The 71646-nt window shown below is 43.0% G+C and overlaps 4 protein-coding genes across 7 annotated transcripts; 1 reads left to right on the top strand and 3 right to left on the bottom strand.

Moving 5' to 3' along the window:
- Positions 1-12472: 12472 nt before the first annotated feature.
- On the bottom strand, positions 12473-13984 carry avpr2b.1 (arginine vasopressin receptor 2b, tandem duplicate, 1). The gene is made up of 2 exons (XM_070901879.1): positions 13120-13984; positions 12473-12666 (listed from the first exon to the last, which is right to left on the bottom strand). Exons 1-2 carry the CDS (start codon positions 13982-13984, stop codon positions 12473-12475), a joined length of 1059 nt encoding a protein of 352 aa, XP_070757980.1.
- A 187-nt stretch (positions 13985-14171) lies between these two features.
- Positions 14172-19998, bottom strand: trnt1 (tRNA nucleotidyl transferase, CCA-adding, 1). The gene is made up of 8 exons (XM_070901878.1): positions 19924-19998; positions 19595-19724; positions 18556-18749; positions 18004-18142; positions 17763-17889; positions 17453-17646; positions 16124-16377; positions 14172-14995 (listed from the first exon to the last, which is right to left on the bottom strand). Exons 2-8 carry the CDS (start codon positions 19722-19724, stop codon positions 14750-14752), a joined length of 1284 nt encoding a protein of 427 aa, XP_070757979.1. The 5' UTR covers positions 19924-19998; the 3' UTR covers positions 14172-14749.
- A 192-nt stretch (positions 19999-20190) lies between these two features.
- Positions 20191-24769, top strand: arl6ip5a (ADP-ribosylation factor-like 6 interacting protein 5a). Its single transcript, XM_070902787.1, has 3 exons — positions 20191-20369; positions 23508-23725; positions 24009-24769. The coding sequence occupies exons 1-3, from the start codon at positions 20191-20193 to the stop codon at positions 24182-24184; spliced, it is 573 nt and encodes a 190-aa protein (XP_070758888.1). The 3' UTR covers positions 24185-24769.
- Positions 24770-28443: 3674 nt separating this feature from the next.
- On the bottom strand, positions 28444-54678 carry frmd4ba (FERM domain containing 4Ba). Of its 4 annotated transcripts, XM_070902025.1 has the most exons (25): positions 54517-54678; positions 50635-50700; positions 50197-50291; positions 49881-49973; positions 49472-49556; positions 48335-48391; positions 47931-47953; positions 44010-44093; positions 43166-43231; positions 42601-42658; positions 41867-41953; positions 36887-36963; positions 36177-36315; positions 34704-34845; positions 34466-34599; positions 34260-34376; positions 33576-33804; positions 33360-33416; positions 33116-33251; positions 32332-32496; positions 31442-32199; positions 31195-31336; positions 30585-30826; positions 30080-30228; positions 29442-29563 (listed from the first exon to the last, which is right to left on the bottom strand). In XM_070902025.1, the coding sequence occupies exons 1-24, from the start codon at positions 54676-54678 to the stop codon at positions 30167-30169; spliced, it is 3276 nt and encodes a 1091-aa protein (XP_070758126.1). In that variant the 3' UTR covers positions 29442-29563; positions 30080-30166. The 4 variants fall into 4 exon arrangements, with proteins under 4 accessions (XP_070758129.1, XP_070758126.1, XP_070758128.1 ...); XM_070902028.1 differs by lacking the exons at positions 30080-30228; positions 30585-30826 and having other exon boundaries at positions 28444-29563; positions 32332-32457; XM_070902027.1 differs by lacking the exons at positions 29442-29563; positions 30080-30228 and having other exon boundaries at positions 30574-30845; positions 31196-31336; positions 33348-33416.
- Positions 54679-71646: the final 16968 nt, after the last annotated feature.

Below are 71646 nucleotides of genomic sequence, written 5' to 3'. Positions count from 1 at the left end.
CGAGGACATTTTAAGAGCATCTGATGGGGATGGCCTTTTTCAAGACAACATTTTTACCCCCTTTACATTTAGTCACATCATGCATCTTGGTTGGATTGGATAGCTATGCCATTTCAAAAAAAGCTAAATGTAAAATGAACTGAAACCCAATTGTCCTTGGGAGGTGGTTTGAGATGCATTGAAGCCAGATGTTGAAAAGGTGTCAATGAATGAATCCATCTCTCCAAGATGTACATGTAATCTTCACTCAAATCGAGTGTGACTATGACACGACAATAAAAAGCATTGATCCGTATGGGTGAGAGAGTGGTGTGAGCCCATGAAGACAATAAAACGTTTGCCTCGCTCGTAGCTCATAAATACAATTCATATTGTATGTGTTTGTAAAGAAGCAATGTTCTTATGAGAAAAACATCGATAAGTGGGAGGTTGCTTTGTTATCAATAACCTGTGTGGCAGCCATTATTGTCTGAATGGGATTTAGACAGAGGTATAATAAGCCCACACCACTGACTGACAGAGCAGTCACATATTGACACTCACCTCCTGCTGCCACCATGTTCCTACAACATTATAGGTAAAAAGCTAATTTGATGGCTCCATGACTAAACATGGTTTAGTTTATAGACAGTTCAGAATCCCATTGGAATTTTAAGTGATTTTCACTTCACTTTTTTATTTTTATTTTTTTGAAGACAATAAAACGTTTGCCTCGCTCGTAGCTCTCCTGTCATTGACTCACTCATATAACAAGTTGAGGAATGTCCCCATCCATCGTGACAAATGGCGGATGGAGGCCTGTTCAGCTCCAAGCGCCATTGTTCCAAACGTTACTACCCTTATGTCTCAGGATCCCTCTGACTCCACCCACTTTTCAGTGCTTGATTCGGCAAACGCATTTTCAGCATCCCTGTCCACCCTGACTCCCAGTTTTGGTTTGCTTTCACTTTCAAAGACTGAGCTGCAAAGGGCTGCAAACTAGACCGCAAGCGTGTTCAAGCAATTCTTGGCACGCCAAAAACCACAAACAAAGCAACAAAAGACGTCGTTTTGGCAACTGATTGGCTACTGGCACCTCTGGATTCATGATTTTGTTGAGATCGCTATGACATCACTCACAGTGGGCAACACTGGGCCATGACTGACAGACTGACTTGGACTCCTGAGGCCAAACAGGCATTTACTGACCAAATATAGGCTCTGTCCTCCCCTCCGCGTCTAGGCTTACCTGGCAACACAAAATCTTTTGATCTCTTTGTCTCCGAAAAGGGAGGATACATGTCAACTGTTCTCATACAACCTGATGGTGGCAGGCTACGCCCAATTGACGTTTCAAAGTGCCTCTCCACCACAGACAGCAAGCGCTAAGTGCTGCCGCTGCCGCAACTGAGGCTGTTCTTATCACTGCTGACGTAGTTGCAATGCACACTTTGCCAGTGCTCATGCTGTCCAGTCTCCCATCCTGCAAGCAAAAACAGCTCACCTAACTCCTGCCAAAATGTTTTATTGACCGTGTCTCATCTTTCCCTCACTCGTTGTACTGTTCTTAACCCACCCACACAGCTGAGGAAGGCGGACCACCACAGCTGAGGAAGGCGGACCACACTCCTGTCTAACCTCTAACCCACTCACTGACCCTGACATGATTCTCTTTGTAGACGGCTCCACCCTTTGTGGAGTGGCACATCACAGGTTTCATGTGCTGTGTTCACTCGTCATGATATTTTGGAAAGTGCATGCCTACCCGCTGAACTATTTCCTATAGCATAATATCGCCATCTACACTGACTCTCAATATGCCTTTCATGTCTGTCACAGCTTTTATGTTCTCTGGCAAAATCCAGGTTATCTTACTTCCACAGGAAAACCCTTCGCCCATAAGTCCCTCATTGTTGACCTTCTCTCTGCCATGCTCCTGCCTCACTGTTGCTGTTTGTAAATGCCAGGCTCACACAGGAAGGCTTAGTCCAGTGTCGCAGGGAAATGCCATTGCTGACTCAGCAGAAAAATCTGCTGCCCTCTCTCCTGTCTCCCCCTTCTTACAAATAAATGCATCTTTCCTCCTAAGATGATCCTTTCTCTGATAATGATGTCTCTATGCTGCAGACTGGAGCGGATGACGAGGAGGTTTCCTCCTGGTCAAAGAAAGGTTGCACTCAACTCCCTAGTGGAGTATGGGTTAGTCCCGGACAGGTTACCAGGTCTTCCTTGCCAAGTTGACCCATTAGTGCTGACCATGTGTCAAAAGGGGGGATGCTCAACACTGTATATAGACATTGGTTTGCAACAGCATTTTCATCATATGCAGAACATTTTTTGGTAAAAGGTTTTTGATTTGTGCTACTAACAGTGCAGTGCTGTTGAAAAAAACTCACAAACAAAGCTCACAAAACTCATGGCTGAAACACACCTGTCATGGGCTGACATTTTGCCTTTGGCATTGATGTATATGAGGGAACACTTACTTGGCGTCTCACGCACATGATTGACACACCTTTCCCCCAAAGCAAGCTGACCTTTACAGGGCTTGAGGATGAAATATAAGTATATTGTTGCGCACTTAACAATACTCTCGAGCTTATCTTTCCTAAGATGAAGGCTGACCTGCCTCAGCTTACCTCAGAGCAGCTCCACAACTTTGAGCCAGGGGATTGGGTCATGTCCAGGATTTGAGGAGGAAACACTTGAACCAACCTTGCTGGTCAGGACCATTCCAGGAGCTCCTAACTGCAGTTAAAATGACAGGAAGAGACATGGACCTGGAATCATGCCACCGAATGTAAATCTTTCCCCAGAGATGCCACCCAAACTAATGGAATCCTGAATTCAGGCCCAAAGTAGGGCCCCAAAAGTTGACAAACTTGGTATCTGACCACCAACAAGCTGTTAACAATGGAGCAACTGAAGAGACAAAGAGAAGTAAAACTAATAAATGGAAGCTGTGGCGATTTGATTCGTACTCTTTAATAGACCCAGATGAGAATAAATCACTTCAATTATGCTAGCTTGTAAAAGATTGTTTTTCCTCATTGTCCTAAAGGTTTATATTGTAACAGTCAATCGAAAGTACTAACAGTTTATTGGTCAAAAGAGTAGAATTTTACTGAGGGCTTTTCATGTCAGAAAATGTGTTTGCTCTGCTGTGAGAAGACAGAGAGCAGACTTCAAACTTGAGCCAGTGTGTTTGTTTCGAGAATTAGTGGCGGTTCAGTTCCTGGCGTGTCTAGGACAAGCCTCTTCCCTAACATAAAGTGTGTGTTTGTAAGAGAAGGCTGGCTGGCAGTGGGTTGTGTGGGCTTACCTCCGGTCAGCAGCAGCGGCGAGCTCCAACGGAGAGCTCCCCACCAGCGGCCAGCCAGGACAGCCTCAGTAGACGGTTCTTGTTCAAGTGTTTGCTGGTGGTGGTTCGTCCAAAACAAAACAGAGCTGGAGGTAGTAGGTTTTCAGTATTCAAGGCCAAAAACAAAAGTTGCTCTGGTGTCAGTTATGTCACTCTCCTGGTTGTTGAATGCTGCTTCACTCCTGGATGCTGCTACCCAGAAACCTTATCACACCTGGGCCACAGGTTTAATTGATAAGCCCCGCCCACTACCAGCCAGCAAAAAGGAAAGAAGGAACTACTAATATGACTACCAAAGAGCATACTGCACAACCTAACAGTGTATGCATCAAGCAGTAAAAACTATGCATGAGAAAGGAGACTTTTGTTATGAGGAGAATCGATCTGTTGCACAGGGTCTGGGAGTTGTTGTTTGTTATTCCTGTTATACCGAGACGACTCAGAACGGCTGATCTTCTGTGTGATTTTCATGCAAGGGCTCCTCTCTTTATTCGTGTACACGAATAAAAACCTTGTATTCACAGAGACATGATTATGACTTTAATTAAAGAACCTAAAGTGTCTCATCCAGATTTGCACATCCAGATTTGATGAGACACTTGAAATGAATCTAAATGTCATTTGTCATTTCACAGTAGAAAAAGCTCAGGACGGATGGCTGAATTCCAGTTAGCTGGTTTTCAGGGTCCTGTTATTGTGCATGCTCGCTGACATAAAGGACCCCACACATGAAAACAATGCTCTGCGCTGGCTGTGTCAGTGTTTTCCTACGGGGGAAAAATCGAAATGGCCACCAAGTGCTGCACTCAAAGTTCAAATTATTTCAACTTTGGCCTTCGGTTGCTGCTGACCTTTCAAAGCACAATCAATGACAGTTGTATGTGACATAGCCAGAAGCAACACATGCAAGCAGGGGAGGTAGAGAGTGATGGAAAATAACGATATTAAAAACATTCCACGGTCTTGCCAGGAAAAGTAATGCGTGGTGAAATTTCAGCAGTCAGGTGGGGCTACCAGGTTTGTGAATTGGCATATAGTTTATGAATCTAACTAAATCCAGTGCAAAAGTGCAGTTTTTGATGATGTATACCTGCTCTGCGCCCTACCTCGCTGGGAGCGAAGAGCACATTTCTTATAATCTGAAGGCAGATTAAATGTGAATATATCAACCAACGGAGCATCACTGCCATCCTCAGAGCTACCTGCTCTCGCTGGGGGAACAAAAACTCAAAAACAACTCCCGCGTAAATACCAATGACAATTTACCACAGAAATATTAAAGCCACAGGAAATTCATTTCCACATGAGTTGCAGTAAGTTGCATTGCAAGGTTTCATTGTTTTGGGGGATTCACCAAGAGGTTTTTCCCGAGTGGACGGTCAGTGATATTGTGATGTTTGATGAGCAACCGCTACACTATGTATACTGTTGTAGCTGTAGCTTTGTCTTGTGTTACTATAGTTCATGTCCATTTGGCGATTGGATTTTTAAATTTGCTTTTGCAAATGGACCCTGTCAGCTTCCTCACAGACAGCTAGGAGCACATGAGAACGGCTTTATTTTAAGATTAAGGCATTTTTACGACCCTGCACTTTATTTACTTAGTCCAGAGTTTGTGGAGCTTTATATAATATATCAATAAATAAGACGTATTTTTGGAGGTAGGGATTAGTTGGTGATCAATTTCTGTTTAGCATGAAGACATTCATTTCTGCAGATCTTATAAAAGCACACTGGCAACGTATTCTTTTCTATCCTTTTATTCTTACAAACCTTAATCCTGAATCACAGCAGAACATTTCAGTCTGCTGTTCCACAAATTGACTGTTGCATGACTCTTAACTGAATATTGCCTCCTTTTGACAGGAAGGAGGAGAGATCTATATGCTCCCTTCTACCTCATCTAGCTGCCAGGTCTATCTCAGCGGTTCGCAGGAGTTTTGACTGTCTGTCTGTGCGCAGATGATACGTGAGGATGTCCTGAATCTAACAATTACTCCGAACTCACACTTTTTTCAATCTCCTGGTGACATGTGTGGCGTCAGTGGTGATAATTGTGTGTTAGAAAAACGAATGTATATATTCATAAAAAAGTACATCATTTTGGAACATTAAACATTAAAAGATCCTCGTTTATAGAAAAGGCCTCGTCTCATTCCATATCTGACCTCTAAACCTGCAGAAACCCCATTGTACTCTCAGGCTTGAAGGAATCAGCAATCTTGTGAGTGATGTTAGCTGAAGGATTTCGGAGGAGCAGAACAGTGTCCTTCAACACTGTATCGGCCTTTAATGCATTATTTAGACACCGACCTTATTCTCTGAAATAGTATCCTTGATACCAGTGGCATTTTTGTGCTGGAACGCATCAAGGTATTGCCACTGAGGATCTATTTATTTATTTATTTATTTTCATTTTACACATCTCTAGTTCCTGTCAGGCTTTCAATCCCCTGGAGTCTGTTAGATCAGTATCCACCAGGGATGTGTCAAGAGATGACTCACCGCTGGCTGGAGAGTTTTTTTCCCCCCTTTTCTGTGAATGCTGCGTGTATATATATATAGCAGATCCAATAAAGTCCTACTATATTAATAAAAACTGCTGCTGAGCGCTACTTACACTCAGCCTTGGATAGAAAAGTCCAACAATGTTAAAAGCGATAAACAACCATTACTTCTCCATCCACAGAGCACTGGCGTGTGGGGGAGGGGACTTTATCCAGTAGCCATGCCAACCACATACTGTACATCCAGGTATGTACGTTATGTGTCTTATGTGCAATAATCAGCGGCATAATCCCAAGAGACACATGATGATGTTGCTGTATGCGCCACAAACCAATGAATGCACACATTCTGTATAATGATACGAGTCATGTAAAAAGGCCGTGAAATATGTGCCAAACAGGGAAATCCACCAGTGAAAGTGAATTTATTGAAACATTAGTCCTCTCAAGGATTAAATGAGTGAGTTAACCCTAGCTAACATTGTTTTTGAAGAGCAACTTTCAGGTTGGAGACCCCAGAGATGGGGGTTGTTAGGAGGGCTTCCCCTTTGCTAAACATTATTTTGGACAAATAATAATGATGGTGTAACTCTAACCCTCCTCACTGTTACTGTGTTTAATTTGAGTTTAATACTGGCACATTCATTTAGGAATGCAAACAAACACGTTCATCATAGGTGTCCGGCTTTACTGTTCGGTTGCTAAAAGTGAATCCACGCCTGCCAGCCAGTCACAATCAAGAATTCTCAGCGGCAATAGTAGAAATATTATTTAGCTATAGTAAATAGCAGGGGACCAATGGGGAATTGATGTGAAACTGTTCGCAACAACAGTCTTATTTAACAAAATGCTATGATCAATAGTATCAATAGCCTGCTGGCCCTCCTCAACCTTTTCAGAGACTATTTGTCAAACTGAAAGACTGTATAATTATTGCTCTCCATCATGAGAGAGAAGACACTGCAGCTGCAGTCTGTATAAGCCCTTAGTACTGTCAGTAGTAACGATTCTCTGGCCATGATCAGACCTGCCAGTATAATTTTATGTACATATACATACAGTACTGGGATTCCCCTTTCACTTGTTCAATTCAATTCAATTCAATTTTATTTATATAGCGCCAAATCACAACAAAGTCATCTCATGACACTTTACAAAATAGAGCAGGTCTAGACCGACTCTTTATAATGTTATTACAGAGACCCAACAGTTCCCACCATGAGCAAGACCTTGTTGAAGACCTTGACTGTTTCACTACTTCGTCGGTAAATTAATCCTCGACGGTGCTGGATTAGCCTTATATATAAAGTCAGTTTTCTCTTCCTGACCAGAAGGCTTTCAGATAGAAAAATAATGATGAATGAAGCTGATGCATGAATATGAATCTCATTTGGAATTCATCATGGCACCTGTCTTATTGATATGCCAAACCACAGCTCTGGGTTCTTGCTAAGTCTACAACACCACACAAGTGTGGTTCAACATCCCCGTGCTGTCCTTGTATTGATCATTTATTTTCTCTTGTGTTCTGCCAAGATCAGCATCAACATTGCCTCGCTCTAACGCTACACTAGTGTTAGACAGTCAGTCAGTTTGAGAAGTCATCAAATGGTATAATAGATGAAGCTTATGTTTGCTGCAGATCAGTGCATGTACCAGTGATTTGTAATGAAAATTTAAAATATATAAAATATATAAGGCAGAAAAGAGGTAAAATGCAGCTGAAAGCACACTGTGCTGCTAGACACTAGACAGTTCTTTAGTCAGTCTTAAAGTAGACGGCATTGCAGTTGATGGCAGCTGTTTCTCATCACACGCCAATGTAGCTCTCAGCTTGCCTGCTGCCCAGTCGATCTACCTCTGTCCCGATCTCCTACTGTGTTGCAGCATACGAGCTGCTGGCGCTCGAATTACTCGGAAGGCTCTTATGTCCGACTTTACAACACAGAGCGCAGAGCTCCATCCCGAACAAGTGAACCCAACAGGTGTGAGAGCTGCTGCTGTTTGTCCCCTGGAGATTCTGGCTAACTACAGATCTGGAAGAAATATCAGTGCAGGTCTGTGTCCACCTCCACCTAGTATCAGATGCAAATGCCTGTAAAAAAGTACTTAGCCTGTTTGAACTTCACATTATAATTACATAATTGATGTATATATTTGATATATAATATATAGACAATTTTCAGGCATTTTTTGCCTTTTTTTATTGGATAGTGACAGATTGAAGCAAGACAGGAAATGTGATTGGTGCAGAGAGCTGCTAATCCAATCGTAGCCAATCGATGTTCTCTCTGTCAATCGCTATGCTGATTTGGCAGCGTGACAGCGTGAGGCAGAGTCTAAAAGCGGACGTTTTCACACCAAAAGCATGAGAGTTGGTAACCCTGTTAACATACTAGGGCTAACTAGCTCTACGCTGCAATACAAAAACAAGGCTGCGTCTCATGAATCTTCTCACTGGTGAGGATGCCGACTTTTTGCCTGGGACATGTTAGCTTTAGCCTCAATCTATCAGCACGATTATGGGCGCAGTCATCAAAATGTCTTGCTTGAAAAGGAGTCGGTTGAAAACATTAATTCCACTCATCTGTTTAGTCATTTCTATTTACTGTTATTTTTAGATCAATTTATGTAAAAAAAAATAAAAATAAAAATAATCCACTGTGACACAAATTTGTGAGCCAATAAAACATGATATCACTCAAAGTCGCTGACCTTCCCTTCCCTCCAACCTGTAAATTGAAATATCTTAGAGTCTCATCCGGGCCTAATAGCAGCTCTGATAAATGGACACATCCCTCAGGCCCGGGAGATAATAAGGAGACAGACCTATTCCTGGGACTAGCAGCCATCATAAACCCACAGCCCTGTTTCATTTTAATTAAGCTGAGGTCAGGAGCATGAATTATACAGTGCTTTATTCATCTTTGCACTCTTTAAAAGTTTCATGTGAAACTCAAGCTTGCACGATATTGAAACCCCTCAGTAAAACATCTGGACCACAGCAGACCTTGGAGGGTCTTTTTTCCTCTCTTGTTGGATGTGGGTCTTTGGTAAGTAATCCAGTCCAATCACCCATCATGTGAAATATGCATCATTATAGAGAAATGTGATTGAAGCGTCCCATGTTTCATAGCCTCTCAATACACATCTGTTTGATTGTTTATGACATGCTGATGAATGCTTCCTGGACATGGCATACATACCTTGATCAGCATGTGTTGTACATGTGTTTGCTCTGTTTATTGACTCATACTGTAGGACAAAAATGCAGAGCGCAAAAAGGAGAAAAGAAAATGGGGTTCAGGATGAATGGCAGCATACATCATAACATTACAAGCTATTGCTATTTCTACTAAGATGCAGTTCACACGCACAGAGGAATCCCTCACAACAAAACATTGTTTTAAACAACTTCGGAAACAAATTTGAGACATGACACATTTGCACGCACACAGAAAATTGCAGAAAATATAAATTTAAATTAAGGATCCGAACGACATCAGATGCAGACGTTGTGAAAGCGTTAATGCTTTCTGGTTCATGCCCTCGCATTCTTCTGTCAGAGGTTTTTCCATTAAATGTGAAGGGAGGGTCTTCTCAATCAGGAGAAATGGAAAGAGAATATCAAGCAGGTCAAGCAATTTGGTAGTTATTTGACTAATTGCCAGGACTGGTGTGGAATAAATAAAAAAATGTACTATGTGATTTTTTCAATGTGCTTTGTGGTGGTGTCTACTAATGAAGAAATCAGTGAATGTTTAATCCTCATTTACATATAAACCAATGCACAACACTTGACGCGAGGAATGAAGTAGAGGTGGCCGGTTCTGCATTGAAAAGCAGTGTACACAATCTGTATGAATGGCTTCTAATGTCAAGAGCAATTTCAGACAAGAAGAACCAAGAAGAGCCATTTGCCTTTTTGACCACATTTTTGAGGTATCTTCACACATGGTGAAAACTAACCAGCAGAACATAGAAAAACAGCAGTGTGTTTGTCTACAGACTTTCCTTTGAGAGTGACAGCAGGTTCAGACTAGAGTTAGCTTTACACGCAGTTTCAACCTTTACCCACTTTACTTTGGTCATCATTCCAGGGGTTATCTAAAAAAAAAGCAACACCAACAATGAATTCATCCCACCAACTAATTATGTCTGTGTAGCCACAGACTTATATTGCTTATATCTGTGCCATAGTACTCAATTGTCATCCAAAATCTATTAAAAACAAATGAATGATAATAATTAATCAAATGTCCAGTGAAGATTATTCCTCTCAGCTCAGCATTGCAAAGCAGTGTAAACACGAGCTGCGTCACCAGGGCATGTTCAGCCTGCTCAACATTAAGAAAAACCATTAAACTATTAAAAATGATTTCCGAATAAATGAAAATGTATTTAATCTTTTCTTTAAAATTTGACTTTTGAAAGAAGAAACACAACCTTCCTCTAACAAATGAAGAATTGAATTCATAAGCAATACAGCGTTCCCGGAAGTTTGGCTGCTGTACAGCTCTGCCTGATCTGGTACAACCAGTAGCTTATGGTGGCTTTTAGCTAATATTGTATGGGATGGAAGGATTAGGTTCTTTCAAAATAAAAGTACAAGCACATGAATGAGTTTTGAAGTGACATCAATGGTGCTGATCATTTCACAGTTTCAACTGTACTGTATATACAGGATGTTCTAAATGGTAGTGTCCCACAGCTGACAGGCCAGTTAAAGTTAAGTTATGATATACTACAATAATGTAGGGTCCAACATAGGGTCCATCTGACTGTCATGACTGATGTCATAGGATGACCTAGACCAACAATGTGTTCAGATTCAAATCCAAAGGGACATTTTAGTTTTAGCAGATAGAAATTTAGCAGGTGAAAATGGGAGTTGGGAGTTGAGTCCCAGCCATTGACAGACAGTCTGAGGATAAAAGCAGAGCACTTATTGCAGAAAGATTCCTGGTGGATTTGTCTGTGCAGCTTGGTGAAAGCAATTTCACAGGAACGTAAAATTCAATACATGAGGGTCATTTTAGCCAATTATTAAAACGTTCACAGATATATCCTCTCATTTCTGGAACAAATTGCCATATGCCAGGTTTTGCTCGTTTCTCACCCGACCAGTCATGATGAGACATTTGCGAATCCCTGAGGCAAAACACAGCAGTTATCCTTGACAAACGTCTTTCTGCCTCTCCGTCTGTCACCTGATGGTTTCCTCACGTTTCCATTCTCCAAAGGGAAGATGAGGAAACCATCAGGTGATCCACTACAGAAAAACAGAAAAAAACAACAAACTGCAGACAAACACAAGTCTATGTGGCTGAGCCCTTTTCAAGAGCGCAAATAAATATTTCAACTTTAAATCCACACCGCTGTCGGGAAGAAAGAAAACACACACACATGAAAAGTCAAGACAGTTTATTTGACAACACCTCAGAGATCATCACTCCTTAGGGGTCTGGAGACAAAGTCTTTGAGAAATGTAAACATGTTAACATTTATCAGTGAGTACCTTGCTGCATATCTGAAGCTACTTCAACACAGGCCCATCTGCAGTGTGATAACTGACTATTTTAACCAACAACTAACAGATATCTCTCATTATCATACATATGATCATATATGCAGATGTAGACATAAGAATCACAGTCAAAGGACATTTGAACTATTACATATTTACAGAATAAATCACGAAGACGAATTTCTGAAAATTAGAGAATTATTATTCATCATTTCACAAGATGAGCTGTTACATAAACCTCTTTGACATAAATGATTTATGGTGGCGCAGCCTGATATCTACTGCAGGGCCTAATGATAGGTCAAAACATAATTTAACATGAATACTGGGCTTTCAAAGGAATGCTCACCCGACTTTTGGCACATTTTACTGTGTAGTGATGACTCAAAAAACTAAGCGTCTACAGCCAGGCTAGCAGCTCTGTGAGGCTGCACACCGGTGCTCTGAGCTAAATGCTAACATCAGCATGCTAACATGCGCCCAATGACAATGCTAACATGCTGATGTTTAGCAGGTATAATGTTTACCGAGTTCACCATCTTAGTTTAGTGTGTTAGCATGCTAAACACAAAGCACAACTGAGGCGGATGGGAAGTAGCCTGGGAACCAAACCAGACACAACCCTTTATCTAATATGTTTGATATGCTGACTGACAGAGGAGCGCCGTTGAGGTACTTCCGTAAGCAACCAAGATGAGGATCACCAGAGTTATCATAATTCATCCCCTGGAGAACAGAAACGTCTACGCCAAGATTTTATGCAATCCGTCCAATATTTGTCAAGACATTTCACTCAAAGCCACAAATGTCAACCCCATGGAGGTGCGAGGGGAAAATTCAAGGGATCGACAAAGTCAGTTAGATACATCCTCTGTGAACCATGAATGTAATAGCGACTTCATAGCACCTGAATCATACTTAATGTTTTATTGTAATATCTGTATAAAGCATTTCTACAATGTGGTCTCACTGCAATATAATGTTACTACAGGGACTTGTAGTTCTGTTGTGACGCTTGCCTTCGCACGTATTAGAGGATTTCAGTAAATCTTTCTAGAGAGCCTGAGGTGAGAAAAATGTCCAAAGGCGTCAGTACTTTTATCTGCAGTCTGACAGGCTCTTGAGGCTGATGTAGAGGGAGCTGACCATGGTGGCCTCCTCCTGATCGGGCTGGCCCACACACATCAGGGCCACCAGTCTCTTGGGTAGCTTCCCGCTGAACAGCAGGTAGATGCAGGGGTTCGCACAGCTGTTCAGACTGGCCAGCAGCATCAAGATGGTGAAGGTTGCAGCTGAGAAAAGGAGAAAAATATTCAACTGTGCCTTTTAATTCTGATATTTTGAGCAGAGGAATAGTTTTTTTTTCCTCCCTGTATATTATCTTTATTCAATGAATATGTATATTGTGAAAACTGCAGGGTTAGAATGTATTACTAACTTTTTTTTTTTTTTTTAATAAAAAGGTGACGTTACGGTTTACAGGGAATCAAATCTGGATCAATTAAAAATATTTCACAGTATTATAGAGAAAACCTGCCATGTTGTAAATTAAGGGTATTGATTTTAATCCGAGACTCACGTTGTTTTTATGTCAGTTTGCCTGATGATGGGCTTTATAGCCAATCGTTCTTTTAAATTGAACACATCCTAGCTGATAACGTGCAGAAATGACAATCACATTCGGCATACTTTTGTCAGAATGTGTCTTTTATCATGTCGTGAGAGCCCAAACCCTGTTCTCTTACTCTGAGTGGGCGCCTCGACGTCCCAGACAGACCAGAGCTGGACGGTGAAGAAAGGCGTCCAGCAGATGATGTAGACGAGCACGATGACCAGGGTCATCTTCACCGTCTTCACCCTCGCCTTGGACACCCCTGCCACGCTGCTGGCCCTGGAGGACAGCGGCTTGCTGACCGCCTCTCCGACGTGTTGCATCTTCATGTGGAAGTTGACGTGCACGGTGCGGCAGATGCGCACCTGGCACACGATCACCGTGAGTATGGGCAGGACGAATATCACCAGAGTCGTCCAGGTCACGTAGGCTCTCGGTCCCCACGGCTTGATGAACTGCGCCCAGCAGTCGTGCACGCCGGGAGCGACCTCGACCCGAGAGAAGATGAAGATCTGCGGGAGGCTGCCGATGAGAGAGACGCACCAGGCGGCGCACACGGCACCGTTCCAGCGCGCCCTGCGCCTCTGGAAAGTCACCATGGGGTTGCAGATGGCTTGGTATCGGTCTATCGTCATGACTACTATCATATAGGTGGAGGCAAACATCCCGACCACCTGCAGGTACTTCACCACGCGACATAGTATATCTGGACCCACGAATCTGTCAGTGATGTCCCACATGAGTTGCGGACAAACTTGGAAGAATGTGACTACCAGGTCGGCGACGCACAGGTGGAACACGAAGACGCGCATCCTGGAGAGCTGCTTCCTGCGCTTCCACAGCACCAACAAGAGCCCGAAGTTTAGGATTCCTGCGGTGATGAAGATGATGGACAGGAGGGCTATTTCCACTTGAGCCAAGCGCTCGTCTCGCGGCTCATCCCCAGAGAGCGCACCCTCCAGAGTGATGTTACTGAGATTCACACTGAACCAAGCCATGCTCTCAGCGCAAACGCAAGCGACGAGCAGCTTAACACCGTTACACAAGCATTCCAGGTGACTCCAGCTGAAGTGGAGGCATTTTTAAAAAGGACATTCCAAGAAACAACAGCAACAAGTGTTGAGAGTCTCCAAGCAGAAACGGAGGCGTCAGTAAAGGAGAGGGAGAGGGCTTTATACCTCCTCATCTCTGCAGGAGGGAGGAGCAACCTCTCCAGCGCAGAGAACATTCCTCACAGTGCACAAAGACATGGAGGTGTAGTCAATTTAAATATACACATTTGTATTCTGCAGTGCATGAACTTAAAGAATCACAATGTCAGTCTTTAAACAAAAAACACTTTCTTTACAGAAATAATACATAACTGCAGTTACACTGAAGAGAAAGCCCAGAATAGAGACACAAATAAGATTTCAATTGGCTGAGGATCAGTATAATAATAACATGTGTGGTGAAATCAACTGCAATTGTCCAGTACACATTTTTTCACATGGTGGCTGCTGTGGTGCTGAGAGTGTGTGTGTGTGTGTGTGTGTGTGTGAGAGAGCTCTTCAAATTTCCATAGTGTTGCAGGCAAACAAAAGTGGCCCTTGGATAATTTTTGAATGAAATTGCTTTCATGCATGTCGCAGTTCTTGCAGTGTCCTTTCTCAACAATATGAATTAGTCTGCTCAATTAATACCTGTGAGCAGCACGATTTTAGTGTCAAGTGTCCAGACTATTACTGTCTGAGGAACAAAAACACCTCTGCTTTTCTGCTCATTCAAGTCTTTATGTAGCTGAGGAGCTCCTCTTTGTCCATCTGATAACGACTTTTCTTCCAGATGTCACGGAGCTTCTGTAAGGTGGCACCTATCTCCTTGCCCGACGTGACGCCCATCCTCCTCAGATCGTGACCGCTGACGGGGAAGCGAGGGATGGACCACCTGCGGAGCTCCGTCAGCAGCTTCTCCTCACCTTGATACTTCAGTAGCTCACACACTTTACTCTGGGAATCCAGTTCCCGACTCTGAAAAGACACAGTGTGTGAATTCAATTAAACTTGGTTTTCAGATATTAAGCATTTTCAATAACATAATTGGTGACCAAATAACAAGGTGAAGTTAGAAAAAAGGTATTATCTATTTAGAGGCTACATTTAGTAACACTAAGCTAATCTGCTTCATCAGGACTGTGTGGGTGTGGTTTGACCAAATTTTTAACGGAGGCCGGCCCACTTCAAACCAGTAAGAGGAGTACTGATTTAAAAACAAAAAACAAAAAACAAAAAACAACAACAACTGCAGAAATCTGTCCACAGTGTGTAGACAAGTAACACGTCATCACCTATAATAACAAGCCCAGTTAAAGTCCTCTAGTTATTCTGTAGTGTTTGGTGTACTCTTGCATCCTGCATTGATTAGTGATAGGGTTGGGTTGAATGAGTTTATCACATCTGTATCCTTTCAAATCCCATTTTTAATCTAATCAAAATTAAGATACTCATGTTAACATTTCAACAGTTTTGAGAAAAGTACTAAACTAAGAACTGAAAAGTTCTAAATCAATAGAACTAAAGCTCATGTTAAGTTTTGCCAAACAAATTAGATACACGTTATTTAGAGAAATTGCTACCAGTAATATTCTGGTAATTGCTTGTTGCTAATACTAAAAAGAGAGCAAAGATAATTATTTAATTAAGGAGATTTGTTAGACTCAAATCAAAATGGATTTGGATTTGTTCAGGTCTATCAGAACCCAATCCTAGTTAGTGATTACAAACATCATCTAAAATGTCTTTGCCCAAACCCTTTTAGTACAGATGGGAACTGTCCATCAAGATCAAGGACATGAGTTAAATGGTGCGATTCCTTTATTCAAAGTAGGGCTGTAAAGGTCAATCTTATGACGGAAATTCATCCAGCAGCCAGAAATGCACTGAACTCTTAATGCTTGTGGGTAGTTTTTAAACAGTGATAAAGTGATTTGGGGTGGCCTTTTCATTGCATTACATGTGTCTGTCCATTCAGCTTCAAAATAAGATAATTAACCATCATACACACGGTTCGTGCTCCACTATAAATCTCACCTTAATCTCTAGATTATAAAAACACACAAACAATCTGATTGTTTCCAACTGGAGGAGGCTGAAACTTACGTCGATGATGAAGTCAGTGAAGGGCTTGAGGGTGTCTGGCTCGTCTTCGTTCTTGCAGAGCTCCCGTCTGTATTTCACCAGGAACAGAGCCAGAGTCTTCTCCTCCCTGGACACCTTCAGTCGGATGTCCATCTTCTCCACCTCCTCCGGGCAGTGGAAGAGGGCAGCCAGGATGGTCATGGGTTTGGGAGAGTGTTCTTTGGCGTTTTGCCACACTCGCTTCATCTCCTCAACATTGCCATCTGCAGGTAAGCCTGAGGAGGAGCAGGAACAGGAGGGATGAGCAGAAGTGACTTTAAAAACAACAGCTACAGAAACTAAGCAAGACAAAGAACACTAAATATTGGGACATTTTATTGGGATCCTTTTGATAACATGCCTGAAATAGTCTACTAAATAACCCGAGGAGCATTAAATAATCAAGAGTCAGTGAATCATCTGTCAAGTGCTGACTAATACCAGTTCAGAATCAGAATCAGAATCTGTTTATTGCCAAGTAACATACATTACAAGGAATTTGAAGTCAAGAAGCATTTAATCCACTCCATGTCAGCCATTTAGAAACTCCAAATTACTCCAAATTGTCAGATTCTTGAGAATTGTTGAGCTTCGACACTATTGATCCCCCTTACTGACGCCTGTACTTTGCGCACAATGGCATAATAGTAGGGTACATGTTTTCTCAGACCTGAGGGATCTGAGCAAAGACACAAAAAAAGGGCAAGATGTTCTAAGAAGTGGGCACATTTTTACCAAACTGGGCTGCATAGGCAAAATGCATCATTTCCAAAACACTTATTTCTGACAGGGGTGAGAGAAAATATTCCAATTTTATCATTTTAGATGTTATTAGTTAGGGTCCAACTCTCAGCAAGAAAGCAAATAAGCGTATTTTCCAAAATAAAATGTTATTATTCCTTTAAAAAAGGTGCTCTCTACCTGACACCAAGTAATGGTAAGCAATAAGTCATAACTGCCATCAGGTCATGAACAGTTTTAGTTCATCTTTTTCCAGGGCACCCTGGTGGCCTTGGGGTTTTTAAGAGGCTGACCATGTAATCAATATCTCTGGTTCGAATCTGGCCCGTGACCGGTGTTGCATGTCATCATTCCTCTTTCCCCCTCAGATGCCAGGAAAAAATATATACTTTTTGACATGCAGAAAAAGTATACTTGATTACAGTTAGTAAAAGAAATAATTAAAACACATATATTGGTTTTTGTTGTTGAGGTTTCTACCATAACCAGCTGCTCTTTTTGTGTGCATTTGCTACTACAGAAATCACATGTAAAATATTTCCTTTGCCCATCCCCTTCCTCCTCTCTCACCCATGTACTGGACCAGTCCCAGACTGTACATCAGCTCCAGCAGATGAGCCGCATGGTTACTAACAACCATCTTCTTAAGTTCCACCCAAATCCTTTCTCCTGATATACTTGCAAGTCCACGACTGTTCTCCCTAATTGCAACCAACGTCTCAGGCTCGTGGTCATCGGGCTCCAGGGCCACCCTGCCGTAGAACCTGGAGTGCCATGAGAAGGTTCAGGTAAAAGTGCTTCTACATCAAACAAATATAAAGAATGATATTTTCCTCTTTCACTTTCTTTTTAAAATTGAAAGTGAAATGAGACAGCCCACCTGAAATAACGCAGTATTCTCAGGTAGTCCTCTTGGATTCTTTGTGCAGCACTGCCAACAAACCGAACTTTACGATTCTTCAGGTCTTCGTATCCTTTGAAATAGTCATATAATGTGCCATCAAGCCCTGTGAGGAAAAGAAAAAGTCAACACAACACTGTAAATGGTGTAATAAAATAAGTGACAATGTCCTCTGAACTGATACCACGTGCCGGACAAAGACAAAAAAACACACGAATACCTAAAAACATGGAGTTGATGGTGAGGTCTCTCCGCTCCGCGTCCTTCTGCCAGTCAGTGGTGAACTCCACCTCTGCATGACGTCCGTCTGTCTCAACATCCACTCGCAACGTGGTCACCTCAAAGTTCTCATTATGTAGCTATGAAAGACGACCATTAAACAAACACAGATGAGTAGAGGCACAGCAGAGACTGCCATCATGCTGCTGTGAAAAGCTACCTTATGCTATCAGAGCATTGCAGCATTTCCATTAGATCGATCAGATTGATTCCACGTGGAAGAAGAAAATGGCCCATGTAGCACTATAGCCTCCCATGATGCAACAGGCTGGTCCAACAACAAACACCGTTACAATGATTTTTGTGTCACTTCTACTATCTTTCTGTATAATCCCATTTAGTGTGTGTGCACAAATATGCATTTTGAAGTCTATGAGTTTGAATGTCCGTGGTCATGTATTTACTCAATATGTGTATATATTTGTGGCTGTCGATTTACTCTGCGACAGGGTACAGATACATCCTGCCTGCTCAGACATGTCAGCCTCCTTACTCTTGCTGTAATGGTCCCATGCTTCTCTCCTTTATTGTTGATCATCCTGATCCCAGCACTTTGGAACATGCGCTTCATCTCCTCTGGAGTGGCTGTGGTGGCAAAGTCCACATCTTCGGGCCGCTTCCCAGACAGCAGGTCTCTGACCGCTCCTCCAGCTATCCTCAGCTCATGCTGGTGTTTCTCAAACACCTCTGGAAAGAACAAAACGCACAATTGCAGGAGTTGGGTAACTTTTCAGGGGAAGTGTGTCTGGAGGCACAAACAATCTCACTGCTTGAGTTAAACCCGGAGGTCAGAGCCAGACAAGAAACTTTCCAAGATAATGAATTCCATTGTTATGAATCAATACAAAAACATTTCATTACTTCCATTTCTATTCTGAATGCAGTTCTCCCTTTACCAATTATCTAACCAGTCTTTTTGACTCTGCCTATTGATTTTTCACTCAAATGAGATCATTACTGGCCCCAGAGACGCTTTGGAAATGTGTTTCAGACAACAAAGAGGGTCTAACGAAGTATTTTACTGGTTGCACTATGGGATCCAGCATTTTTGGCACTAGAATATTTTGGCATCGATTTTGAGAGTCCCCCTTTAAGTCCCTGGCTCTTTTAGAGCTCAAAACAGCAAAATGGTAGACCTCCACCTAAAACAACCAAACAATATCTTCTTAAGGGAATTCTCTTTTGAGAACTGCTTTTTGGATATGCCTTTAGATTTGGAGACATGGATTTGATTGAGCCTGACAGATACTGGATTTCCCGAGGCAGATACTGATATTGATATGTAATCGTTACAGAAATATATATGAAAAATACATCAGCATGACATTAATACATAACATACACTTCTTTGAAAAGGATCCCTTAAATCAGATCTTATAAAAATATGGTGGTCAAACTATGCAACAGAAACTTTTCTGAAAAATCTCAAACATATTGGCAATATTTTCTATTTTAAAGTCATGTCTTCTTTTGATGCTCTCTAATTTCTAAAAACACTTTTAATGACATGTCTGGTCACAGCTGCATCTCACCTGCTAGTCCATTCAGCCCATCATTGAACAGACACTGGAACTCGCTGGTCTTCAGCTGCATTGTGAAGAGACTCCTCCAACAGAAACCTGTTCTACCAATCACTCGAGGACTCAATATTCTGCTCCACATCTGTACAAACAACAAAACCGTCGTCATGTGCTGTTGTTTGTTTGCCTGTCAGCTTTTACCGAACTAGCTAGCTAAATGTCACTGAAGACATGCTTGCGAGCTTTAGCGGTCCGCGTGCACTGCTCACACATTGCCAGCACATGAGCAACATCGACATGTCGAGGTTAAACATAGCAAAAACAACAGACACACCACTGACCTGCAACTTCAATAGAAGGTTTTATGAACATACAACGTAGTTGTCACTCCATGATATCCTTCTCTGCCGTGAAGCCTTGCAGGAAGTGTTTCCATTAAGCGAGATTGCTGACCAATAGGGTGAGATTTCGTCAGGCTCAAGAGGAGGGGTTTAAGAGCGCATGCTGCCAATTGCTTCTCGCGAGACTGTAGTTTGTAGCTTCAGGCGAGAGATTTTGCGGCTGTTTCTGCGGTACTTTGACAGATTAGCAGACGGAACAGGATGCAAATGGCCAAAGTGGAGCTGACACCGCTCAGACCGTGGGACGACTTCTTCCCCGGCTCGGAAAGATTCGCTAAACCCGATGTGAAAGATTTGGCGAAATGGAACAACAGAGTTGTCAGCAACCTGCTTTATTATCAAACAAATTATCTGGCTATGGCCATCGTTGTTTTCCTCATTGTCGGGTAAGTTACGTATGGCAATGTGTGACATCCATACAGTAGCTGTTTAGTGTGTATTTGGGAGCTAAATGGCTTTTCTCTTTTCAAGTTGTTCGTCACCTTTTCTGGTGTATTGTTGTTGCCCTGTTAGTGTAAACTGGGTTGTAACCTACTTTAAAAGGGTTTAAAATGAGGGTAACGTTGCAGACAGGATGTCTGTTGGAGGGAGTCCCATAAGAATGAATGGCAAGATATTGTGCCAGCTATCACGTGATGCGCTGTTGCTGTCGTGTTCTCAGTGTGAACTCTCCTCTTTCTCAACATGGAAACCAAAGTCAAGACCTTTCATCCGGTTTGTGCCCGTGCAAATGTGATGACATGAGGCCCCCATGGTGTACTCATGTGCGCTGTTGTAAACAGACTGAACTGGAGAGAGAAAAGAGTTGTCTGCAACCAGTGTTGGGGTCCTGAATCATACAGTGCATGAACCAAAATCAAGATTTCTATTGCCCCAAAGTACAAACACAGACTTGTAAGACTGCTGCAGACTTGCTTGCAGAACTAGTCTATTATCTGATAGCTCCATACAAGGTAGATTCAATCAGATCAGGGAACAAGAGGTTGAATCTCTCATTTGGGAAACATCTCGGCTTTAGTTGGCACTTTGTGCCAGCTTACTAAAAATAGTGATGCCCAGTCATGGTCTGTCCACTGAGCTGTGTGATGACATATTGTTGCTATGGTCTCAAAGGCCTCCTAAGGCCTTTGTCTAGTCAGCTGTTGCACTGCAGATAGCACAGCTGTGAGGGAAAAAACTGCAGCTTAATCAGCTGCCCCTGTACTCCTGATCAGGGAGGTAATCCTGTATTGGATAATGAGTCATGACTCTAAAACAGTGGTTCTCAAACTGTGGGGGGGGGGGGGCACATGTTTCAGTTCTTCTGTGTTGTTGCTGTGGTCTAAAAATATGCAAATGCAGTGATCACAGTGTCATCTACATTCACTGAACTACTTCACTTCTAATGATTCTGGGTCTCCTCCTACAGTAACATAGAACGCAGCTCTCACCTCAGGGTCTCCTGCTCGTATTAGTCTCAAGGTGTTTTCCAACGAAGAAAACAATCTGTTTCTGAGTCAGCACATTCACGTGTGTGTGTGATATGCAGAGGAACAGAACTTTTGACTCTATAATCAATATGAAGTCACATGTAAAGCGACATACCAGGTTGGTCACCTGCTGTTTGTGCCATAAACATGGAGGAAAGTCGGAAGTGTGGCAGGTGCGTAAGGGAAATTCTATTAAGACGCGACAGTTGCACAACTTTGTTAACAGCGACACATTTGACCATGTGAGAGGTTCCATCAGACTGTAATGCAGCGATGCAGGAGAGGTTTCAAGCCCATCCAAGAACCCAACGTGCTCACATGTTCACAGTAAAAGTTCTTAAGGGGGGGCCAAAGCAGGACTGGTGGGTTAGGCAGCTAACCTTCTTTTCTGTTTGTTTGCAAAGATAGCTGGAGTTCTCACTCGTCCAGTCACCATGGTAACGAATGCTACAGGCCAAACCTACAAGGAGCTGGTTTTGTTCAGGATTAGAGTGATGTCCTTACAGATCAGTGCATTACATGGAAATCTATTCTATTGACAATACATAAAATGTTTACAGTGCAATTGATATCCCACTCTGGGTATAAAACATGACTTTCATATCAGGTGGATAGTGTTATGTAGTGTCAGTAATAAATAATAGAATAAAAATAGAATTTACAATTGAATATGATGAGGTAGAGCCAGACTGATGTGTTGCCATTGCATAGTTTGTCCACCAGAGGACATTTAAAGTGTCTCAGTGCATATCTTGGTCACCATCCTTAAAAATAGAAGTTAAGGGATCCTTATCTAAAATGTTTGTGCATATAATGTGTTTATGTAATAAAAATTATATATTGGTCCCCTTGAGTCAATATATTGTTTTGCATTTTTGAAGCTCTTAGATATTAATATCAGTAACAACCTCAAAAATACAATGTCTGTCAGGTTCTATTATCAGGCAACTTTTCATAGAAAATGTTTTTATAAACTCAATAATTATAATGCCAAATACATAAAAGGTACATTAGGGCAGGCAGTGGTTAGCCTTTTACTTAAAAAGGGAAGAACATCTGCACACTGTTATTGCTTTATTCATGCTTCATATTGATCACATACGCCTTCATCTAGCCTTGTTTTCTTTATGTTTCGTTCTGCTTTGTGAGACCAGTTATTCTCCATCACCAATGTTTGGGAAGCCTGAGTAAGTAGAGCTTGCTTTGTGAGACGGACCCTTGGGTCACTCTCACTGAGGTCATGGACTTGGCCTGATGACATCGCTGTAGTCATGCCAAGGCGGGATTTGTCACACGCGACGCTTTTCCATCCCAAGTGTCTGGCCAGGAAGAATCCAACAACTTGGCTGCTGGAGCACTAAACATACTGAGGACAATATATGGTTAATTAAAAAAAAACTTGCAGGTGTGAAATTTATTTATAAAATGTCAGAAAACAGTGAAAAACTGACATTGTAGTTTGCCACAGTGTAAGTTGGCATCTTTGAATTCCTTGCTGTATCTGACCATCGGCCCGAAACCCAAAGATATTCTGTTTACCGTCACATAAGACCAACAAAAGCAGCAAATCCTCACATTGGAGATCCTGGAACCAGAGATTGAAGTTTTTGTCTGAAAAATAACTGAAACGATGAATGGATCATCCTAATGGATGCAGACAGATTTTTGATTGACTCATGGATGAATCGACTTGGAGCATTTTTTTTCTTTTAAATAACACAACGTTGATGAACAATTTTGAGCATAAATATTTGGCAAACTCAAATATTTTTTGCCACCTATTCTCAAAACTACTATATCTTAAAAATGCACCCAAATAATGGAGAAAAACGAATAATTTCAAATTTACATGAAATCTGTGGTCCCATTTCTATCCTATTTTTATGACAACAGCCTGTGATACAAATATAGGTTTCATGTTGTTGTAATGACAACCTCTCACCACATGGGGGAGCCAGTGACCACACGAGACCCTGTCTGTGCTCCAGTTATTATCTGAGCAGTTTTTTAACGGACCCCCTCTGCTCTCACGTGTCTTGTGTTGCTGCCCTGCAGGTTCCTGAACCCTCTGGGGATGTTCACAGCCATGGCCGTGGTGTCGGGCGTCTTCCTGGGTTCAGTGTGGGCCGGAGAGAACAGAGCTGTGATCAGCAACTTCAAGAGGCAGAATCCCACCGCGTTTGTGATCGCTGTCATGTGCGCCAGCTACATCGTGATCTCTATGCTGGGCAGCGTCATGGTGTTTATGTCTGCAATCACTTTACCTCTGGCTTGTGAGTTCCAGATGATAATGTTGGACATTTGTGGCACCAGGAAGATCATTTGAATTGTATAAATTAAATATATACATATCTTTAGACTGTCATGATCAGTGTATTTGAAGTATTGTGAAATTAACCTCGGGCAACACAGCTCTTTCAAAATCAATGAAACATGTTTTGGAGCCCTCTCAGATTCTCAAAGACTGATGTTATTACAGTTTGACTTTCGAACAAAAGTTTATAGGCTTGTTTTTGCCAAACATTTAAAACAGTCACTCTCCCATCTGCTTTTCAGTGATATTTGCACACGCTTCATTTCGCCTCCGCAACATGAAGAATAAACTGGAGAACAAGATCGAAGGAGCCGGACTGAAGAGGTCACCCATGGGCATTTTGCTGGAGGCTCTGGGTCAGCAAGAGGAGAACTTTCAGAAGATCCAGAGCTTTCTGGAGGGGAAACTGAAGGAATGATTGGACTCGGACAGGAGCGCACATGTACACGTGCTCTTCTTTAGGCCAAAGATCTTGACTTTTTTTTCTTCTTGAATGTAACAAAAGTCTGAATCTCTGTCCTTGTTTCATATACAGCGTGTTTACCCGTGTTTGTTTGGAAAAGAATGCTTGTAATCTGAAGGGCTTTATCTTTACCTCAGGGTATCTGTCACTCCATCCAGAACTTGTCAGGGTACTTTTTTAAAACAGCGATGAGGGCGTCTCAGTGCTGCCTCACATCTCTGCTATGCAATGTGTCAGAGTGTCCCTGTGCAACGCAGCCGAAGACTCCTTCCTTGGTATGAAGTCTGTGTTCAATCAGTCTCAGAAACAGCCGTCAGTCCTGCCAGTTTACGCTCAACTAAAAATTATGAAAGCAATGAAAGTGTTGTTTTGTAACAAAGAACAAAAAGTGCACACTCAACACACATCACTGCCAAGCCACTCTAAAAGCTGCATTGTTTCACCTCTCTGAATAATGTCTCCTCACATAAAATTTAACAGTTTATTTAAGTATGCATTTGAATGGAAGCCAACCAAAGTTACGCTCATGCAAATAAAAAAAGAGCCAGACAAAAGAGAAAGCGCCGCTTTGTCTTTGAGCTATGAAATACATGTGACATGTATAAACACAAGTCGCCGTCACTGTGTCAATATTTAAAACGAAGACTTCAAAGGGGTGTGAGGTCTTAACCCATGGCCATCAGTATTACCCCTGCACCTCCGACCGTTTAATCTTGACAGTGGCCCCCTGGGTGACGGATTGGCTAACTTTGCTTTCCTCTCCACTTACCCCAATGCTAATCAATGGGCTGCAGTAGATTATAGTGTGGAGAGCTGAGCGCTGCACAGTGATGAAGAAGAGGATTCGCCTGCAGTCATTCACCTCCAAACCCAAAAGTTTCTTGCTGTGTCAGCTACTTCAGCTGTTTTTTGTTCTTATTGGATTCCATTTGAAATTGGCTGCAGATATCGAGGCTCCGTCTGGAAGACGCTGCTTGGTTTTAAGTGGCAGCGTGTAAGGATCGGGGGAAACGTGGAGATAAGAGTGATGGGCATTAAATCACTGCAGATAACTTTTCAAAGTGTCAATATTAACCCTTTGCTTTCAAAATGACTAAAGTTCATTTGACGCAGCATCGTCTCTGTAAGGAATTCATGGTATTTTTTGAAATGAAGCCCCGTGATGACCTCGGCACACTCAGGTGTAATAGTATTGCAGTGGCTCTCTGCTACTTTGACTTGAGCTGCAAGGTGTTCTTCACTGTGCTCCACTGTGCTACAGTAGTGATTTATGTTCTTTCCTGGGGTGCCTCATCTCCATCCATATTGTGCAACTTGGAGGAGTGAACACTAAGCACTGGTGGCAATAAACTCAAGTAAAGTCATGTCTCCATGGGCACAGTGGAGGCCCTTGTTCTTGCTGCTGCAGCTGCTGTAAGAATCCTACCAACACGTGTGTGTGTGTGTGTGCGCTGCTGCTGCTGCTGCTGCACACCCAACAGGTGTGTGTCTTCGGTTGTTTTCTCCTCCACAGACGTGCAATCCAGGAGAGGAAGCGCTGTGACACATTACAAAACAACATTTATCCTTTCGTGGTGTTTTTGCATGAATCAACGACACTCAGCTAACTTGTCATTTTGGAACAACCATAATTTCTTCCAAAGATGGGAGCAACAGAAGTCAGGGGATGTGACACAAAAACAAAGCTGTGTACTGCCTTTGCACTAGCTAACAACACTTCTCCCTGTGCAGGCGTTTGAGTTGCAACATCTGCCTCCTGTTCAGTTGCCACAATACAAAGGCGAGTAGTTATCCAGTATAACACAATACTTGATGTTGTTCGGTCAGGCACACTTTGACTGCGCGCTTGCCTTTGGGTTGACCCCTCCATCCCTCAGCTTGCCCCCCGAGAGGCTTTGGCTTTTGGCTGGCTAAGCTGGTTAGCCAGCCACATAACTCAGACAGCCTGTCAGTCAGCAGATCCGGCCGCTCGGACCTACGCTGCAGCTGATCATGTGACACGTTACTGATGGCCCGCTGTGACCTTTGCGGTCTGCTGTATCCTTATGTTAGCTCTTCAACCCTCCCATACTCCCCACGCTGCTTTTACTGCCTCCTTGATGGAAGGTCGTCCATGTTAGCCCATGAATGACACTTGAGTGCATGTGGCTGGTGGGGTAATCAAACTATTCACCCTTCACAACCCGTCAGAGCCATTACTCCCTGGATCAAGGTAAATGTGCTGATCCCGGGGAAGCCACGGCACAGCATGAATCATAGTCACTTTAATCTGAGTTTGGCTGAGCCCCACGGCAGGGTTTAGCTGTTCAAATGGGACACCGATTTGATCGATTGATTAAATCCCAGTACAGTACTCAGTACCGATACCAAAATTGGCGAAACTTTAAAGAAGCCTTTGGTGAGTTGTTTTGCTACTTGGGATGGCGGAATACAAGGTGTAAATACGCTGACACAGAGCAACATTAGTACTGATTTGGAATCGTCTTATTGCCCACCTGATGAAATGTCTGGCTCTTTAGCTGCTAAATTCTGCACTGCGTTTACCAGGTTATTGCTAAATCTGTCTGTCTTCTGTTTGGTGCTGGGCACGCAGCTTAACGTTGCACATTAGAACGGTTATTTTAGCATTTCCAATGGCAAAAATGGATGCTACCAATAGATCCACTCCATTCCTTCCCCTTTTTTTGTTACCCCTCTTTCGAGGTACCAAACACACCGACCCAGGACTTAAAGGTGGAGCTAGAGACACTGCAATCTGTTGATTGGTCAACAGAATCGTTACTTTCCTGCACAACAAAGGACTCCATGCACAAGCCCGCCATTTTAAAATATCCCATCAATTGCGGCGGAGACTCTAAACAATTCTGAAAATTCTTTTTGCCAAAACCAAAACAGTAAAGTTAGAACCAAAACAATGAGCTGAAAGATGCTAAAGCGCTCTGTAGAGCTGAGGGGACAGAGTCAGGTGATAATTCTCTGTGAGTTTAACCTTTCACATTAGACATAGTCATTTAATTCATTGTTAATATGAACATATTGATTAGGGCAGCTTTAAAATCTGTTAATAGTATAAGCCCTAATCTGCTCTCCATACTAGAGTTTTGTCCGTAGTGTGTTGGATGAAGGGAAAGGACATAAGAGCCCGTTGTTTATGTAGTCGAGTGTCAGCTGGAACAGCCTCGCCTGATGTCTGGCTGCAGCTGGTGTGAAGCAGCAGAGGCACAGAGACAGAGGGAGACAGCTGGATACAAAGCACTCCCCCTCTCTCACTGCCTCGGGTAAAGCCGAGGAGCTGGAGGAGTCTGAGACCTCCCCTGAGCTCGCTGAAGAAGCACAACACTGAGGGGTATGGTCGAGCAAGTAAAGCTGCTCAACTGCAGTCTTCCTACCAGTGGCAGGATACACTCATAGTGGTAGAAAATGTGTGCCGGCTGGGGAAGGAAAGGAGGGAAAGGAGGTGAAGGGTTATAGCGTAATCTACAGGGGGGGGCAATACATGTGTACAGCAGACTTCCATTACATGGATGCCTTCAGGGAGGGTTTGGTGCTATAAACACTAGCCTGTCATTCACAGGGGAGGACAGAAGAACGGGTTATAGCCCATAATGGGTGTGACAGGTTTTAAAGACTGGTTTGGTCGGTTTATGGCTTAAGGACACAGAAAACCAGCCTGGCAACACAGCGAGGCGGTGGGAACATACTGCAGAGCGACAGAGCTGTGCAGCAGGAGAGTTTCTAAAAACAGATCATTTATTCATAATTAGCTCTCATCATGACTGATTGCAGCTCTGCATTCATTCTTACGAGCTGGGATGTAGCCAGGAGTATCTGCCTCCTTGAATGCACCCCAGATAAGCGGTTTCTAAACCATTTATATGTGGAGAATGCATTCATGTGTTCCAGTTGACCAAGACCACCATCATAAGCCACTGTGACAAAGCCTGTTCAGAGCAATAAAATGTAAATGAGACTTTAGGTTATTTAGCTATTTTCCTCTGTAAGTGGTGACAATCATTGTACTCTTCAAACACCATTTAATTAATTGAACTGGCTGAACAGACGTTCAATTACCTAATTTAATGGATTTAGAATCAAATCCTGTTTTCCTGCACTGTTTTCTTGGTGCGATTTTTTCTTTTGACTAAATTTCCCTGAGATGTTTCCAAATCGGGGTACTGCTCTTATGAATAAATATGACCTCCAAACCCAACAGCTGATTCGAATGCTGTTTTTTTTTATTCAAACAAATGCAATTATACAAATGACTAAGAACCAGCTTAACAACAATTGTTTTACTATATATTACATGCTTTTCAAATACATAAAAATGCTCTAAAAAAAGACGGAACCAGTGTATTTACAATAACAACATTTACATACAGCTTCTTTCTCTTAAGAGAACTTGGGAGCACCAGTCCATGATTTCCAGCATGGATGAAATCACCATGTTAAAATAAAAAAACAAAACCGGTTCTGCAGTTACTGATCAGATGTGGCAGTGATATCAAAGTTGGTAATACTCAAACGGTGTGACAGAAGCGTTCGGCTCAATCGTATTGTAAGTACTGACAGTGAGATGGATTGAATACTTTGTAAACGACAAACAAGACTACAGGAAGCTACAAGCAATGCTGTGATAAAACTGGATCTGGTGACTGCAAAATCTTCCGGGAAGTAGCCATCTTTTTGACTCATTTTTAATGAGTTCAATCCTTCATTTTGATAATGTCCTTATCAATCCTTGTCCAATCCTTCATGGTTACAGTGTTCATACATTTGTGTAAGTGGCAGATCGGGATGAGTCATTCTCGTTGTTCACTGCGGCTCACTCTTACAGAGACAGTCCTAGTCCCTGGTTTCTGAAGCCGGTATCTCTACAGAGAAAACACTGGGGAGGTTAAGTCCACATTCCCTTTGGCTATACCACACAGTCCACAGCAGGTCCTGGTATAGTTTCAGTGCACAAGTGCCATCACCACAAACACTCGCAATCCAGACATGTAGACGCTCCAGTGGGTATTTGTTACGATTTAAACACAAGCATGTGGGTCAGTTTGGCAATTGCATTCATTTCTTTTACATGCTGAATTCCACAGAAGTTAAGTTACTTCTTTCTTTGGATCCCCTCGTACAGAAAAACAGGTAAGTGCAGTCTAAGGCACAATGACAACTTGTCAAGGTGAAAAAACGAATACAGCACAATGACAGACAGGCAACTACACTATTGTTCCCGGTTTTGAGTCTTCGTGCCAGTAAATCTGATCTTCTGGCTCCAGGTCAGTGTGCATTTGGTTACTGATGTGTGGGTCCATTTGGCTGACATCTATGTAGGATCTGTAATAAACACACAAGATTGAAACACATGAGACAGGTAGCAAACCGAGTGTAGCTTGTGGAATTCAGAATGAATTAACCCTGGGCTGTCAAAACCATCCTGTCATATTTCAGCTTTGTAGTGCCAAGATCAGGAAGTAAACTAAAAGAAGAAATGCAAAATACATGAATATACTAAGTTACCTCGTGTGATTCAGGCATGTTAATGTTAATCTCAGGTAAACCCAGGGTCAAACATTCTCACCCAACAAAACAGCAGATGCACACAGACGTTACGCACACGCATAGCCCACGCATAGCCTTCAAATGCGACAATATTCAGGGGTCACATTTTTTTCCCTCTGCCACACAAGTGCTCTCCCACCACCACATGACACCCAGAGAAACAAAGCAAAAATCAGCAAGAGTGATATGAAATGATTTGGAGCTTTCTGTCAGTCCCTGCCACATATAAAAAAGACACATCACCATCACCATGATAACCATGTGGGGAAGTTTTACATTCTTGTCTCTCACCCTTTCTTCTGTGCTGTGACTTTAATTATTGGGGGGGAGGGGGTTAATTTTCCTGGTCAGTAGCATAGGCAACAGCACCACACCTCTCTAAAGGCCCTGCAGGGCACGCCATCCTATCACAGCTCCGCCACTCAAACTCTGGGGGACATCTGTGCATGAGAGGGGGGCAAAGGTCAAGGGTGAATGGAAGCACATGGGCAGGGAGCCTCTGCATGGGCCAAGAGGAAGGCAAAAAAAAAATCTGAGCAGTAAAGGCACACTGCAGAGAAATGTGACCACTGGATGACAATATGCCAGCTGGAAGAGGAAGTAGGGCAGGCATGTTCTTAAAAAAAGCCATGCAGTTACCTTATCATACATGACAATGAAGGATCAGTCAAACATCTCAAAAATGCAAAGTTCACTTCAAAACATCGACAAGCAGACTATGGAGTCACGTTGCGGACAAACTGAGAGAAGCAAAGGCACAGGCTCCGGCCGTCGCTGTTTACTTACTATGAACTACCTTTCACAAAGGACACCTTACTGAGCTTGTGCCCTCTGGAGGATTGTGGCTGCGCAGGGCTGGAGGCCACCTGCCTGACCCGACAGCCAGGGGAGTAGGAGGAGGAGGAGGGAAAGGAGGAGGAGGGCAGGGAGGAGGTAGAGGAGGAAGCGGAGGAGGAAGAACTAGCAGGGAAAAGGGCACAGCGCCTCTGGCCATCAGGGCTGTGCCAGGAGCCCTTAAAAAGCTGGGAGGCGCCGTATCTATAAGAAAGCAGGGGCCAGTGGACAGTTAAGGAGGAGAGCAGAACCCGTCTTAAGCTCTGAGGAAGAACTGACTGCTGGCTGCACAGATCCTATAATCCTACTGCTGAACCAAGCTGTCATGTTAAGCAGATGGATGTTTTCTGGTTTCCTAACTTAAGGGTGTAGTTGTAGAAAAACATTGGCTACACATCAGTCCACAGCATTGTTGTGTTTAAAGGATAACAAAACCAAATAGCAGCTTATATTTTCTGTAGCCATCCATTCTAGGTAATTAAACACTAGCACTTAGCGCTGGAGATAAGGAGGATCAGGGAGTGGCTTATTGGATAAGGAGCTGAGTCGAGGCCAAGTTTTTTTTTTCTCACCTGCTGTGGGCGGAGTGGCTGTAGGGGGCTGTGCTGTAAGAGTAGGACTGCGGCGCATGCATGGGCATGTCATATTCCGACATACCACCACCACCACCACTCATGTGGTTGTGCCAGTTTCCACTGGAGGACACTGAGGACACTGGAGAAAAATTGGTACACGTCAGCAAATGACCCACCTACATGTGAAACCAGGGTCAACGACATAATGCACTGGAGACTATAATATATGGTGCAGTGATCTAACCTGAGTAGGAGGTGTTTCTGTTGTTGTGGCTGTACGGTGCAGGCATGGTCTGATAGCCCAGGCTCTGCTGGGAGCCTCTGTCGTAGTCGTAGTTGTACGCTGCCTGTTTGTGTGCAGTGTTGCGCTGGTACCAGCCTCTCAAGTGTTCGGACACCAGAGCCTTCTGGATGTTCTTGCTGACCTGCTCGTTGCTGCGGGGCGCCGGACGGTTCCTGGGGGGCCGCAGCGTGGCGTAGGGGTTCTGTGACATGCTATCGATCTCATCGTTACCGTAGTGACTGGGCATATCGTGGCTGTGATAAGCTGTCGGGGTTGGGTGGTATGAAGGATTGACGTTATAGTGTCCCTCCATCTCGTTGTCGTACATGTAGACCCCATTGGAGTAAGGCTCTGGTTCTGCGTAGCTGGGATAACCTGTCACGTAGTAGGCTGTCGTGGTGGGTCTGGCCCGAGGCTGGTAGGCGTAACAGCGGGTGTCTGGCTGAGCCAGGTTGGGCATGCTGCCCGTGTTGGCGTACATGTCCTTTCTGTGGCGGCCGCGAGCTCTGCGTCTGTGGGTGTGGTTACCAGGGACGCTGTACTCTACGCTGGACTGGCTTGTATAGGAGGAGCCATCATCGAGGACCTCAGTGCTGTTGCTGCGTCGGGCTGGGGAGAAGGTGAACGTTGGCACAGGGGGTTCTGCCTCCGTCTGGAACTGAGACTGGGACTCCAGACTACCGCTACGCTGGCGGAAATGTTGTGGGGCATCTTCTGATCTACAATTGGAAAACACTTCATTTAAAAGCTGTGTTTTGACTCACATATACACCAAAACACACAAGAGCTGCGATGCAGATATTTGAGAAAATAAATATATAAAGAAATACACAGATGGGTCAGGGCCCTACCTGAGCTGGGTGCTGCTGTAGGCGTTGCGGGTGAGGAGGGGGGTAGGGGGCATGCTGCGGGCATCACGTGGCTGTCTGGAAGCCGGTTTAAACGGGCTTCTGTGGCTTGATAAGGCATCGCGGTGACTGTAGTGGAGTGATTCCTGGATTTGGTCGTAATTTAATCTGGAACACAGATAAGAGAAATGTTTTGAGGGCAATCGACTCTTTAGGGCAGAGCTTTTTATTGAGATAAACACCTCTACCGGCTCTTCACTTGCTCTGAAAACAACGGGAGAAAAAAAAAACACACCTTGGGTTTGCTTGAATGCATCATTTACACCTGAATGACTGCCATTACATAGTCCATTGATCTTTCTTTTCATGCACCACCAAGCATTATTACTGTTTTTAATTAGTTTAAATCTCCGAAGCTGAGGGCAACACATCACGCATATCATTCTGTAAACAGTCATGAAGTAGCTGCCATTTAAACTAAGTTTCCACAGCCACCTTCCTGTTTCCCTTTTCCTCTCTCCGCTCAGCTTGGAATTGTTGTCTGCTCCTTCACAGGCAGCAACATGTTCTTTTCCATCTATTTTTAAAGCCAGTGCATTGGGCTGATAAGAGGGAGATTGTTGGAGAGGCAGGAGAAGGAGGGAGGAGGTGACTAGCAGGAATGTAGCTCTGGATCTACTCTACAGGTCTGTACTAGCTCCATACTTCGTGCCTCTATATAAGTATCAGACACACACTGGAAATGAAAATATCAATATATTTCATGGTGTCAGTGCTGGCAGTGTACCTGCTGTCCGCATGCTGCTCATTGGACGAGCCCCGTCTGTCTTTGCTGTAGTGGATGTCCAGAGTTTCGGCATGGTGTGGTCTTGGAGAATACTGAACCGATCTGGACCGCTGCCTCTGGGAAGTGAGCTCATCATCTGGGATATAAAAGTGACTGCTTAATCAAAATAGATCTAAAATGCAGTGAATGGGGGAGGAGGGAGTGAATACATGCGCACTGAGCGCAACTATGCCCGGGCACTTACCATCATCCAGAGTGAGGCTGTCCGATAGAGAGCTGAGGTCTGAGGGGTTGACATCATCTGGTGACAGAAGGGAGAAACCCTCATCAGAGACGCCTCTGATATTCCACTTTTCATAGAAAGTGACAGACTAAAAATTCTTAAAAAATCCTTAAAAATGACATGTAAGCAAATGATAGCCTGTATAGAGTTTTCACTGCAGCTGTTGATGATATCTACCTGCTAAGATCAGTGAGGCTCTCTGGGTGGGTAGCTTTCCTTTCTTGATCCTGTAGGCGTTGATCTCCTTCTCGATCTCCTCCAGCTTCCTCATTGCATCAAGAAAGTTGTTCTTCCTCTTTTTCTTCACCGTCTTGCAGAGGTCTCCCTCACTGGATAACTTGAAGGCTGCTTCCACGATCTTCTGCTGCAAGGCGAACCTGCTCTCCAGATTCCTCAGGTGTGGGTCCTACGGGGAAACACACAACGTGCGCACAGTTAGCGGAGAATGTCCCGAAAATAAAGACGGATCCTGTCAACGGCAGCGCTCTGAACAAAGAAACAGACTTCAAAAGTCTCCTTGTTACAAGACACAATATGGAATTTATCTAAAAACATTCATCAGGGTGCTGATACATTCATATTTACATTTATACTCTCATTCATATTCACTTTTCCAATTGACTTGTAGATGGAAACCAGCTACAACTCACAATAAATGCAGTATTCCATGTAAGACTCAAAATACATGCTGAACTCTTAATCCTCATTTCAAAGTCATATGATCTTAAATGATCTCTCGGTAAACAAACACAGAGGGTGTGATGAGAACTGTGTTTCAACAAAGCATGACATGCTAAATTACATAACAGACGGATATATATATATATATCACATCAAAAACACAACAACAGCTACACTAACCTCATCATAGGGGAAAAGGTCATCCAGCTTGAAGGCTGTCCCAACACGGCGTCGTACTTGAGGAACCTTCTCACCTGTGGCCAAGGGATACTCTTTAGGCAATCTGCCCGTAAGCTCCTGCAAATGAGAACAACGGCCAACAGTGAGCTGAGGGTGTGGACGTTTTAAACATCACTGGAAAATAACAAAATGAGAGAGACACTCACAGCTTCTCGCATGCAGATCTTCTTCAGCTCCTCAAGTTTCTTTGTCAGTGTGTCTTGAAGGCCCTTTTCTTTCTTTTTCAACTCAGCAACCTTCTCTTTCTTCTGTTCCTCACTGACTTCAGAGTCAGCAGAACCTGGAACAAGGAGACATCAGATTAACCACAAATTATAGCAATAAATCATCACTCATCAATCTGATGTGGAACAGAGGCCATTAGCTGATTAACTCTCTGCTCACCGGCTGAGATGAGGCTTCCGTTGCTGGCCATGATAAGCTGGTCTTTGCTCTCAATGCTGGAAAGTTTACTGATCCGTGGGGCGCAGATCTCTGTGAGGTCCATGGCGATGTCTCCTGAGCTCCTGGTTGTGGTCATCTTTGACTGTAGGGGAGGGAAGAGAGAGTTAGGAGGAGGAAGGATTCGGAGCATTTCATTTTAATGATAGCGCACACACTTGGTACTCTAAGCGATCTGCTCGCTCATCAATCAGTGTGAGCTCTATTCCTGGATGAACACTGACACGCCATCTGCCTTTGAGGGAGACAGTGGCTGAATAACCTCATTTGACTGCAGCCACACACACTCATCCGTCTCCACCACGAAATGCACATCACACACCTCTCACACTACGTAACAGCCCGATGCTGAGCAAATTTGCATCATAAACACAAACACATGGACCACGGGTGTATATTCAGGGTATTTGGACAACTTTTAACATTCGCTGTGAACACCCCGTGCCTTTTCCCATTTTTTTCTGAATGGTAAAATCATACAAACCACTTCACATTTTATATGGGACGTTGTAGTTTACTTTGAGTTGAATATGTTTCCTCTTCAGCCAAAGACAAGGCAAAAATAGGCATGATAATACGCACTACTACTAGAACTATATCACTGTGCCATTTTATCTGCAGAGTGATAAAAATCTTTCACTCTGAGCAATTACAAGCTCCTGTGCATTCTCAATTTCAGCTACCCAGCCGTCTGTTACTTCAGGCTCAATGGATAACAGCAATTCTATTCCTTTTAAACCAAGGCCGCGACACTTTCCCAACACAAGGTCTACCAGTATGGGTCCTATTTACTTTAAACCTGGAGGCCTGGGACCTCCCTTTGCCAACCTATTTACACAAGTCACAGGCATGGGACACGGATCAGGCAGTGCATCACATGATGAACAGTCACTGTTACACCAGTCTGTGGTACTTGCACAATATCCCTTTAAACAGAACTCCAGTGCACATTGAAACTGAAAGAAAAAGACAGGCTCAGTGTGTTTTTATCTGTCTAAAGGTTCATTTTGCAGCCTGGTAGAAACAGGTCAGTTAAATGATAATAAATCAGAATCAGAATCAGAGATACTTTATTGATCCCCGGGGGGAAATCGTAAATGTTATCACCCAAAATGAAGTTTCTAATAGGGTGCCATTACAAACTTGACAAACTGACCAGTGGAAAACACAAACACACTGTGTATATCAGCCAGTCATTTGTTCCTCCTCTTCCTTTTTCCCTTGCAAACACACACACAGGCCTGACCCTGATCTGTAGGTGGGACTCTTATGCGTGTCACTTGACATGAGGCAAGCTCTCTACAAAGGTCAACCATCATTGTAGAAGGCGTATTATACTGTTTCTGACTAAATCTGAGTTGGCAGGAAATGTTGAAAAAAGAAAGGTGAATCAGTGAAGACACAAGAGACACTCACTTTGCTTTGCTTCCTGTCCAGGTAGAACTGGTGCTGACTGATGGCCATCACCCAGATGGTTTTAATCAGAGAGTGGCTGGCATACCACGTGTGTATAACCAGACCAGTCTGTCCGAAAGTTCGCTTGGTCACTGTTCTTCTGTAGAAGATAACAAGAAAAACACTCAGTACTTGTACTTATACAAGAAGCAAATCTGTTCAGTAGCTGCACACAAAAACTAAACAGTTGATGTCAGATAAACAAGGCTTTAATTGAGATTAAATAAAAGATGTGTTAAGCAAAGATTAGAAAGGAATTCTTATTAAATCTTTATCCAATTAAACTTGTGGGTGTAAGTAATAATATACTGAAAAGAAGAAGAGCAGCGCCATCAAACTCATTTTGAAACAGACAGTGGGATTTAATAACAGCTTTGGAGGCTGGAATTGCCACATTAAAGCCTGTGTGAGGAGCAGAGGTCTTATAACAACCATAGAATAATAAAGTGGCCCCTGACCAGCAGGAAAACTCTCACTTTACAGACAGGTTATAGCTATTAACACAGTGTCCTAAATGGGCCACTGACTGCAGATGCCCTTCACCGTGTGTAAGGTGTAAGATAAGGACAACTGAAGCAAGAGAGCAGCAGCTAAAATGGGAACACTTCAAAAACGGTGAAAGGATCAGTTCACATCAGTTAAGACAGATTAAGTGGTTTGCCTTCTCTGACCTGTGTGGGTCGTTCACTTCCACAGCAAATTTCTTCTCTCGGAAATACAAATTCTCCAACTGCTTCCACTGAAACAACTGCAGAGAGAAAGAGACAGTGGAAAGGGGGGAGGGGAAGAGTGAGAGACAGTACACATCACTGAGTAAGCCAACACAGGACTATTGATAAATGTGGATTTACAGTGCATAAACAGAAATGTCATTTGACACACAGAGGCTGTAAAACACACATTGGCATCAGTTTACTCAGAAAAGCTAGAAGCTTCCCATACGAGAGGGATCAATCTGACCAAGAGATCACAACACAACAGGAATTAAAACAACTGCAGCCTGCCTTTCAGCACACCTCTTTCTGGTCAACTTGCAACATTAGCAGAAACAACATATAACAGCTGAAGCTGTGAATGGGGCTCAGCGGGCCCGCCAGTCAGGTGTAGGTTCGGGCTAACATAGGAGTAATTATAATGCTGCTGCAACTGCAGGGAGCAAAATCGTGCCAGGCGGCAGGCCAGCTTCTCATTTCATTCTGCTGTGGAGGAGACTTCTCTGTGTCAGGATGAAACATTTGCTCCACTGGGCTCACTAAACCGATATGGAGCTACTTGCCTGTGAACAACTCTTCTCTGCTGTCATTTTGATAAAACGGAAAGACTCTGCACAACAGTGGAGCTGAGACTAATGTCTCTGGAAACATTTATAACCACTGTTCTACCTGATAGAAGGTAACAACCTAAATTACTCCGAACTACAAAAACATATCACACATCTCGTACGCTGAGTGAGAAATTGTGCCTTGGGTAAGAAATCACAATAAGCTGACACATCTGCACTTCAACTGGGACAAACCTATTTGCTGAGCATAATTTACACTCGACAAAACCAACTATAACACATTACATATATTCCTTTACAGCAGTGTGGCTCACACAGTGACAGAGTGCTTGTGTCTAGATATCAGAGAGCAGGTACATCACAATGAGGAGCATTTAGATGAACACAAGGAGAAAATAACATTAAAACCCATAGAGCTAAACAGGTAATAGGTGGACACAGTGACAAGGCTTACCGTGAAGGGTATTTTTTTCAAATATCAAATGCCTGCTGAATTCTCTTGGGTTTGTATTGAATCCTTTGACTTTGAGGTTCCCACAGGGCTAGAGCTTCCTCGAACAATACTCTCTCTTGTCTGTCTGGACCCAGATAGGTGTTGCAAGAGTTTCAGCTGAGCTGGCCACGCCCCCCTTTAACCCCCTCCCCTCTATGACATCACAGATACCTCATGCTGCCTCCAAGGCTTTGTACTGCTCTGCACGGCTCTCTCTCTCCCTCTCTCCCACACAGTGCACTTCCTTTTTAGTCGGACCAGATGAGCAGGTTGCACACAAGTAGTTGTTGAAGTTGTTAGGCCAGGTTTTTTCCTTCTTTGAAGACATTTCATCTCTGTGGCACTCACAGATAAGCGATCAATCCCACACAGACTTTGAATACTCCACTTCCATCTGGGAAATTCTCTGTTTTTCATATTGTAAATACCACACAAAGCACTGTGCGTAGCTGAATCTACTATAACCGCCTCCCCCCCACAAGGGCAAATGCATGTTAGGAATCTGTTACTATGTTCTAATCATTAATAGCAGGGGCTCTGTTTGCAAAATATTGTCTTTATGATTGTGGGCATGGTGGACCATTCCACATGCTGCTGCAGCAAATACTGCACTCCTTATCAATTACATAGTCAGTCTGCCAGTGAAATGAAGAGCATGGTACTTAATTAACAATGGGAACCAGCCGGCGGGACACTTTCAAAAATCTCATTACATTGTAGAGGGGACCCCACGCCAATTAACACCCCCTAGTCGCTATCACTAGCATCATTTACATTGTAACACCAGACAACAAAAGGTCAGGGCAATAAACATACTTTCACTGGATCATTCCTATTAGAGAAACTCCACACCTGTGTGCCAGCACACAGATGAAACTAATAGAGGACTCTCCTGTGACTGCTGCTGAAGAAACTGCCTAAATATTTCAAGGACGTGACACACCTCGATCTCAAGACTGCAAGTAGTCTACTCTTAAAGAGGAAACGGTCCAAGGAATCATTCTGCACACAAGAAAGTTGACACAGCAAGTGACTCATCGATGCAAATCTTAGGCAAAGAAAACAAAAGTCACCATTTTCTTAAAACCAGCAAACACACCGGCTTAACAGTACGCTCACGATTTGAGTGAATACACAGGATTTCTGCATCTTCATATGTTCAGTATTTACATCTGCCTTGTTTTTGCCAAATATCTCATTACAGGCAGGTGGAAGTGTGCCAGAAATGCCTGTGGTTTCAGATGGGATCGGGCTGTTCAGATACAGCTCACACCCACAACCCAAGGACCCCCCGGGCCACACGTCCGCAAAATCATACATGGATGAAAATGTGTCAAAGGCCCTGACTCACCCGCCCCGTACAGAAAAATATCGGCCCCACCCTTCACATAACATGTCACATACCAGCTCTGGCTGGCTGGCAACTGTACATTTCCACAACATGACGCATAGCTTAAACTTGTGAAAGTCTGACAACAAGAACTCTTCGGAAGGACCATTCTCCTGTTTTGATTCATGATAGGGTGACTTCCTTTCAACTGTCTTTTTCGCTAAGACATTTCACAGTTATTTCATATCATGTTATTATTACCCCAAAGCTGACACTGTCACCCATAATAAACTGAAGATTTATTTTGCTTCTGCTGGCTCATCGTACATGTGGACCAGCATGTGGTCTTAAAGAGTGTCCCATTACCCGCTGGGAGAGGGCCCAAGTGACAGAGGGTGAGGAAGAGAGACAGAAAAGTCTCCTGGTTGAATTCAGGAAAGAATTAAGTCTTGACTTGCCATCTGCTTCAGTCCTGTCGTATGTCCTGGAAATACATCACACTGTTGTGTGTTTAGTTTTTTGCATATTGAATAGTGTCTAATCCTTTTCCTAAATAAATGTTGCATCTTCTTTTTCTCCTTTGTCCCCTCCAAATCTTTGGGATACCTACTCCATGCGTTTATCTACACTAAATAGCACGTATACACTTCATACATACATAATGTCATGGAAATGACAAGGTATTCACTTTACTAAATACGTCACTTCTCTTTAACACAGCAGGGAGTGAGAGCTTCTGAGTTTCACGCTATTCAGGAGTGATGAAACTGGCATGCATGCAGAGAAAATAATGTAAGGTTATGCTATTGGAACTACTTCCAATTATTTTTGTATTACTTTTGTATGTATTCCTTTTTTATTTTCTTTTTTTTTACAACTGCTGACCTCCCACCAGTACCACCTCTAAATCAAGCCCCCACCCCCCCTACACAGATAATTGTTTTGTATTGTTTGATCAATTGTCTTCCTTCCAAGACACACACACACATAGATTAGCATAATGAGTGCAGCATGCTGAGAGGGGCTGGGCAGAGGGCAAGGAGGGATGGGCAGGGTTGAATACAGGGGCTGTGAACTAAGGCAGGAAGCACTATCAATATTCACCAGATATAGAGGACTCCCTTCAAGGCAAAAGGAAAGTGGCCATACACTTCCAATTATCAGTAAGAGCAACGAAAAAGGTCATTTAAAAAGGCAACATTTCTTTCCCACAACAGGAAACTCTAATGAGATTCTCATGTGACTGTCCCCTCTTTGTGTGGAGGAGTTGGGGAAGGCAGAGGCTAGTTTTAAACCCTCCCAGCACCCCAACACCCCCATTGCTGTCCCCCCAACTCCAAACACCCACCCATCCAGCTGGCAGAGTGCCAAACCCATTCCCAGAGGCCTGCTGCTTCCCACAGAGAACCACAATTACACCTTCCACTAGGAGGGTTGGGGAGAGACACACTCTGGCTGTGCCCATTAATGCCTCAGCGTAACAGCACACCCTGCTATGTCAACAGCTTCCTGCCATATAACAACAGCTATGACGAGTCTAATGAAAGAGGCTGGGGAAAAATGCTTGGTTGGGACACTATTGAATAACACCTCTCAAACAAAGGGGGAGATAAATCCCACACAAGTACAAACAGTGTAGTACAAGTGCAGTACATTTTAGTACTGAAAGCACTGTTTTAACAGATGCACCACGACGCATATGATGGGCTCTCTACAGACCAGAGGAGTACCTTAATATCCACCATGAAACCAAAACGTTGTGTCTGATAGAATGTATTAAAGGTAAAAGTAACATTAATGCTATGTGTTTACTGTAAAGTTACAGGTTACAAATGACAGCTTACCTGAAAAAAATTGTATTTTAATTGACTTTACAGTACACTGCCAAAACAATTAGCTTTTATAATTAAAAAAGAGACAATTCTACACTATTCTTTTGCCAAGTTGCAAGTTGAGCTGTTTTATAACTCCTATGACCATTCATTCCACTGTTAGTATTGTACTATATTTGCTCGTACACCTACAGCCTTGACTGCACACGACACATACTGATACTCCCAACTATTTTCCCCATCTGTCTTCCTCTTTCTCCTGACTGGCATGGGAACCAGGGTCTTAATTACGCCTGTTTACAGTGTGGATGGATCATTAACCAGCTAGCAAAAGGCATGGTGATGAAAGCTGTGTTTTCCACTAGCAATTCAAGTGTTACTATAGTGCCCGATAGTACATACTTTCACAAGTAACTAACTAAATGCCTTTTACTTGCTTGAGTATTCAATGTCACTCTGTGGGGAAACCAAGTCAAGTCAAGTTTATTTATAAAGCCCACACCCCAAGTTAGTCCCAGAGGGCTTTACAGTTGGTACAACATATGAAATCTTGTATCCTTAGATGCTTGACGTGGATAAGCAAAAACTAATAAACAATAAGAAAATGTGTCTCAAGTGGTGGTTTTTGCTTTTGCTTTGAAAAAATAACTTTTTCAAACGAAAACTAACACAGTTCAGACAAATAGAGCAGCTGTAAAACAGAGGCCAACTTACCTTTCTCGGTTTCAGTTTATCCTGCAAATCGTACTGGCCAATGCCTTTGTAGCTGACTCCCAGCCACCACGGTATTTCTTGCTTGTCCTGCGTGAAAGCACACCGCACCAACACTCATTAGAGGTAGCTTTATTGGTGGGAGTTTGAAAAAAAAAAAAAGAAGCCTGTAACCAAAGCAATTACCCCATTAGGCTCACAGCAATAGCAACACAAGAAGAGATCAAATACATTTTAGGCCTTAAAATCTCTGCAAGCCTTCAAAAAGTCATTTTAACACCACTGTTTGATCTCCTCAGACACCTTGATTTAATAAGGTTTGGTGGAGAAAGTGAGTTGATGCAAGTAAAAGCCAGGAAGGTTGGAGGAATTACTTAAAACATGCTGAACTAAACACGTTGGTTTAATGGTTTACTGGATTCTTGACTTGAATTATTTTAGATATAATTCTGTACTAAGCCAGTTTGTATTCTCTTCTCCCACCCAAGCAGGCAGAGTATAGTCCTGTGTATTCCTGCAGTAACATACAGCACATGTGTTGCTGCTTTAGCTGCAGCACAGATTTTAAACAGGAAAAGGCCCCATAATTCAGGCATCAAGCAAAATGTTATAAAATCAAGAGATAAAAGGTTAGAGTGACGTCTTCGATTAGATGCAGAAAAAGAAATGAAGACTGCATGCTGACAGAAGCTTGTTCAAAGGTTAAGCTTCTGTATGAGTCAGGGCACCACTGTTACCTTCACTGGGTAATAATGGACTCCATATGTCGGCAGGGACTCCACCAGGGCCAGATACCTTCAGAGAAAAGAGGAACAGGTTCACAGGAATTCCACCACTTACACTTCATCACTGTCAACCGGTGGCTGTTGTACAACAGATAGAGTGGGATTTAAGCTACAGTCATTGAGAAGCCACAGTCATTTGCAGTGGCAAGCTGATCGATTAGTTTCAGGGCCATGAGGGAGAGTCCATTGATCAGTTCAAGGGCACATCATTCTGGCCTAAATGACCCAGGGTTGCTCTGAGTTACAGTCCCAGGAAAAACACAGTGACTGACAGATTCCCAAGGCTGGCTGGCTGCCTACTCAAAGAGCACCTCCTCTAATAAATGACACATTCTGGCATGTGACTGCCACCTCTTATAACAACAGTATAGACACATGAGGTTTAAGAGGAAGGCCTGATGTAGGTGTTGGAGATCTGGGGCATCAGAGGCAGTAGTGCATAAAGGGAAACACAAGTTCATTTGCCAAGCTCAAATCATTTTTACTCATGAACATATTATAGTAGTGCTGAACTTACTGCACAATGGCTTGTCCTCGGGTCAGTCCCTTCAGTTTCTTGTAATGTACAATCACTTTGTCCTCGCTGCAAATGGATAGATAAAACATTTAATGAATAATACATCAAGTGTTACACATTTCAGCCACAGAGGGAGTGTGAGAGGGCCCTTTCTTTGACACACATTCTGTCTGCTCATGCAGAAAATGCAGTCTGGCCTACTGGCCTGCTGATGGCTCTCATCTACCTCTCTTCCAAATGCATCCCATTTACCTCCCACTGTAATCATCCCTTTTAATAGCATAGCGAGGCTGCAAACTCACTGAGACAGATGTGTTCATGTGCTCACCCATGCACCATAAGACTATCATTTTAATTTGGATGTTAAAACTGATGTATCGGCTTCAGAGGCTGCGGCAGCCCCAGATGACCATTTAGCCAGAAGAGGCGGGGCGAGCAGAGGAGCAAAAACAGTGTGCACCGAAGAGACAGACAGCAATCCTTTAGACAGCCAGTGGCTGCCAGCACCTCCCTGTGCTCGCTCAGGACTAATGGGCAAACGTAATTAACACAACCCAGGCATTAATTAGTCACCCCATCAGAGGCAAAACGAGGCAGGTCTGTACCACCCCAAAATTGGGAAATTACTACTTTTTACAACCAGGTGTTACTGACCACTGAGGCGATTTAACAGTTGAATTGTAAGCACATACTGTGGAGGAATGGCTGTGGTATTGGTTGAACCATACGTATCTATAGGGCTGTGTGTGATCCCCAAACAGTGACCCCCGCCGCCCGACATAACCCAAACACTCATGCATTTTGTGGTTTGTTTTCAGAAACCTCAGCAGCTCAGATAACTTACCAGTAATTGAGAGATGGGTGCTCCTTTAATACTCTGGTGGGCAGAACTGGGAGCTGCTTCAGGTCTGACCTGGCAGTCTCAGCACTGAAAAAAAGATCACATACACACTGTAAGAGCCACAAATGTATTAGTTCACAATAACAAGAGTCCTTTCTATTAACTCATCTATGCTTTAGAGCTGGGAGAGACACAACAAAGCACCAAAATGACACTGTTGATTGATGAGACATGTTAACATGGTCCAATTACTAATTCCCCTATACATGAGAATCTCTTCTTTGTCTACATTTAGACATCTATAGTATCCTGTTATGACCTTAACTCAGTGCTCCAGACCAGCGTGTGGACAATAAAGAAAGTAAAGGTAGATGTTTACACAAGAATCTCAACTACTCTAAAAATTCGTAGAGAAAGGTTCTCCACATGTTTGTGCTTTGACAGTGTGGTTTGAATTTCTATCTTGAGGCATGACAGCAATAATTCATGTTTGCAAACCTTTAGAAAAGGTGCAGTGTCAGGATATTGTTTTCATCTTTCTCATCTACAGTATAAAGAGTAGTACTCCTTGCCAAGACTAAACTTGAGCTTCACTCATGTCTTGCCAGACCTAATTTAAAAGTCTGGCATGACATGAGTCTAAAAGCACATGCAGGGCCTTCAAGTCATAGGGAGCCTTTTAAGGGGCTTGCCGAGAAATCTTTTCAAAAACATAAAAGCCATTTCATGCAGGTTCTCAACAGTAACGCACTCCACAGTTATTTCATGTATCATAGGTAAACGACTTTGTATTGATTCATCTACACAGATTAGCCAAATGATCCCACCATGACAGATGCAACAGGCACAGTTGCAGTTGTCACTGTCAAGGTTTATGATAGAAAACTATGAGTCAATCCAGCATCATGTAGGAGGCAATACTGGGCCTACAGTTTCTGCTGGACAAAAAGGGCTCTGGCTTGGCGGGCCAGTCCACTGGAGACCCGAACAAAAGCCATTCACAAGCACTTGGCAGCCTCTCCCTGTGTTGAAAAGTATTGTACGAGCCCCAGCGCTGTTACAAAGCAGTCTGTGGCCTCTGAGACGGAACCCAAATGTGTAGGTCAGAGCATACTTAATATAAACTATTAGAACATCCTCAAGTATTGTACCAGCTTTAACAATAACGTTGACATAACAGAAATAAGTATTAAGGTTAAAGGTTATAAGTATTTCAGGCCAATTGCTATTTGACCTTAAGTTGACTTTAATGATCATCAATTTATGTCTTCTTCTTCCAAGAATAATGGAATTTAACATCCGCTGACACGGTAGGATAGAACCATAATGAACAAGTTATGTGAACCAGCTTACTGAACAAAAAACAAGGGTGAGCCACGGCAAGGGCAGAGGCACTTGAATCACTCTTCCCTGTAGCTACCTCTCCTAGGTTGACTGGGTTTTGCTGCCACGGCACTTCGCTGCGTGTTTGATGGCATACGTTTTATGGGGAGCTGGGGCCTGGCGTTGTCGGGGTGATCTACTCTGCAGCCGTGCTGCCCCGTCAGCAATCTGGAATTCATTACTACGTCTGTTATCTCCCCGCAGCCTGCAGCGTGGGGGCAATTCCTACACTCTGTACAGGCCGGCCCAGCGCAGCCTTCCCGGAGTGGGAGAGATAATACTCATGTGTCAGCTATTCCACAGGGCTGAGACGTGGTGACTGTGGAGGGAGCACAATGAGAGAGCCTGTTGCTGTGAATGAACCACTAACTACAGGCTACACCTGCAAATAGAACTGAGGACTAAAACCGTCTGGGAGTAATATTGGTCCATGAGGGTAAAATTAGGACACAACTGACATTGTGTTAATCAAAGTTGATTTAAAAATATATAGTGGCATAGAAAATGTCTGTGGCTCACTTTTGAAGTTGATTACCATTGTACAAGAAAAAATCCCAGCTGTGTTACTCTTAAACTGTTAAAATTATGTCTAATTAAAGACATCAATCAATTCAGTAATTTTCTCCGTTGTCCACAATCCCTTTCATCAACCCCCAGAGAAGAGTTGTAACTTGTTGCATTCCGCTATGATACGAGCAAGATGCAATGCAATACTGACATAGCAAAAGGAATTCTGATACAAGTACAGTGTGAAACCTGATGGTGCATTAATTCAATGCACAACAGGGGGTTGGCCTACACCACCACAATAACATGACTGCAGTGAGTCCTCCTGACGCCTACTTGTCTACCATTGGACAGCGTGTCTGGCTCATCCCTCTTAAGGCAGCTGGCTGTAGGAGGAGGAGGTCTCCCTAACTCCTCCACAGCTAATCTCACTGCTCCAGGGCCCTTTGCTGATACAGTGTAGAGGACACACATTTATATTATATGCTTTATGAGGGGATTTACCAGGCCTGTTCTCTCAAGGAAGTAGAAATAAAAGGACACTGCAGACAGGACTGAGAAATACTGCCATGGACAGCAGGGGATGCATCAATACAATAGTGTAAGGTATTGGGGCTAGTTCAAGTAAGAGAGGTTTGAGGAAAACATCTTTATTTTGCCATTTTCAACACATTTCTCCAAAGAAAGAAACAGATTATATTCCTATAGTTGTTGTCAAATAACACAAAACAAATGTTCTAAGTATCGTACAACTTCATACCTAGAAACCATAATTAGAATGAGCAGGGTGAAAGTAATGTCTGTGCAAATAAAGGAAAAGACAGCTCAATTTGGACACACTCCCATCCTCGCTGATTGTACCAGATTTGTTGGCCAGTTGTCTTTTATTGTGCTTTCAAGGTCAGGACAAAGTACAGCCCATCCCCACACCCACACAAGCAGAGAGTTCAGACTGTACACTAAACTTTTAAATCAAAACACTGAGGCATAAATCTGTAATAAAGCTGCAACAAATAATAATTAACATTTATCAGGTCAATCATGCCTGTAAATAAAGGGGTGCTTAATGAGCACGAGCAGATGCAGCCAAGTGCTTTCCCTTTTTGTTGCGAGAGAACAAAGGCAATGGTTTGACAAGGGGTCAAACTGCATTTTCAGCATTGCATGTATCGCCATTCAAACACCACATGTGCAATTCCTTACAGAGCACAAATCTTTGTGTTCACATAATGGACAGAGAGGCCTTTAGAGGCAAAGCACTAGGACGACACACAGGTTGTGCTGCTACAACCTGCTCAGTCACTGACTCGGACAGAGCAGTGTTTACTAATCGCAGCCAATGCCCTTCACTCCTACAGCTGTCAAAAAACAACATACCTTATCAGCAGGTCAGACCTCTGAGAGCAAGGCCCACTATGAAAACATTATCTCCACTGGTGGACAGACTATGGGGGTTTTGTACTGAGTCTCCCACCAGTGTCATCGTCCAAACTGTGTACACAATGTCCATGTATTAAGAGACACATTTGTCAGGATATGTGACATTTACTGAGAGGTGATACAATCACAACATGCCCGACTTTGCAAAGTTGAAACTGTAAACATGACGACAAAAGAACAAAAGTGCTCTGATCTTATAGGCAAAGTATGGACCATGTGGATGGCAGCAGGCCAGCAGAGGTTTAGTTCAATGTCACAAGAACAAAATCAAGGGAATTATTAACTGAGGGAAGTCCAGCACAAAATAAAATCAGAGCAAGTCAAGTTGAACATTAACTGGCTACACACAGCCATCCTTTATACACTCAGCACTGACCAAACCCTGCTTCCTTGTCAGAGTACAGAAGAAAACACTTAATAAATCGTGCGGAGTTTGGATTCAACTACAGACACTAGTTCATGAAAAGGTTTATGGATGTCTGTGGATACCAATACAGCGAACATATAAGATGTAAGTCAACTATTAAAAAACTTTTACCTTCTTACAGCTTGATGTGACAAAAAACATTTTGGGTATTTAATATAATTTCTTACCTGATATAATCTCCTTTGGCCTCCTTTAAAAATGGAAAATAATGCAGTCAGTAAAAGCATCATAAGGAAATCGCCCAGTATTTTGCTAATGTTAGCTAACTTTACCTGCATAATCTGCACAAAGGCAACGTTACACGATTAAACATCGACACGTTTAACTTGACTACATTTTACTTTCTCCAATAACTCAAGATAAACACTGCCCCGAAGCACAAGCTCAATATACTAGGTAAAATCAATATGAAAGGGACCGTTTCTTTATCAATACCTCCGACCAAAGCATCCTCAAGAGACAACTGTTTTCAAATGTTAACGTTACGTCCCCCCCCGAGCGTCTCCATTCACATTTGGGGTGAGTGACAATATTTCAGCGAAGAAAGCCTGCGGCACAAACTCCCTCTTACCTGCAATGCGAATGCGGCTAACTTGAAAACATTTTCACTCTCCACTTCGATGGTCTCCTGTAGTAAAAAATTTTAAAATTAGCAGGGTTTTTGGAAAAAAAACATACACACGCAAAGTGCAGCCTGTCCGACACACTTGACTTGAGAGAAAATCTTCCCGTCCCGTACCTCGGTCCCACCGTTACCGACTGAACCACTGCCGCAGAGAGAATACGATGTTTGAAACTGTCCGAGAAGTGTATTTAATACTGTTTTTCCACCACCCGAGTTATCATGACATTTTGCATAGGCGGCAAAATACACACTGGTGCATAGAAAGCGTAACTGAAGGTCCTGCCTGAAGCTACAGCCCCCTCGGTAAAGTGGTACGGTCCGAAAGCAGGTTCAACAGTCTCCGTCTCCCATGGTGACCAGTCTGCTCTCCCCGCGAAAAAAACTGCACTGCAACGTTTGATCACATGCCGCATTCACGGGCACCTCGTACCGTTCTCGAACTCCGGATTCCGCCTATACCAACTACCTACACACACTACAAACTTTACACACGTGATTGTTATAAATTCATTTCTGATCTCCGAGATTGAATAATATATGGCAATAGACGTACGCGAATAATATTATTTCAATTTGACCAATGTTATCAAATTGTTCACAGGAAACCTCCTCCTCCTACAACTCTCATGTGAATGACTGAACTTAGCTCAACTTTTGAACTCCATTATGATGATTTTAAAAACTACACACAAACACAAAAAACTGCATGAAACAATAACATATTACTTGCATGTCAGTGGTTCATTAACTTAGCCGTACATGGTAAAATGTCTAACAGCACTTGAAAGCAGCATTCTGAATAACTGCTTGAGATTTCAATAACATGTAGCAGCGTGTGATCAAAACTGTCAGTGTTCTGGGTGCATTTCTGAGGCATTACAGAGACATGTATATGAATATGAAGTCATGAAAATACATGGAAAACTGTGGGCTTTAGGAAATATCATTCATATGCTATTTGCTAAAACAATTGACCTTTTAAATGTTGCTGTCGTAAAACTGAAAGACATGCAGAATTTGATAGGGTACAAGCAGAAACATCTGCAACAAGTTCTTAGAAAATAAATGCTTAAAAACACTTACATTAAACACTAAAGATTTAGCATTCAGGAAGAACAGCTCCACTGTTGGGTTCTCTTTCAAGAAGGTGATCTTCTCAATATAAAACCTGTGAAAATTGTTTTTTGGGTCAGCAAGGTTCACTTGAAATAGATTGTCAAAACATTTTGCCAGTGCCTGAGCATTATTCTCAGAGTTCATCATGTTTAATATAGTTTGGCGTGTTCCATCACTGCCACCTGCTGGTCAGGACCAGCCTTGGCGGCCATGAAGCTCTCAATACACCAATCTGCTTTCAAATAGGCCTCTATTATTGACAGCTCAGTCGAACATGTAAAGCATTGAGATTTTCAGTTGTCAGCATAGGCTGAGGTTTCTGATGAAGCACACCAGTAATCCACATTTGGCAAGCTTTTGCAGCGAGAGCACTCACCTCACAAGGAACTTGAGTTCCAGAGGCCCCGAAGTCTTGGAGAAGTCATGATCAAGGACTTTACGATCCAGCTGGAGCCAGTTATTCTGGCCACTGAGCAGGGATAAAAGAATAAATCAGAGGATGGAATACAGCTATAGTAATTTTTCTCTTTTCTTCTTTTTTCTCTCTTAAGGCTTCTGTAAACAAGGATTGGTTCTAAATCAACCATTCCCTTTAATTCAAATAAAATGTAATAAAATACAACACACCCACACTACTAGGACATTTGACTTTTTGTCTTTAAAATATCTGTTACACTAGAAAATGTACTTACGTGTCATCTATGAAGCACAACCCGAAGTATTCTTTCTCCTTCAGGTTAAAATGTGAGGCCACCAAATCTAACAGCTCACGGGACAACAGCTTGGGCTGGAAAGTTTAGATTAAAACACAGGAGGTCAATTTAGATCATTTGTATGCTAACTCAAATGTCATGTGTGAAACACAAAACAAACTGGCAGAAGGTGGAAAACAAGTGTACATGTGACATACATTCATAAAGCATTTCACTGAAAAACCTAAAACAGACAAAGTCAATTTGACAAGAAATGAAAGCAAAATAGGAGCCCTGGGAAATAAGATTAAGACTTCTTTACAATAATTATCGACACACATCATGAAATCCTACGTAATTTCAGTGCATCTGCATAATCTTCGAGGGTGTATGTAGCGTCATTTGTGCCTAAGGATGCAAGCAGAAAGTGTCCACTACCTGAACCAGCAGCTCCAGCTTCCTGCCATCAAGGAGGTGAACCTGGCACAGACGGCCCTCGGTCATCTGGAGGAAGACAGATGACATGAATATATGACAATTTCTGCAAGACAACACTGTCACTGCGAAAGCACTGCCTCCACCTCCGCCTGCGCCTCTCCACTCAAAGCCCCGCTTCCACTGTTTTTAGCCCAGGGATAAAATGGCTGCTTCTCTTTTCTCGAGTTGAACAGTGACTCACCTCACTGTCATGTTTTTCTTTGTGTTGAATGAATAGGTAAGAGGAGCCACCAGGCAAGTGTCCATATGGGACCCACGCTCCAAAACATCAAAGCCACAGCAAGATCATCATCCTTATTTGTTTAAAGTGTAAAAAAAAAAGTACAGCAGCGATATTTCAGCCATAAATCAGCTCTTTATACGTGCACCATGAATCATAAAGAGTCTGAGTTTCTTTTGCCATTAAGGCTCAACACACATGTTATTGTCTTTTCTCACCCACATATCCTTCCTCTGCAACAACACTGGTCTAATGAAAATCCCTGAAACTTCAACATCCCACGTTTTCCTCTGCTGTTGAGAAACAAAACCAAAAGACAATGAAGCCCTGGTGCATCGTTTAATTGAATTCCCACTGTATTGTTCAAGATGAATGGTTTTAAGATTAATTGTGTAGCAGTCAGCCGAACAGCCTTTCAATGCAGGACAAGGTAGAAATATTGTAGCACGGTGGTGAATATTAGTCATATTTCTGTGTTAAGCTGTTGCCAACATTCAGGCTCATATTCTGATATTTTAAAATATCTTTAATTCCTTTAAAAACTCTGATTACACAGTGTTTATATAATCTATTGGAGTGCTGTTGGTGAAATGTGATCTCAATACTTGTCTTGTGTGTTCACACAGTTTATGCCTTATGCTATAGTGTCACCACACGTTGTACAGAGTAGGGTAAGTCCACATTAACCACTATTACATTTGCAAGGATTGTTCAATCAATCCTTTTTTAGGTCAAGTTGAATTCAGTAGCAAAACATTCTTATGTTAAAGGATTAGTTCAACATTTCGGGAAGTACTCTAACACTAGGTAGATGAGAAGATTGACACCACTCCCATGTCTGTACGGTTAATATAAAGCTACCACAAGCTATCAAACTGTCTTAATAATAACAGTTACACAGCAATATCTATCTGCTTTTGAATTAAACTTTTCATTTGAGGTAATTCTTCTTTCAAAGTTACATAGTCTCACTTTAAATACGACAAGCGTGAAGTAATTTACCAAATCTTTTGTTGAGTACAACATCACATGGGCAAAGGCAAGGTCTGGTGTATTAAAATAGAATAAATCCAAGTTAAAGTAAGTTAAAGCCACCATATGAATTTTAAAAGACCTGACTTTGGCACCCCCTAGTGGCAGTACCAAAACTGGAGACAGTAGCAGACACCAGAGCATGCCAATTTTTATTTCTTTATTTTTTTTATTTTTTACAAACAACAGCTTATTCCATCAGAAAATTTAGAAAGATGCAATATGATCACATTGAAATTCTACAGATAGTAGTTTTCATGCATTACAAATATGCTTGTTAGTGGTTGGGAAATGAGTACAGAGTCAGAAAAAGGGTCTCGCTCATGCTATAAAAAAGGTTCTGTGAACCTTCTATATTATTTTCCCATCACCAGTATTTTACTACTGTTCGATCTCAGAGACACTGGGCAGAACCTCAATGCCAAGACTGTGAGTTCCTGTTGACTGGATGCTGATTGCTGCCCAGGAAAGTGTCCTGTGACTTCAGTGAAAAACATGTGGCATCCAGCTGCTTGGCCTCTGTGGTGGAAAGTGAGGGTCATGTTGACGTCCAGCGTGGCCGCAGGGCGTGGAGACGCCTTCTGGCCTGGTGTTAAACTTCAGTCTACCAGGACATATTGTTCTCTGCACCACAACAGAGCTGTCATCTCACTTTTATACCGTACAAGCTACTTTTCAACTTTGCTGTTTTTCGACGCCCTAAACCTCAGTGAGATTTACGGTTCTGTGGGTGAAGCTGTACTTCTCAGCAACGGGTTTCATTTGCAGTCACGTGAACTTGCTGTTATGTTAACTTACGATTTCAACACCATACCCACTCCTTCTACTGTCTGATGTGAGCTGCACAGCAAGAACCTTTTTAAATGCCACACCTCAGTGGTCCAGAAGAGGCAAGAATCTTTGTCACAAAATAGGAAAAATAAAGAACTACTGAAGCTAACCTCAATGAAAACAGCATCTTTATTTGATTCGTCTTCATAGGGAAAATAATTGTGCCTGTTAATTATACATGTTCCATAGTTTAATCTGGGATTAACCACTATAGTCACCCCTTTCATGAATTGTTGTGGCTGTCCAGGGCACAATCCTGTCAAGTGCCCATCTATCAATGCTGCATTGTTGCAGGGCAATGACATCAAAACACGGAGCAACGGACAAAGGCCTTTAGTCAGTGTGATCTTAAGCTCACAGCCAACCATTGAATCTTAGATTCACCTTCAAAATCTGTGCATTTAAGTCTTTTCTGCATATCTTAATGCTCTATCAGCTTTAAAAGAATCCATGAAACATTAAATTATTTCTTAAAACACTCTCTATACTTTATATACAAAATAGCACCATTTTATGGTTTGTTTTTTTCAAATGCTGACAAAGATCACTATCCTCAGTCCAGCTGAAGAGAAGACCTGGGCTTCAGAGCAAGGTCCCCGATGACAAAAAGAAAGGTCACGACTGTGTCAGGGCAGTCATCCGCCTGAAGTCCACGATGGTACTCTGGCTGAACTGGGCCCACCCTGCAGCTCTAACCACGTCTACAAACCTGCCACTTCACCCGTTAACCGTAGGTTGAGTAAACATAGAATACTTGTGGTGGAAAGCAACTAATCACATTTACTCAAATGCTGTACGTAACTACTTGCACTTTACTTGAGTATTTCCATTTTATGCTACTTTATACGACTACTCTGCCACATTTCAGAGGGATATTTTGTTCTTATAACTCCACTACGTTTATTTAATAGCTATAAGTACGAGTTACTTTTCAGATTAAGATTTTACAAACAAAACATGTGACTGGTCTATAAATATATATATATCTATATGTTGTCTGCATTGTTATTGATTAAAAGTATATAAAGCAGTTACAATAAGCTCCACCATGACCATGAATGTAGTGCTTACATGTTAATGTATCTAATGTCTGATGTATCTTAAAGCACATTTTGTTGCCAACACCTCTGTACTTTTACATGGAAAAACAGTTTTAAACGTAAGTCCCAGGTGCCATCTGACACTAAAGACATTTTCACGTGACACTATGCTGGGAAAAAGCAAGAACCTGAGCGCTTTCAAGTTTACACAGAGGCCATGCAAGTACGGTGCGTTCACCACACAGACAGTGTTCAGGTGTTCCAGCAACAATGCATTTCAACTTTGAAAGTTTCTCCTCTTCAACCAGACAGTGAGATCAAACGGCTGGTCATGCTGCTTTCTAATGGCTGCCATATGCGCCGGGAGAGAGAGCGAGAGACCCTTGTTAAAATAAAAACTGGCTTTGTGACTCACCGAGAGGCAGCCTCACATTCACACAAATAAACACATGCATACACTAATGAGCCAAATGGGAAAAAGTACTGACTCACTCTGAGGAAAGTTGAAGGGAGATTATAGGTAATCGAAGCCATAAAACATTCAAAGGGTAATCAAAGAAGTCCATCTGGCACTAATCAATTAATCTGGTAATTAATCACATGTGCTGCCGTAAAAATCAATCAAACCAGCTGCATTTAAACTCTTCTTTCTCGTCACAGAAATCATTCATGCTGCCATTGCTCAAGGAGCTGTCATACCTGATAGCACTTTCCAATCCTGAACCAGGCCTCTAGTAAGCGTCTGCATGGCATGAGCCCACGATTGTACCACCTCCTCAGGGTCTGGTGTGCCAGGCTCCAGGCGAGCTGGCTGCCCGATGCCACCAGGTCTTCCATTCCACGTATGATGCGCACGGCCATGGTTAGCTGCCTTTTTCTCCCCCTGACAGCCAGCTGATGACGCCTCACAGGTTCGGGACCAGCAGAAAAGACAATCTGCAGGCCACTTTGTTTTGCTTCAGAGCAACAAGCTGAAAGGAGCATCTACACTCCAGCACACACACACACAGTCTACTATGTCTCCCCAAGCTGATGTAATGTCAGTGAGAGTCGGCGCTCTGGAGAGGCTGGAGCGAAGCAGCATGCCTCAAGCTTGGTCCTGGGCCCCGGTCCAAAACACTGCCTCATAGAGTGCAGGGGAGGGCAGGACAGAACCACGAGGCCCCTGCTGCAGAGGCTCCGTCTCCCCTCCACATAAACACACTTGTATACAAACACAGCGTACCCAGAAACAAACTCCGGCTGTCCACTCAACCTCTAAAGTCATAAATACTTTCCTCAGTGACTCACAGTAACACAATGGTCAAAATGTTTTTGTTTTGCTGCTCCAATCTGTGATTGGAAAGTTGCACACAAATTTGTTTCTTTTCAGTTTTGCTAAGCTAAGGCCAATGACTTCATCTTTTATTATGTTGTTTAATTTCGGCGTGTATTTCAATTTCATTGTCTGAAAAGGGTGTGGGAATGGCCTGTCACTTTGTCTGGGATGTGGGAGCAATTTCCTGCGGAGACCAGACATCTCCACCCATTATATTCTGCAGGAACACTGAAAATAATTGGTCTTGTTTGGATCGGCAGGGATGGTAGAACTGACGGGGCAAAACTAAAAGTGAAACTGCAGGAGAGAACATTTAGGAAGGCTTTGATGTAAACAGATGTAGAGGGGAAAGCGCTTGTGCTTCACAAACCAGACGTCTTGTACAGCTGCAATTAATAAGCAAATGTCACACACAAGCCCAACACCTGACTCAGATAAAGAAGTCAGAGGAAAGCAACAACAACAAGAAAAAGAAAGGATGGAACAGCTCTCAGAAGCGACGTGCAGCAGCTCATCTGGAAACAATATCCTGCTGTTTGTTTATGTGACCCCAGTTTCCAAGAACGCTGTGTCCACAGTCAACATGTTGCTGTTTCATTAGACATGATCAGCGTAATTGTCTCAGAGCAGGCACACTGTGACCCCAACATTTGCAGAAGAAGGATGTAGACTTACGGTGAGAGAGGCAGACCTGTTACCGAAATTGTTTTTTTTATTAATAACTCCCCCAAAAACATGGCAAGGAAAGCAAATGACTGATGTTTCCTGCCACATCAACCATTACTGAGGAAGCAGTGGAGCAGCTCAGACAGTGGCAAACAGCTCCAGTTCCAGCACTTTCCACATGTGCTCAGTCACCCTACGCTGCACAAACAAATAATAAACAAAATCTGAGCGGCCATCACGATCAGTCATGCGTTGAATTGCTCCAGTGCATGCAGCAATGCATGTAAGTGTAAATCCGCTCCGAAGCATACATGTTGGAAATGAACATATCAATTACCATGCCTATGCAGGCAGTGAACTGGTTATACTCAACAGTGGCAGGCAGCTGTGACACTAGGCTTTTGTAAAAAATAAAGCTGATTAGTTACCGCAGAAACATCTTGGAGTTTGTCATCACGGTGAGGTTACAAGGCAGCTAGCAGAGACTGTGTGGAACTGCCAGCCATTGTTTTGTCCAGTGACAATTGTAAATAAAATTTACTCAAACAAGACAACCGCGTCCTCAACATCCTCAACAATGTCTACAAAAAGAGAGAAAGGCGGCATTACTTTGTGCAATGAAGAGAAAGTAAGAAGAAAAAAAAAGAAAAATATGGAGGCTGGAAGATGCAGACTTTGGTCTGTCTGTCCTGCAGTGAAGTTCAGTTTCATGTCAAAGGTTTTAGCCAAAACAAGTAAAATACTACCCCAGTAATATCAAAACAAGCTCACTATAGTTTATAACGCATCTTTTGACAGCAGCCATGTGGCATATCGGATCATTTCTGACATGCCAGAAATCCAACCGATCGGCCGAGAGCCAGAACGTTGGTCTTTCAGGCGTCCTGATCGCCCTCAAGCTGCACATCAAACGGCAACAAATCCGGCAGAAAGTTCCCGACTCTCAATTGGACTGGGGCTTAAAAATCTGTCTTAATTCATACGGTGTCTACCTTAAGATTTCCCCTTGTTCTCGGCCATTATGCTAAAATAATCTAACGCGCTGCTGGCTGTAGCTTCATTCTTACCAAGTGGTATCAATCTTCTAATTCCAAAATGTCAAACAATTCCTTTAAATCTGTAGAAAATATATCCCAAGCTGTCTGTGGTTGCCAGTGGATCTCCCCTTTATTTCAAATTCAATAGACATTCTAAGCTTCTTAACATATACTGGTGACTGTTTGGAAGAAATTCAAATAAATATAAGAATAATAATAATACGAGTTTCAGCAGAAATAATACTGACACAGCAAATGTGCTATTACTATACCATCATAGGGAAACAATTTCATTCCTCTCGTGTCACTTAGAGCCTTTCTGGAGTGTAAAAAATGTCCTAACTATTAAATACAATTTGTGCTGTAATCCACCACTGCAAGAACTGGACGGATCTATTTCTGGACGGCAGGATTCGTCGTCAGAGACCCATTTTGAAGGTATGGATGCGTCATAACCAGCTAACCATGATAAACACGGACAGATGTGCGAGGCCACAGCTGCCTGGAGCGACGGCGGGCGAGGCAGGCGAACATATGGTGGACACAAGCCGCCGTTGATCACACACATGATTGCCACGTGTGTGAAGAAGAGCAGCGTGTTCTGGTCCACATCATGGTGATGAATACAGGGCTTTCGGATGCATCTGGCAGCACAGTGTTTCTGAGCTGAGTCTATGCAGGGTGGTGAAACAAAAACAAACACAAAGAGTGGAATATTTCAATGTAAGGGCATGCAGGCATTGTCTCTAGAGCCATGTGCACTTCTTCCACACTTCCACACACCCACACACACACACACACACACACATGCCAATGCCTGCAGGCAGCAGATAATCCCAGCTGATTTCCATGCTCTATACTGGGGTTTGGGTAGGGTGAGGATGTAGGAAGGGGGCAACAACCTCAGCTAGAATCAATCTGTGGGAGTGTACGCTCGGAGAGGGCATCCCAGGGGAAAAGTGGGAATTAACTGTCTGCGCTCACTCTGAGAGACGTACACCAAGCAGTCTATCTGCTCCTCAAGATGTCTGTCTACAAGTGTCCATGCCTCAGCACTCTCTCTTTAGCATCTTCTACTGATAATATATCTATGTTGTATCATCATCATCATGCATCATTTTTCATTAAACTCTAATTAACTTATTTTCTGGCCTCTTGGGGGCAGTGGAACAACACAACACCTTTAAGTTGATATGGTGAACGTGCTAACTAGCAGTAGCACATAGCAACATCAGCAACTGGAAATGAGGGTGATGAGAGCAGTGAGAGTGAACCAAAACAGTAATTATGCAGGCCTTTAAACCAAAACAATGAGCGGAAAAATGCTAGTGAGAACTGCAAAGTCAGGTGATATGAACAACCCCTTATACAGCAGCTTTTATAGCAGCTTTAAGCTTTGTGTATAATCAACATAATAACCTCAAGATGAGCACATAAGGTTCCCTGTCTCCTGGGTGACTTCACATTGACAATTTCACATTGAAAATGCTCCTACTCTACTCCAATGTAACTCAGTACACATGGCTGCTGTCTCCCTGCCTCCAGCCTGGCACCATAGCTGTAAACACCATGACCTCACACCACAGGTCCGTCACCCTCTCTTATGTCACTCTAGTGTGACTCCATTTCTCTACACAAGTCATGTGCTGCACACAAGACTGTGCTCACTTAAAGGCTCATTCTTTTCAAGCTGTTGTTATACTTTCCCCCCTCAGGCAGAGAACAATCAATTGTTGTGGAAGTTCAGCAGTGGCTGACACACTTAGTGTTTCATGCTGCAATGCCCCTATATAGCCAGCAGATGGTGAAATCGAGTATTTCACAGAACCCCCAGGGACAAAAAAGGGGAAATACATTTAGTGCTGGAAATTGTTTGGTAAATTATGCTATCTGGAGGGTTTTCCTATTATCTTTAAGCCAATGTCATGCCCTTTTCTCCTAATACAAGGGCCCCATTTCACTTGTGATGCCTGGATTGAAAGTTTAATAAGAAGACAGACAGGCAGGCGGTTACAATTTAGCCCACTGCTTTGTTCAGTCCCAGAAGTTCAGCATTAATAAGCCTGAATCTGTTGAGAATACAAGGCAGGGCATGACAGGGGCAGCCGCGCTGCCAAGATCATCACAGTTCCCTGTCCCTGGGCTAATTTCAACATGGGATGGCAATTACCGTGTACAGTCAGTGGTAGATTAATTATCTAAAAGGGGAAGGCCTCCGAGTGAATGGAACAGAGCCTGAGCAGGGCAGGGAAACAGCTGTCACCCACACGGGCCTACAGCTGACGAGCTATGCCACATACTGAGACTGCAGCTGACACGCTGAATGGAATACTGTGCAGTATGCCTGACACACTCCTAACACACACACACACACACGCAGGATTGGTCACTCCCAGTTATAAAGTCCTCGCCTCACAGGACCCTGACCCTGTCTGCACTCTTGGAGCAGCTGGACACAGCTGCCAGAAATCATGATACTCGATAGGAGGATGATTTGTGGTTATACATCATACATGAATAGATTACGTTGATAAAACATGAAAGAGGGCCATCTCTGGTCATGCATAGAGCATGTCCCGTCTTACGATGGGCTTAGCTGCTGCAAGCCTCATGTATGAATATCCAGAAAATAAATATCATGCCTTTTGTCTTTTTCTATGCTTTTGTTTATTCTCTCCTAGGCACTTATTTGAGAGCATAAAATCAACACAAAAGGAACAACACTTTTTAAAATACGTCTACCCTAAGGCCTTCAGATTTGACAACCGTGCCAGTAAGTGAGAGGTTGCCATTATGCATCTTGACAGAAATTGTCACTGCATCTGTTTAAAAAAAAACACAAGACATCTTAATTGCAGCCAATTAGCACTATGTGATAAAGCTCCATTTCGCAAATGAATGGCGAGATAGAAAAGCTTTTTGTGTGTGTTTAGGCGGTACAGTCAAGCCTCGCTTTGTGTGGCCAGGAAGGGGGTAGAAGCAGAGAAGAAGGCAGGGAAAGAGGAGAGGGCCTGGGGGATCCAGGCTGCCACCATCCACCTACTGGCTTGTCGATTGCGTCTGGGGATTTGGGGGCAGTTCCGCTTGCTGTACGGGACGACGCTCAGGGGCTCGCTGGGGGCCGCAGGCCATGACACACCGTGTATAAACCAGATGCTATGAAGAGGAGGAGGTCAGAGCGGGGGAAGCGTGTGGAGGGGGCAGAGGCCACGGTGTCAGCCAGCAGCCCCACTCTGTCTACCACGACAAAATGTTGCCCCGAGGGACCATGGGACCAAGATTTGCCCAGACATTTCTTAGAGGGAACATAAAGAGCCTGTGTCATTAGTTTTCAATATCATAGCCAAAGTGATGGAAAATATGAATGGCGACTGTGGACATCTCCACGGGCGTCCAAATGAAACAAAGGAGAAAGCAAGAGGGATGAACCAGAGAGGGGGGAGGGAGGGGAGGGGAGGAGACACCACCAGTGAGGGGCTATAATGAGCCTTGAGGCAAAGGGTTGTGGGCGGTGAAATTATTGCAAGGAAGAAAAAAAAGAACCATTTTAAATTGTGTAATAAACTGACATCATACCTGGAAGAAAGAAGAATAAATATGAAGAGGGTTTCAGGTCTAAAAAAGAAGAGGAGCCAAGTGATATTATATTCATGTTTGAAGATAAGTGAGAATTAAGAAAGTAACAGCCCATGATATCTACAAGGAATCTGAAAAGCCTCAATAATCAAGCTTTTCTACACGACTTGTATCACAGTACCATACCTGACACTATCAATATCATTGATGCAGAATGCTCCTTTTAAGAAATTTAGGGTAAACGCTGGATCCAGTCCATCGTTCACCGCTGACTTAGCTGATCTTTTTTAATTCTAGGAACAGAGCTTGGGCTCAAGCGAGACGCTCCAAAAACCCCTCCCATTGGCTGGTGTTCAGACAACTAAGCATTCGCTGCACTGCTGCACTAAGAAAAGCTACGTCTGACTAGACTCTTTCACCAGCTCCTTTCATGAGCCGAGCAAATTTTGGAAGGCTGTTTAATCAGTTTAGAAAAATAATAGTATAATAATGACAATGACAATGGGGACGTTTTGTTACCAGACCGTAAATAAATTTGCACTGCTTTTAACAGTCATTCTGCTGCCTCTGGACATCTTTCTGATAACATTATGAGCAAATTGAATCATAACCTCAAACCACAGCTGGAACTACAGGGTAATACTTCTCTACCAAGCTTCAGTATGTCCTCCTTTAGTCTAATGGAAGTTATTGATGCTATTCTTACTGTTGATACTACTATTTACTATGTAAATAATTATCGCCCCATCTCCAAATTGTGCTGCCTGGCTAAGACCTTGGAATCCTCAGTAACTAAACAGCTCAGGTCCTATCTCTTTGTTTTCTGTGCTCACTCCCAATCAGCCTATGCATAGTGCCATTTCTGCAATGTCCCTAAATGAACTAGGCCTGATAACAAAATGTCTTGTACTGCTCTGTTTATAGGCTTATCTAAAACATTTGTTACTGTTCGTTGCTTTCAAGAAAGTATTGGTTTTGATTCTGTTATGGTTTGAAAACTATCTCTCTAATAGATTACAATGTGTAAAAAATCAGACAAAACCAAATGGACACTGTTCTCCAAGGATACTCATACTTATTCTTGTTTAACATCTCGACACCATCGTAAATGAGGATACGTCCTCAATGGCTTTTCAAGGTAAAATGAAGGTCGGATTGGATTAAAGGTCCCATATTATGCTAATTTCAGCTATATGTTTATTCTGGGATTCCACTAGAGTAGCAGTTCATCAGTTCACCCCCTGTCTGAAACAAGCCAACATACTGAACAACCGCCAGAAACTTCAAATTTAAAGTACAGCCCAGGCTGATGGGAATGTCATCAGTTTTGCAGCTACCTGATGATGACGCTAGATGAAGAGTCATGGCATCACCAAAGTTATTACAATTCATCCTGACTGTGAACATGAATGACTGAACCAGATTTCATGGCAATCTATCCAACAGTTTCAGCTTCTGTCTGGACCAAAGTGGTGGTACCTAGAGCCACAGCGCTGAGGCTAAAAACATAGGATATTCCCTGTTTTGCTTCACCATAAAGGTACCATAAAGGTGTAACGCCCTATTTGCGGAGGCTCACTTTGATTTCTGACATGTTGGGTATTGGCTCTGGCTCATCTGATTTTAGAACTGGCAAAATTGTCTGACACCCTTCAATTAAACCAATACATTTACATACTGTACAGACACACTGAAATATCAAAATCCATTTTGCGTCTGCAATCTGCAATTAGCAGAGTTCTGGCAGTTGATATCTGCATTTAAATGACGTACAGTAATGAGACCCTCTGGCTTATCACTCGCAATCCAATTTACTAACTAGATAATCAGATCGGTTACATGGCCTTATCTGGGCCGACGACACATGTCTGAAAAATCACAGCTGTTCCAGATACTGTGTGTTGAAAACCACACTCGAGCCATGTGCTGTACAGACACACTGCCGAACCTGTGTGGCACAAAAAGGCATCACTTTGAAACAAAAAGTGTAAAAGCTGTCGCATTAAGCCACCAATAAGGCAGAAAACCTCTATTTTTGTCGTGCTGTATGAACACAAAAGCTCTCGGCGGGTGGAAAGCTTTCAAAAGGTTCCAGCTCTGTCAAAGTGATTTCAAGGGGTGCCATGATTTGAAGGGAGGGTGAGTTCACTGGGAGTCAAATGGGGATTTATAAGTAGGTAGTACAACTGGTAGAGCAAAGAGCCTCAATACAGGGCATCTGTTCTTGCTTCACTGCTGCTCGAATATCTGATTCAATACTTTTACTGCCACTACAGCATCATATATTCTGAAACAGCTGCTACATGGCAGATGGGAAACATGTCTCATTGCTTTTCAATATTTTATTGGTTAGAAAAGACACCACATGTTAACAAATTAAGTTTTTAACCGTACAAATATTCTCAGAGGAACAGTTGCTGTGGAGGCAGAAACAGTCTCACTGGCTGACGGCAAAAAGAACACTGTTTTTATGGTAAAGTAATTGGTGAAGATCCAACAAAAGAGGAAAGGGTGAGAGATGCCGCTGCACACAAATGGCAAGAAAACCATTTAATGCTGCTTTACAGTGAAATATTTCATTGAATACTGTGTTGTCTAGTTAGCCCACTGATGCTCTTTGGTAAGAGTGGCAGCCTTACAGTAGACAGTCTGTACACAGATCATCGTTACACACATGGACTGTCAAAGCCGTATCTGGACAGAATTAGTATTACCAGGGGAATTTCATTTTACCCATTCTCACAGATCGTCAGTCATCTGGACAGTTAAATAAATTACAGGGGCTCCATGCAATTCAAGGGACGTGCCACATAATGTCAACCACTGCGCAGCGTGGAGGGTCCAACCGCTTCCGCTGGCTTCATATCAGTTTGGGTCTACATCGCAACTAAAAGAAATATTACAGATTTCTGCTATACGCTAAATTCCTCTAAACCATGATCGCAATTTGTGACTTGACTTAAAGTAATAATCTATTTAACATCTTTGCAATGTAGGAAATGTAAAAATGGTGAAGCTGAAATGATTCTTTTCATACACGCAACCATTATTTTCATAATACAAGAAAATAGGAAATATAGGAAACATGCCCTTCACAGTTCCCCATAGTCGAAGGTGACATCTTGAAATTACTCGTTTTGTCTAACCAATAGTCCAAAAAACCCAAACAGATTTACAATGACTAACGCTAACACCCCCAGCCCCTGGGGATACGGTATTATATTTCCTCCTAGTGTGCTTGACACCTGTTACAACTGTGCCCTGCACACCACCTCAATATCAGCTTTCTGCCAGAGTCCAGTCCACAGTATCACCAAACACTGTCCTTACATCATTCATTGCTGCCCATTGACTATGGCTAAAGGGGCTAATGTTGCCGACAGACGCCTAAGTCTTGAGAGGGCACACTTCTGTAAACGTGACCAATCCCGCTGTATGAGACATGTGTGCTGCTGTTACAATAGAGTACAGTACAACTGAAAGGGTATACACACACACACACTTCATATAGGACAACACATGTATTTCAAAAGGAAGTAGCCAAGCCTCTTAGGAGCACAATGCAACCTTGAAAAGACCTCTAGATCAAAGACAGCCTTTTCTATTGAATTATAGGGCTTCCTCTAACATGGTTTCCTCGTCATTGTATCACCACACACCTACATCTGTCCTCCATGTCACTGCTAACATGCTGTCTTCCTCCACAGCCCTCTGTCCCTGTTACAGAGCTCAGAGCGGCCTGTCTGAGTGGACCAGCGGGGTTGCTCGGATTCGGTCCACGGGGCAGGTGATAATGACTTCCCTCCCTTCCCTGCTTCTCCTCCTCCTTCTCCTCCTCCTCCTCATCTCGGACTGCAGTGGTGAAGGTGACTGCAGCTGGATGATTTCTGTCTTTCTAAACTGCAGGGGATATGAGTTGGAGTGTGTGTGTGTGTGTGTGTGTGTGTGTGTGTGTGTGTATCGGCCTAGGTGGGGGTGTAATCCAGTAAAAGAGGAGGCTCACGTAACAGTCCATTAATGATGAATGCTAAGCTCTGGTGGATGAGCACCTGTACAGCCTCCATTTCTATTGTCCACCACACCGCACCCTAATGACACCCACTCTATAAACACAATACAACCCAAACAAAACGAACTCACTGAGGCAAGGTTTGAAAAAAAGAATGTAGCACAGCGACTCAACAGGAAATTACTTTGTGGGGGTTTGCGAGACTCAGATCATCACATATTCACAGAAGTCTCCAGTGCTTCTCCTTACGATGCGTCCATCCCTTCTGGCACTGAACGTGTGAAACACTCACATGGGGTTTTAAGCGCTGATCGATCACTGTGGAACCCGAGGCTGTGGGGTACATCTGCACGGTTGATTTTTTTTCCAGACTCGACACCATGTACCTCTGTGTTTGCGCCTGAGAGGGTAATAATAGCAGCTCAGGCTCTTTCCATCCACCCCCTCCTCCTTTACCTTGCTCACACACTGGCTGTGTGGGGAGTCTCATTCTGGTCATTATCATTCAGGCTTTCAAACATCCCCTCAACATCATCACCTCACAGCTCTCCTGGTGTGTGTGTGTGTGTGTGTGTGTGTGTGTGTGTGTGTGTGTGTGTGAGCGCATGTGATCTGTGCAGTGTGTGTTTAAGAGGAAAATAGGAAGAAATGGAGAGCGATCACAAGAGAGTAATGATTGGATAGATGGTGAGAGGCACACAAGCAGCATAATTACAGGGAAGAACCCCCCCCCCCCCCCCCTTCCTTTTTCCAAAATCTCGTAGGCCAAGCCAACAGCAGCACAGACAGTGAAAAGGGTGGCAGAGAGCTTTGCTTTGTTGTTATTTTCATTTTCTCAGCCTCACAGCAATTACATTCCAGTCTGAGAGACACATGAGGAGGAGGAGGAGGAGGAGGAGGAGGAGGAGGAGGAGGAGAACACAAACAAAAAGAGGGATATTCTGCTCCGGAGCGTAACGCTAAATAGATCTGTTGGGTTCAAGGCTGCCTCTGCTGCCCGAGGTTGTGGATGAACCCACCAGAAGGCAGGTGCTCCTCTGCTTGGATTACATCTCACCAGCCCACCTGTGCAGCAGCACACAGTATTTAGATTTACGAATACTGAGATTTGGGTTAACTAGGAAATCTAGACAGTGATCTTGAGGAGGGACGCAAATACCATTCTGAATAAAAAATGTTATTGTATGTGTCCTCATATACTGTAACGTTGCAGGTGAAAACACATAACAAGATACTTTCAGTACCAGGTCGTACAACATACCGGCCACACCGCGAATGGCATGATGCGATTATATTCTACAAATGGGGATAAATATGGTGCACTCTTTCAGAAAGTCTCTCCTCAGCGACATTCATGGTGTTGCATTCGTACGTGCGAAAAGTGGTTGTGTGAAAAAGACGCGGGGGGTATTCTTGACATTAAACATATAAGCAGTTGTATCAGAATTTTCATACTTGAGTGAGATTACTTAATTCATCTAAATCATATATATAGAATCAAATCATGTAGCTATCAAAGCTGAACATAACTGCTACTAGAAATAAAGATTGCTATTGAAGAGTGAAGCATAAAACAAAGCTATTTGCTTTCTGTCCAGATTCTTCTTTAAAACAGTTGTCTTCACGATGGTTAAATGATGATGTATCACCAACCTACTCTTCCACCTAATTTGTATTATGTTGTTGTACTGGCATAAACCATGCACTGTTGGAATTGTGATTAATTTCCCACTAACGTTCCCCCGGGACAGGGGGCTTTTACTGTGAAGTGCTCGGGTCAATAGCCGCTGATACACACGGGTAACCTATAAATCCATCCTTGTGTCCATTCTTTAAATAATTCATAAGGAGGGGGGTTTGAGCGGTGCGTTTTGAGGGGAATGTGTCCGTGAACTGGCAAGTGTCTGTCCTTAAACAGGTCGGAGCTTGTTTTAATGCAGTCTCTTTCATCTAAATGATATGGAAACCAGCTCCCAGAGGAATACCCAACCAGCTGAGAGCTACTCTTCAGGGCTGATGCTAGTGTTTTCTGCTGTATTCTGAAGGGAAACAAACACACAAACCAACCTTTAACATCAATGTTCACTACAGGCACACATAAAAGGGACCAAATCCCTCAAAATCAAACAAAAGACAACACTATTTCTGTCTGATAAACCTCTTTGCACATGGCATTTCTTGTAACAAGAATCGTAAATGAGGCAATGTTTCACAATGTCTGCGTTTCACATGTGAAACTAAGGACCAGACTCTTTGTTTTACTCAGGATGTCCTGTCTGACAGGACAAAGCAGACATGAAACAAGGAAAAGAGATGTAGCGTCTGTACACTGCTGAGTTTTGCTCACAGCCGTTGAGGAACAGATTCCTGTTGACACAACTTTTGGTGTGAACCATGTTTGCAGGGATTATATCACAGAAGGCACTAGAAGCACTGAGGACATTTACAGCAAACATAGGAGCACTGAGACGTGTGATAGAACTTTTTGGACTCAGTCATTTTACTAATCATACTCAACACGCAAGGCCCAGCAGCCTCTTCCCTCAGATGTCCCCTCTGGACTGGAGATCTAAATTGATTTCCTCTGCTAAGCCAATAGATTACTGTTGACCCACAAACACATTAACTAGAAAACACTCCAGCGCCTGACCCTGAATTAGGCCTCAAGCAGCGAGCCTGTTTATATATATTAAAGTGCAGAACCACAACATCCATGTTTTCCAGTTCTGACAACAGCTAAGCCCTCGTTGATCTGGTGTTTTGTTTTGTTTTTTAGACTTGCACTTAGATGTCACCTGTCAATCAAAGAGAAACGAAACATTGTTTTGATGGGATTTTCTGCAAGTTAAAGCAAGACTATGTACCTTGTGAGAGAAGACATAACACATTTTTCCTCACAAATGAAAAGTATGATTCATAGGCAAATAAAACGCACCATTCCTCACTTTAAAATGTGCAGCCTCATTTGGTTTGGTATGACCAGTAGCTTGTGGTGGCTAACGTTAGCACATTTTGAGGTTTGGCTGTGTAACGCACACTACTGATTCAGTTAGCTGACTTCATGACTCTTTTCAATGTGTGTTACTGTTACAATAGCTTAGCATTTTAGCTAATTACTAAACTATTGTTTTGCTAACAGTAGTTTAAGATTTAGCAGTTTTACAGATCAAGTTTAGTTTTTTGGAGCTCTGCTTTGACTTTTGATGATTCCTTTTTCTAATCTGTCCCTTATGAGTCCCCCAACTTTATGGAAGGGCAATACTAAATCCTCTTAAGTACCCCTTCAAGTATTGTTTCTTGCGCATTTCAAGCTGCCTTGATTCTGAATAAACTGAAATACCGACCAGACACCACATGTAAAAGCTTCAGAAATATACATTATTTATGTTAACTCACACTGTTACCTACATAAAAACTGCATGTATCAAGTGGATTGATCTAACTTTCTCACTAGAGCAACATTCTCAACTGTCACATGGCGGCCTCTGATCAAGAGTTTGACCTTTCCGAGTGGAGGGAGCCCGTGGTCAGAACCAGTCTGGCAGGAACTTGTTTTCTACCAGAAGTGTTGAATTGTATAAACCTGCACGACAACAGTATCACGTAGCCTAACTGACAAACGCTCTCATTCGAATCTCCGTGAAGAGAGGTTATAATAAAGATGTGTGGGAAAGAAGAAAGAAAAATGCTGATGACCAACTTTTAACACAAAACAAGGCTTTGAGGGGAGGTGGGAACACATCGCCGGCTCAGGTCACACCACATCCAGGTTGACTGCATGTGGTGTTTAATCTGGTTCACCCTTTCAAAGACCGCCTTGTATGGATAAGGCTGTTAATGGACCCTGATTGGCAAATGACTCCTATCTGTGCCACGCCGAGCAGTGGCGTTGGAATATTCTGTGACGGTTAATAGCTTTATTGAATCGGAAGCGCTGACCCCATTAAAAGCAGCTGAACGTCCTAGACTAAAGTCAACACAAAGCAGCGCTGCCTTTGCAGTTTGTCTCTGTGTGTGAGTCAGAGAGAGAGAAAGAGAGGCAGCACATGTTGCTCTCATGAGGCACAAATTCAATATTGTCACCTATACAAACCAGTCCTGTGCCTTTGTTCTGTATCACTCACACGCCTCATGTCACTGGGTTTCCTCAGGCCGGGCCTGCTGCATGTCCCAACAAATGAATGGCAACGAAAAACGAACCACATTACTTTTTATGTATTATATATATATATATATATATGTTCCTGTATGAAAGAATCCATCCTGTTTTTTTTGCCTACCCCAGCACCACACACTCTGACACAAGACCCATACAGGATATCATATGCCTGCCATGCCTGCCTCCCCATTGTTTGTTTTGTCCAGGAAACAGGATATTCACACAGGAGGAGAGTACACCAGCTGACCACAGAGCCAGAAGAGAAAGAAGATTCTCTTTATACTTTTAAAACAGCACAGAAGTAGAGTCTCTTAATTGTCTCCCATCCTTTCAGTGTAAAAGTGCATCACAGGTCTGACTGTGGTGTCCACGGTCTCCTGTCAATGGGCCTCAACTGTCCTGACAACCATTAACATCTCCAATACAAGCTTCTGACCAGCAAAGCACCCATGTTGACATGTCAACAGTTCAACGCCAAGCTGACATTCAGTCAGCAGAGGGCAGGTAGAAGACATGTTTCACAGGAGGCGAGGATCCATTTATACTCAGATGAGCGCTGTTTTGGATTGATGCAGCCCGGTGAGGAATAAAAACAAAAGGCATGTTTCTCCACAGAAAGAGTGCATTTAAAAATAAAAAAATACGCGCTTTAAAAGTACCAAATAAGAGCAAAGTGTGCGAGTTATTGAAAATACATGGAAACCAAACCAACTGCCTGGAAAAGCTGTTCCAGGTGATCACACAGCCGGATCTGGTTTTACGGTTCAAATCAATGCCAAACTAAGCTCCAAGCTGTTACATCTGTATGAAAGGGTGAAACGTTTCCCACCTTGTGTCTTTTGTTGTGATCCGATCGCTTCCACTTTATTGTCCGTCCGCAGCGCGTCTCCGCCACCGGGCGCCGGGTCCGTCAGATAAATCCACCTCTTGTCTTTGACGCCTTCAGAGTAAGAGATGTGTCACAGAATGAATGACTGACTGAATCGGCTCTGCAGAGTTCACCACAGGTCGGGGTTTGGAAAGTCGCTGCCCGTTCGGCATAACAACCCGGTCTCCGACTCTCCACACACACAGTCAGTCCCATCCATGTCCTCTCCCCGCCTCCTCCTCCTCCTCCCCCCCCCCGCTACCTTCCACACGTTCAGGATGGGACAGGATGAATTTCCCTCTGCATGACATTCATGGCCAATGGAGGAGCGCTCTCTGCTGCGTAAAAACACGACTGACAGTGGGAATGAATTAAAAATGGATATAAAATTCAACACTCTGTCAGGGGTAGACTTATGCACTTTTTCTACATCTCAATGGCTCAGGGGGAAAAAAACCTTCATTCATCCATTCATGATCCTAAATTGTGTGTTATAGTTGCATTATTGAAGTCTTAATTTGCCACATTTCATTCTATAGCCCATGTGTGCTTTAATTAGCAGGGCATTTGTCCCTTCACACACATAGGATGTGCACACTCTCACTTTCTCCATCTATTTATAGTAGCCCGTCGTTTTGCCTGAATTGTCTAATGTGCTCTTCATAGGAGGGATGCACAATGTAGCCTGTGTCAACACAGTAAAATACCAAGCAGCTTTCTTGGCAACATTGTGTGGGATGATCATGTCAGAAGTCTGACTGGTATATTTTTCTCAGTAATAAACTATTCTTTGTTTGACTTACTGTGTTTGATGTAAAAGGGGTTCCTCCCAAAGAGAATCATCACCTGGACTCTACAACTCTACAGAGCATCATGGAGCAACTGTTTTGATTCCCCTGCCCGCAACTCTAATGTTTTGGTTCACTCTCGCCACTATCATCAGTCATCAGGCGGCTGCATTTTCATACCTGCTGAGCACCAACTGGCTGACAGGCACAGCTAGCAACAAGCCGGTGAAGATGGAGTGGAGCATTTAGCAGCTAAAGAGCCAGATATATACCTCAGGAGTAGGTGGAGACTGAATGTTGGACTTAATTCATCAGTTGACCAGAAACACGACTCCAAATGAAGGCTGATGTTGCGCTGTGTAAATAAAGGCAACTGTTTGCTAATCAACTTCATAAGGTGATAAAATGTTAATGTTGTGTTTACAGCTTGTTGCACGGCCCCAAAAAGTTGGAAGATTTTGCCTGCAGATATTGAGGGTTTAAGTACTATCACATATTATTATTATCAGAATGTCTTTTGCATCTTTTATGCTACACAGCCTAACAGACATCTGTGAGTATACACACTATATGTACCAAGTCTATCTGTCTTTTTTTTTTTATTATAAAATACTATATTAATACAAAAGAAAACATTTCTTGGACAAGTTACACCTTTGAAGTCAGAATCATTGAGTTACCTTAATGGGTTTACAGGTTTGTTAGAACATCATATGTATGATTTTCCAGTGACTACGCTGTTGAGAGGAAGGAAAGGAGTGCCACACTGTTGTGGCTTCATGGCCAGGCTGAACAATGGAAAAGGCCAGTAATCCACAGAAACTGCAGCAGCGAGGAAATGGGAGGGATGGAACTTATAAACCAGTAGAACCAAGTGTCAGGATGTCAGGACGGCTACGAGGTGATGTTTCCTCGGCTGTCTCAGCTGTGTGCAAACACACGGAGGAGAGAACAAAAGAGAAATGACAGAGAAAAGGTGAATCTTCATGTCGTTACTGAAGCAAAATGCTTTTCTCGAAAGTCTAAATGAGTCACCCCAGGGACAGCCCCATCCCCCTCCCCATTTGTGAGGATTTCTGCGAGCCTGTGATTAGGCTCACCCCCTGTGCCATGTGTGCACCAAGTACCCCCCCCCCCCCGCCTCACACACACACACACACACACACACACGCACACCAAATCTCTACTTGGCCTCAGCTCCCATTGAGATTAGCCCACTAGCTATTGTTCTGATGACACTTCACACAGGCTATACTCTCATTAGGATAATACAAAGACAGCACTGCATTACTTGGTGATTTTGAAGAAAGAAATATGTGTGTTATTCTCCGTGGAACTGCAAACAAACATTAAGAACAGAAACATGCGCAAATAAAATCCAGATATGAACCATGTAAGCAAAACTTGT

The sequence above is a fragment of the Enoplosus armatus genome, chromosome 3 (genome assembly GCF_043641665.1).
Source record: "Enoplosus armatus isolate fEnoArm2 chromosome 3, fEnoArm2.hap1, whole genome shotgun sequence".
In the NCBI taxonomy this organism is placed as follows: domain Eukaryota; kingdom Metazoa; phylum Chordata; class Actinopteri; order Centrarchiformes; family Enoplosidae; genus Enoplosus; species Enoplosus armatus.
This window is presented reverse-complemented; position numbering and strand designations above follow the sequence as displayed.

Bases quoted from the DNA above. Each gene is read 5' to 3' on its own strand.
- trnt1 (XM_070901878.1), bottom strand. From the start codon at position 19,724: ATGTGGAGCAGAATATTGAGTCCTCGAGTGATTGGTAGAACAGGTTTC. The intron at 18,143-18,555 runs GTAAGGAGGCTG...CGTCTTTCATAG, and splicing joins ATGGGACCATTACAGCAAGA to CTACATAATGAGAACTTTGA. The intron at 17,647-17,762 runs GTGGGCTGTCTC...ATGGCACTCCAG, and splicing joins AGAATACTGCGTTATTTCAG to GTTCTACGGCAGGGTGGCCC.
- frmd4ba (XM_070902025.1), bottom strand. From the start codon at position 54,678: ATGGCCGTGCGCATCATACGTGGAATGGAAGACCTGGTGGCATCGGGC. The intron at 49,974-50,196 runs GTAAGTACATTT...ATCCCTGCTCAG, and splicing joins TTGTGCTTCATAGATGACAC to TGGCCAGAATAACTGGCTCC. The intron at 33,805-34,259 runs GTTAGTGTAGCT...GTTTCCCCGTAG, and splicing joins ACCTTTTCCCCTATGATGAG to GACCCACACCTGAGGAATCT.
- avpr2b.1 (XM_070901879.1), bottom strand. From the start codon at position 13,984: ATGGCTTGGTTCAGTGTGAATCTCAGTAACATCACTCTGGAGGGTGCG. The intron at 12,667-13,119 runs GTAAGAGAACAG...TCCTTTTCTCAG, and splicing joins CGTCGAGGCGCCCACTCAGA to CTGCAACCTTCACCATCTTG.
- arl6ip5a (XM_070902787.1), top strand. From the start codon at position 20,191: ATGGCCAAAGTGGAGCTGACACCGCTCAGACCGTGGGACGACTTCTTC. The intron at 20,370-23,507 runs GTAAGTTACGTA...GCTGCCCTGCAG, and splicing joins GTTGTTTTCCTCATTGTCGG to GTTCCTGAACCCTCTGGGGA. The intron at 23,726-24,008 runs GTGAGTTCCAGA...TCTGCTTTTCAG, and splicing joins AATCACTTTACCTCTGGCTT to TGATATTTGCACACGCTTCA.